This window comes from Homo sapiens, chromosome 13, assembly GCF_000001405.40.
Source record: "Homo sapiens chromosome 13, GRCh38.p14 Primary Assembly".
Classification (NCBI taxonomy): domain Eukaryota; kingdom Metazoa; phylum Chordata; class Mammalia; order Primates; family Hominidae; genus Homo; species Homo sapiens.
In genome coordinates, this window is record NC_000013.11 from 36393976 (window position 1) to 36466064 (window position 72089).

Consider the following 72089-nt stretch of genomic DNA (forward strand, 5'->3'; position numbering starts at 1 on the left):
TTTTTTTTTTTTGCTGTCTATGTAAGTAGTAAAATGAATCTGGAAGTGACTTGTGTCTACCAGCCAAATCAGTCAAGCCTTGGCATTGGCATTGGCCTTAGCTTGCTTTGCTGTTTGTATGTGACACACCTGTGTAAGGCCTTTTATGCAACAAGGGATACGTCAATAGCTAAGACCTCCCTGGTCCCTTCTAAGCATCCATGAGGTCTCTGCAGTGCAGAGCCTTCCAGGCCATCAGGGATATATGGAGACTTTTCAAGTCCTACTGTGGTTGTCTCATGCCCTTGATCTCTCTGTTAAATTTCTGGCTGCAAGCCTGCTGATCTGCTATTTGCCCCCACCAGGATGGCAACCTGAGGCTAGCTGCAACTAGGCCTTACTCACTGTTTTGCTTCCAAGCTCACTACAGTTTCCAACAATGCCCAAGGGCATGGGGATTTTCTGTGCTCTGCTTCACATAAAGTCAGCCCTCTTTGGCAAAGTATATTTTCACAGCCTGCCCTATCCTGGTAACGTTAAGGGCTGATGGAGCTGGGGTACAGGGCAGATGGGATGAGAGCAGCCCTGGGCTGAAATGCTATAGACTCTCACTGTTCAGCAGTTTTTCTTAAATAAATGATTCCCAATTTTTATGTGCTTTTGGTTAATTCCCAGTATCCTGAAATGGTTTTATTGAAAAATTTGTTCAGTTTTATTTGTTACCATTTGAGGAAGGTATTTGTTGAGCTCCTTATTTCTCCAGTCTGGAAGATTTACCTCTTTAATACCATTTATTTTGTCTGATAATTGTATCATACATATATTGTTGAATGTTGACATATGTATAATATGTAAAATATATACTTTTCTTTCTTTCTTTGTTTTTTTTTGTTTTTTGTTTTTTATTTGAGACGTTGTTTTGCTCTTGTTGCCCAGGCTGGAGTGCAATGGCACCATCTCGGCTCACTTCCACCTCCACCTCTCGGGTTCAAGCAATTCTCCTGCCTCAGCCTCCTGAGTAGCTGGGATTACAGGCATGCGCCACCACACCCACCTAATTTTGTATTCTTAGTAGAGATATGGTTTCTCCATTTTGGTCAGGCTGGTCTCGAACTCCTGACCTCTGCCTGCCAAACTGCTGGGATTACAGGTGTAAGCCACCGTGCCCAGGCCAAAAATATATACTTTTCAAAGTCAGAACTGATTTCCCTGTTTCTCTCAAAGCCTAAAATAGCATTTATTATGGTTTCTCAAATAATTTTCCATGGAAAACTCAGAATAATTTTGATAAACATTTCATAGAAAAAAATATGATTAAATGTGTTTCAGAAATAAAGTTAAGTAGATTTCTTTGCTGCAAGAATTAAGAGAACTTTGAAAGGCTTATATGTGATCTGAGTGTTTAAGAAAAGAGGTATGATACATTTCTTAACTATGGAATCTGCCTTTTCTTGTGAGAGTCTCAGGAGGCACCCTTAGGAAATAGGGTAGACAGTAAACATGTACTGGGTAATAACTCTATTGCCCTCTAGTGATAATTTGCTTGACTTCAGCCCTTAGTTGATTTCTTTGCAGAACTATTTTAATAGCCTTTTTTGCAGTTTCCTCTTCCTTCAGCTCTATTCAAGCCACGCTTCCTGGTGACTTTATTTACGTTCTTCAAATACAGATATGGTTATTTCTTCTCCACTCAAAGGATTTTTCTTTTCTTTTCTTTTCTTTTCTTTTTTTTTCTTGGAGACAGGGTCTTGTGCTGTCACCCAGGCTAGAGGGCAGTGGTACAATCATGGCTCACTGGAGCCTCCACCTCCTACGCTCAAGCAATCCTCTCACCTCAGCCTCCTGAGTAGCTGGGACAAGAGGCATGCACCACCATGCCGGGCTAACTTTTTATTTTTTGTAGAGACAGGGTTTTGCCGTGTTGCCCAGGCTGGTCTCAAACTCCTGAGCTCAAGTGATCCCTAACACCCCTCGGCCTCCCGAAGTGTTGGAATTACAGGCATGGGCTACTGTGCCCAGGCTCAAAACATTTTTATGGTCCCATCATAATAAAAGACTCAGTTATCTCAAGAAGGAAAATGACAAGTATTGCCTGAATAGCAGTTCTTTCCTAGCTGGATGGTCTCCCAAAGCTCTCATTAGTCATTACCAAGGATGGAGTGTCTATGCTTGATCTTAAAGAGAGAGGCTTGCACCTCTTTGCCCACAATGCCAGGACAAGCTGCACAGAGAGTGGAGTTCAATAAATGTCTGGAGTTGAGTGGAATTTTATGCCACTCATGATACCATCTCTGACTTCCCTACAACCAGGCCCTGTCCCATGAGGGAGAAAAGGTATCAGGAGCAAGTGAGAAATCACTGGGGTTATAAGATGTTATGGGAGCAGGAAAAATCCTCTACCTTCTACTTAAACCTTAACATGATCATATGTCCTAGAATAATGCGATTGCATTTCACCATTGCAATATGTCAATAGTTGTAAAATCAGCAGCAGTTGATCCAGTTTGGAAATATGAGGGTGGATGTAACACAGTGGAATAAAGAGACACGTAGGTAAGGCAGAGGGTGTTGAAAATGGTGTGTGGGTTGGGAAAGGAATTAAAGGACAGTGAAGTACTGACCAACTACGCAGCTGGTATTTGCTAGTTAATACTAAAGCTGTGAAATAAGAAAGAAAGAAATGTGATAGCATCTTGGCGATTCTTCTGGGATGAAAAACTTTTTAATACAATTTTTTGTTTTAAGCATTGGTATTTACAGAATATCATGCTCATTAACAACTTTAAAAAGTGACAAGATTAATGTACCATCTGAAGCTGATAATTAACTGGTATCGTAAAGGTCTTGTAATATAGCTAAGGAGAATTGTTGAGATTTAGCCATTGAAATGTAATTACACACAAAGGTTGCAGCTTCTTTGGGGAGGTTGACTGATGGGGTTTGAAATGCCTTGAATTATTTTAAAAATCTACTTTTTGATACAAAGTGACAAATTTGAGGATATTTAAAAGTAAATGTTAAAATTTTTGAAATAGGGGCCAATGGAAATTTTAAAACTGCTTCATGAACATTTTATTAAAATATGCAGGAGGCTACTATACAGTATCCCCGACCATGAATAATAAACAGAAATTGTCAAGATGACTATGGTTCTGACTTATTTTAAAGCCATCAGATGTAAAGCCCGTAGATCCAAAATATGCACCTGTAAAATTCTCCCAGTGAGTTATAAAATGTAGCCTTTGATTGGTTGGGTAAAAGGCAATTAACTATTCAACCAAGCAAAATTTGAATACAGTGCTTCAGGAATAGAACTTCAGAGACCTACCACTGAATGCTTTTCTTCATGCTACAGAGTTGGATATAGCCTGGTGGCTCTCATAGTAAGATGGCTTATTCTTAGGACATTTAGATAATAACACCAGTGCCAAGGAGAAACTTGCTGGCAGGTAAGCATCATCTTGGATGAAATCACAAGGTGAGATTTGGTTCTCAGCTTTGTTAGACTCAGGAAAATAAATGTTTCAAGTTCATTTGAAGTTAATGAAATCCTGAAGGGGAGGCCAGGCTCACACATGTAATCCTAGCACTTTGGGAGGCCAAGGCAGGAGGATCGCCTGAACCCAGGAGTTCGAGACCAGCCTGGGCAACATAGCTAGACCATCTCTTCAAAAAAAAAAATTAGCATCGTGAGTGGCATGAAATTAGCATGTGGTGTCATGTGCCTGTAGTCCCAGCTACTCAGGAGGCTGAGGCCAGAGGATGGTTTGAGCCCAAGACCTCGAGGCTACAGTGAGCAGCCTGGGGTGATAGTGCAAGATCCCATTCATCTCCAAAAAAAAAGAAAGAAAGAAAAGAAAGAAAGAAAGAAAGAAAGAAAGAAAGAAAGAAAGAAAGAAAGAAAGAAAGAAAGAGAAAGAAAGGAGGGAGGGAGGGAGGGAGGGAGGGAGGGAGGAAGGAAGGAAGGAAGGAAGGAAGGAAGGAAGGAAAGAAAGAAGGGAGGGAGGGAGGGAGGGAGGGAGGGAGGAAGGGAGGAAGGAAGGAAGGAAGGAAAGAAAGAAAGAAAGAAAGAAAGAAAGAAAGAAAGAAAGAAAGAAAGAAAGAAAGAAAGAAAGAAAGAAATCAATCCTGGGGAGTCAATTTATTCAAACCAAAAGGGAGACTAATTCATAAACCTGAAGACCAAGTTTTTAATTTATAATGGGAGCACTGACAGGATAATGTGAGACCTACCATTTGTCATTTGCTCAGGGCATGCTTTCCTGGAATCCTCCCAGAAGACTGAATCAGAGGCTGAGCATAGAGGTAGAATAAAGGGAGTAAGATGCTGATCAGTGACTAATGTTCTTCACAACTCTGGAAACACAAATTCAAATACTGAATCCTCTTCATTAACCTGTTGTTTTCTTAGATAGTTGAAGGACCTATTTGGTCTCCTTGATATATCCATTAAATTTCTTTATTAAGATTGTTTGATTAAAAAAAGTGTTTATTTTGAGATTGGTTGATCTCATCAGAATTTTGGGAATTTTCTACATTTTCGATGTTATATGGTCAGATTTTTTGGCCTTATCCCCCAAATCTGAGATGCTTTCTTGTATGATTCAATATCTTTGCTATATATCTAGTTTTCAATTGCCAATCCAGTCTCACGTTTCACTGACCACAATAATGGCAGGTGATAAAAAAGTCAAATCTAATGATGTAACTTCCCAGCTTAAAAACCTTCCAGTGATTTCCTGTCCATGTACTACAGCCTAAACTTTTTAGCACAGAAAACCAAATGTCTCATGAGTTGACCCTTGTCTTCTCTCCAGCCATCTCTTTAGCTGTGGCCCCAGTTCCTCTGTTCTCATGCTAAGGCCATGTGAAACTTTCTTGAGATTCCTCTCACATCACATGATTTCACACTCAGCCTCCAGACGCACATGCATCCTTCTGCCTGGAATGCCCTTGATTTTCCTTGCAGGCCTTGAAGTACCTTTTCTATTGAAGTCTTTTTCAATATCATCATCCCACAAATAAGTGAGAACATGAGACATTTGTCTTTTCGTGCCTGACTTATTTCACTTACCATAATGATCTCCAGTTCCATCCACATTGTTGCAAATGCAGAATCTCATTCTTCTCTTTATAGCTGAATAGTACTCAGCTATAAAGAATATATATACCATATTTTCTTTATCCGTTCGTCTGTTGATGAACACTTAGGTTGCTTCCAAGTCTTGGCTATTGTGAACAGTGCTGGAACAAATGTGGGAATGGAGGTATGTCTTCAATATACTGATTTCCTTTCTTTTGAGTGTATACCCAGCAGTGGAATTGCTGGGTAATATGGTAGCTCAATTTTTAGTTCTTTTGCAGAACCTCCAAACTGTTCTCCATAGTAGTTGTACTAATTTACATTACCACCAACAGTGGTCAAGGGTTCCCTTTTTTCCACATCCTCACCAGCATTTGTTATCGCCTGTCTTTTGGATATAAGCCATTTTAACTGGGGTGAGAAGATATCTCATTGTAGTTTTGATTTGCATTTCTCTGATGAGCAATGAGGTTGAGCACCTTTTCATATGCCTGTTTGCCATTTGTATGTCTCCTTTTGAGAAATGTCTATTCAAATCTTTTGCCCATTTTTTGATCAGATTATTAGATTTTTTTTTCCTACAGAGTTGTTTGAGCTCCTTATGTGTTCTGGTTTTTAATCCCTTGTTAGATGGTAGTTTGCAGATATTTTCTTCCATTCTGTGGGTTGCCTCTTCACTTCATTGATTGTATCCTTTGCTGTGCAGAAGCTTTTTCACTTGATGTGATTCCATTTGTCCAGTTTTGCTTTGTTTTTTGTTTGTTTGTTTGTTTTTTGTCTGTGCCAGTTGGGTATTGCTCAAGAAAGCTTTACAAATGTCCTGGAGATTTTCCTCAATGTGCTCTTGTACTAGTTTTCTAGTTTGAGGGGTCTTATATTTAAGTCTTTAATCCATTTTGATTTGATTTTTGTATATGGCCAGAGATAGTGGTCTAGTTTCACTCTTCTGCATGTGGGTATCCAGTTTTCCCAGTACCATTTATTGAAGAGACCGTCTTTTTCCCCAGTATATGTTCTTGACACCTTTGTCAAAAATTACTTCACTGTAGGTGTGTGGATTTGTTTCCAGGTTCTCTATTCTGTTTAATTGGTCCATGTATCTGTTTTTATGCCAGTACCATACTGTTTTGGTTACTATAGCTCTGTGGTATAACTTGAAGTCAGGTAATGTGATTCCTCTAGTTTTTTTTTTTTTTTTTTTGGCTTAGGATAGCTTTGGCTATTATGGGTCTTTGGGGGCTCCATATACATTTTGGGATTGTTCTTTCTATCTCTGTAAAGAATGTCATTGGTATTTTGATAGGGATTGCATTGAATCTGTAGATTGCTTTGGGTAGTATGGACTTTTTACCAATATTGATTCTTACAATCCATAAACCTGGAATATTTTTATATTTTTTGGTGTCCTCTTCAATTTCTTTCATCAGTGTTTTACAGTTTTCATTATTGAGATCTTTCATCCCTTCATTAAGTTTATTCTTAGGTATTTAATTTTATGTGTAGCTACTGTAAATGAGATTACTTTTCAATTTCTTTTTCACATGGTTCACTGTTAGCATACAGAAATGCTACTGATTTTCATATGTTGATTTTGTATCCTGCAACTTTACTGAATTTGTTTATCACTTCTCACAGTTTTTTTGGTGCAGTCTTTAGGATTTTTTCAAATAAGATCATATCATCTGCAAACAAGGATAATTTGACTTCTTCCATTCCAACTTGAATGCCCTTTATTTCTTTCTCGTCTGATTTTTCTAGCCATACTTCCTGTACTATATTGAATAACAGTGGTGGAAGTGGGCATCCTTGTTGTGTTCCAGATCTTAGAGGAAAGGCTTTCAGCTTTTCCCCATTCAGTATGATACTAGCTGTGAGTCTGTCATATATGGCTTTTATTATGTTGAGGTATATTCCTTGTATCCCCAGTTTTTTGAGGGTTTTTAATCGTGAAGGGAAGTTGAATTTTATCAAAAGCTTTTTCAGTATCAATTGAAATGATCATATGGTTTTTGTCTTTTATTCTGTTGATATGAGGTATCACGTTGATTGATTTGAGTATGTTGAACCATCCTTGCGTCCCAGAGACAAATCCCACTTGGTCATGATGAATGATCTTTCTAATGCACTGTTGAATTATGTTTGCTAGTATTTTGTTGAGGATTTTTTTCATCAATATTAATCAGAGATATTGACCTATACTTTTCTTTTTTTGAGGCATCTTTGTCTGGTTTTGGTATCAGGGTTTTTGTCATTTACTCTGTTGATATAATGTATCACAGTGATTGATTTGAGCATGTTGAACTATCCTTGCATCCCAGGGATGAATCCCACTTGGTCATAGTGAATTATCTTTCTAATGTATTGTTGAATTAGGTTTGCTAGTATTTTGTTAAGGATTTTTGCACCAATATTCATCAGAGATATTGGCCTGTAGTTTTTCTTTTTTGATGTGTCTTTTCCTGGTTTTGGTATCAGGGTAATACTGGCCTCATAGAAAGAGTTTGACAGTATTTCCTTCTCTTGTGTTTTTCAAAATAGTTTGAGTAGGATTAGTATTAGTTCTTTAAATGTTTGGTAGAATTTGGCAGTGAAGCCATCAGGTCCTCGGCTTTTCTTTACTGGGAGACTTTTTATTATGGCTTCAAGCTCATTGCTTGTTTTTGACACATTCAGGTTTTATCTTTATTCCTGGTTCAATCTTGGTAGGTTGTATGTGTCTAGAAATTTGTCAGTTTCTTCCAGATATTTCAATTTATTGGCATATAGTTGCTCACAGTAGCCACTAATGATCCTTTGAATTTCTACAGTATCAGTTGTAATGTCTTTTTTTCCATCTCTGATTTTATTTATTTGGATCTTCTCTCTCTATTTTTCTTAGTCTGGTTAAAGGTTTGTAAATTTTGTTTAACTTTTCAAAAAAACAACTTTTTGTTTCATTGATGTTTTGTATTCTTTCATTTCAATTTCATTTATTTCTGCTCTGATATTTATTATTTATTTTCTTTTATTAATTTGGGATTTAGTTTTCTCTTGCTTTTCCAATTCTTTAAGATGCATTGTTAGATTGTTTGAAGTTTTTCCTCTTTTTTGATATAAGCACTTAGAGCTATAAACTTCCCTCTGAGTACTGCTTGGCATGTAGTGTTTCCATTGTCATTTGTTTCAAGAAATTTTTCAGTTTCCTTCTTAATTTCCTCATTGACTCACTAGTCATTCAGGAGCATATTTTTTTAATTTCCATGTGTTTGTGTAGTTTCCAAAATTCCTCTTGTGATTGATTTCTAGTTTATTTCATTGTAGTCAGAGAAGATGCTTGATACTATTTCAATATTTTTTAATGTTTTGAGACCTGTTTTGTTACCTAACAAATGGTTTATCCTTAGGAATGATCTATACGCTGTGGAAAGGAATATGTATTTTGCAGCTCTTGTATGTAATGTTCTGTAAATATCTGTTAGATCCAATTGGTTTATAGTGCAGATTAAGCCCGATGTTTCTTTGTTGATTTTCTGTCTGGAAGATCTGTCCAATGCTGAAAGTCAGGGGTTGAAGTCTCCAGCTATTATTGTATTGGGGGGCTATCTCTCTCTTTAGCTATAATAATATTTGTTCTACGTATTTAGGTGTTATCTATTTATATATCTGGGTGTTATATGTATTTAAAATTGTTATATCCTCTTGCTAAATTGACCCCTTTATCATTTATAGTGACTTTCTTGGTCTCTTCTTATAGTTTTTGTCTTGAAATCTGTTTTGTCTGTTATAAGCATAGCAATTCCTGCTCTTTTTTTGGTTTCCATTGGCATGGAATATCTTTTTCCATCCCCTTATTTTCAGTCTTTGTGTGTCTTTATAGGTGAAGTGTGTTTTTTGTAGGCAAAAGATCAATGGATCTTGTTGTTTCATCTATTCAGCCAGTTTATGTCTTTTGATTGGAGAGTTAGGTCCATTGATATTCAATGTTATTATTGATAAGTAAGGACTTATTCCTGCCATTTTTGTTATTTGTTTTTTGGGTGTTTTGTGGCCTTCTTTTCCTTCTTTCTTTCCTTCCTGTCTTCCCCTATGAAGGTGATTTTCTCTGGTGTTATGAGTTTCTTGCTTTTTATTTTTTGTATATCCATTGTATGATTTTTGGTTTGAGGTTACCATGAGGCTTTCAAATACTACCTTATAACTCATTATTTTGACTTGATAACAACTTGACACTATTTGCATACACAAAGAAGAAAAAAGGAAACTAAAAAAACTGTAGACTTTACCTTTGTCCTCCTGCTGTTTAACTTTTTGTTGTTTCTATTTATATATTATTGTACTGATATGTCTTGAAAAGCTGTGGTTATTATTTTTGATTGGTTCATCATTTAGTCTTTTTACTTAGGATAAGAGTAGTTTACACACCACAGTTAGAGTGTTATAATATTCTGTGTTGGAAGGGGAACATCACACACAGGGGCCTGTTGTGAGGTTGGGGAGTGGGGGATAGTATTAGGAGATATACCTAATGTTAAATGACGAGTTAATGGGTGCAGCACACCAACATGGCACATGTATACATATGTAACAAACCTGCACATTGTGTATATGTTCCCTAAAACTTAAAGTATAATACAAAAATAAAAATAAAAAAAAATATTCTGTGTTTTTGTGTGTACTTACTATTACCAGTGATTACACCTTCAAGTGATTATTTATTGCTTACTAATGTCCTTTTCTTTCTGATTGAAGTACTTCATTTAGCATTTATTGTAGGACAGGTCTGGTATTGATGAAATCCCTCAACTTTTGTTTGTTTTGTCGGGGAAAGTCTTTATTTATCCTTCATGTTTGAAGTATCTTTTCTCCAGATACACTATTCTAGGGTAAAAGTTTTTTTTTTTCCTTTAGCACTTTAAATATGTCATGCCACTCTCTCTTGGCCTGTAAGGTTTCCAGTGAAAAGTCTGCTGCCAAATGTATTGGAGTTTCATTGTGTGTTATTTGTGCTTCTTTCTCTTACTGCTTTTAGGATTCTTTCTTTATTCTTGAGCTTTGGGAGTTTGACTAGTAAATGCCTTGAGGTAGTCTTCTTTGGGTTAAATCTGCTTGGTTTTCTATAACCTTCTTGTACTTGGATATTGATATCTTTCTGTAGGTTTGGGAAGTTCTCTGTTGTTATCCCTTTGAATAAACATTCTACCTCTTTGTCTACTACCTCTTTAAGCCACAAAAGGGCAAATCTAAGAGTTATTGGCCTTAAAGAGGCCTATAGGCATGCTTCATTGTTTTTTATTTTTTCTTTTGTCTTCTGTGACTGTGTATTTTCAAATAGCCTGTCTTCAAGCTCACTAATTCTTTATTCTGTTTGATCCATTCTGCTATTTAAGGGTTCTGATACATCCTTCAGTATGCCAATTGCATTTTTCAGCTCCAGAATTTCTGTTTGATTGTTCTTAATTATTTCAATCTCTTTGTTAAATTTATCTGATGGAATTCTGAATTCTTTCTTCGTGATATCCTGAATTTATTTGAGTTTCCTCAAAATAGCTATTTTGAATTATCTGTCTGAAAGGTCACATATCTCTGTTTCTCCAGGATTGGTCCCTGGTGTCTTATTTAGCTCATTTGGTGAAGTCATGTTTTCCTGGATGGTGTTAATGCTAGTAGATGTTCTTTGGTGTCTAAGCATTGAAGAGTTAGGTATTTATTGTAGTCTTCAGTGTCTAGGCTTATTTGTAGCCATCATTTTGGGAATGCTTTCCAGATATTTGAAAGGACCTGGGTGTTGTGATCTAAGGTGTATCACTTTAGGGGGCTCCCCAAGCCCAGTAACAATGTGGTTCTTATAGGATCATAGAGGTACCACCTTGATGGTCTTGGACAAGATCTGGGATAATTCTTGGGATTACCAGGCAGAGACTCTTGTTCTCGTTCCTTACTTTCTCCCAAACAAACAGAGTTTCTCTCTCTCTCTGTTCTGCGCCACCTAAAGCTGGGGGTGGAGTGACACAAGCACCCCTGTGGCCACCCCCACTATGACTGCACTGGGTCAGACCTGAAGCTGTGTCTCACCCAAGGCCTGCTGTAATGACTCCCTGGCTACTGCCTATGTTCACTGGAGGCTCTGGGGCTCTACAATCAGCAGGTAACAAAGCCAGCGGCCTTTGTCCTTCCCTTCAGGGCAGTGAGGTCTCTTGGCCCCATGTGGGTCCAGAGGTATCATCCAGGAGTCAGGGATTAGAGTCAAAAACCTTAGAAGTCTACTTGCTGCAGTATTGTATTGTGGTTGAGCTGGCACTCAAACCACAAGACATAGTCCTTCCCACTTTTCCTTCCCTTTTTCCAAAGGCAGAGTAGCCCCACTCAGTAGCCACCACCACCACAGACCATGAGGAGTACTGTTAGACTACCAGCCAATGTTTCCATAAGGCCCAAGGGCTTTTAAGTCAACTTGTGGTGAATGCTGCCTGGCCTGGGACTCACCCTTCAGGGCAATGGGCTACCCTTTTGCCCAGGGCAGGTCAAGAAGTACCTTCCAAGAATCAAGTCCTGGAATTGGGGACCCCAAGAGCCCACTTGGTCTCTTCCCTGCTGTGACCATGGTGGTGCCTGAAGCCACCAAGTCTCAGAGGCTCACCCAAGGCCCTTGATGTAGTATCTGGGTATTGTTCCTGGTTATTCAGGGACCAAGGACTCTTCAGCTAGCAGGTGATGAATGCTGTCAGGACTGGCTCCTTTCCTTCAAGACAACAAATTCCTTTCAGGTCCAAGTTGTGTCTAGAAATGTTGTCTGGGAGCTAGGGCCTGGAACAAGGGCCTCACGACTCTGTCTGGTGCCCTATCCTGCGGTGGCTCGGCTGGTATCCAAGATGTAAGACGAAGTCCACCCCAATTTTCCTCTCCTCTCCTCAAGCAAAGAAAGGGGTCTCTCTTGGAGCTGCAAGCGCAGCCTAGGGTGAGGGGAAGGGTGATGCGAGCACTCCCTTGGCTGCCCCAGCTGTTGTAGTACATTTCTTTTTATTCATCCTACTTGGAATTTGCTGTGCTTCCTGAATCTCAAGAATGGATGCCTTTAATCCATCCTGGAAATTCACATAACATAAAATTCCCTATTGTAAATTAATTCAGTGGCTTAACTCTTATATTTTGAAATATTATCTCTTCCCTATTCTATTCATGCTCTCTTTCAGGAACTCCAAGTTATATTAGATTTTCTTATTCGATCCTCAGTGATTCTTAATCTCTCTTTCATGGTTTCTGTCTTTTTGCCTGTTTGTGCTATAATATGTATAATTTCTTCAGTTCTGTCTTTAAGTTCAATAAATTGCACTTCAACTGTGTCTATTCTGTTGTTTAGCCAATCTATTGAATTGCTTTCAGTGATAATATTTTAATTTTTAGAAGTTACACATTTGATTCTTTTCTGAAACCTTCTGGTCATTGCCTATGCTTTCTTCATATTTTTGATACCTTTGGAGGAACCATGTTGAAATGGACACCTGGCTTCTTTAACATTTATTTTCTATTTATTTGAAAATTTCAAATCCGAAATCTTTTGGTGTCTTAACCAGGTACTCCAAGATACTACCAATCAGGTACACTTTTAAATGTTTAGGGTTTCCTGGATGCTGCAGGTAGAGTAATTTGAACCATAAATCCAAGTGATAGGGGGTTATTATTAAAGATCCTGGTCGGGCGCCGTGGCTCACGCCTGTAATCCCAGCACTTTGGGAGGCCAAGGCGGGTGGATCACCTGAGGTCAGGAGTTTGAGACCAGCCTGGCCAACATGGAGAAACCTTGTCTCTACTAAAAATACAAAAATTAGCCAGGCGCGGTGGCACATGCCTGTAATCCCAGCTACTCAGGGGGCTGAGGCAGGAGAATTGCTTGAACCCCAGAGGTGGAGGTTGCAGTGAGCAGAGATTGTACCACTGCACTCCAGCCTGGGCAACAGAGTAAGACTCTGTCTCTAAATAAATAAATAAATAAATAAAGATTCTCAGGTGAGAGTTTTCAGTTTTTATTTTTCTTTTCTACCCAGAGCAAAAGAGTATAGTCCTTCGAGTGTACTAATGTGTTTTGGGGCCTGGAATCTAACTCAGCTTTGTTCAGGCCAAAGGTCTTTCCTTTTTGCTCCAGAACAGTCATTAAAATCCAAGGCTCTTTTTACTGTATTTGAGGTGTTTTTGTGTAGGAATAGTTTTTCAGTGCGTGCCATATCACTAAAAGGAACTAAAGTCTTTGACAGTGGAATAACTCCTGGACAATTTTCTATTAAATATACAAATAAATCAGGAGTTGTGATTTTAAAACCACATGAAGTCAGGTTGTATTTTCTTAGCACTTTCGGGTAAAGAACAAAAATAAAAACAATTTCATGTGTGATAAAAGTAATTGGGAAGAGGTGTATTTTAGGATAATATGGATATGATAGCCATAAGAAAAATCATACGGTTTTATCCTTACTAATAAATAACATTGCTTAAAGGGTTAGCACCCTAAAAAATTTATCTTCTTGTGTATTGTTAAAGGAATTTGGCTCTGATGCATGAGTATGAACATCTATTAACACAATGAAATTAGTCCACAGCAGAACTGTTAGTTTAAGCCATGTTTGGCCAACACATATCTTCCTTGAAAAAGAATTAGACTAAAAGAGATGATTATCCCTTAAAAGCCATTTAGCACAACCCACATCTCATACCTTAATTTGTAATTTTTCATACAAATTCAGTTCTTTTCAGTAGTTTGGTGAATGGTATGTCACTTTTTAGATGGCAGCACTTATTTTTGAAGATCGCTATTAAGTAGAAGAAAACTGGCTACTTTCTATGTAAATATTTTGTTAAATATTTATAGCTCTCTCTAGAAGTTCTCCATCCGTTTCCATGACAGAGTCTAGCAGTAGATGTACCCAAAAAAATCTCCCAGGAATATCTTGTTTAGACTTATTTTGGGGAACCACTAACTCATCCTTATGGGTCCAGAGGGAAGCTATGGGCAGAGTCCCATGAGCCAGCTTCTGCACTTGAGAGTATGTAGAACCCCTGGGGGAGTGGGGGGGGATCCTAATATCAGGGAGAAAAGCTCTCCTTGTCTATAAACATGAAAAGTGAAACAAATGTTGACTTTCAGGGTGCTTAGTGATAAATCAGTTCAGAAGAAGAAGAAGGAGGAGAAGGAGAAGGAGGGGAAGGGGAAGAAGAAGAGGAAGAAGAAGAAGAGGAAGAAAAAGAAGAGGAAGAAGAAGAAGAGGAATAAGAAGGAGGAGGAGAAGAAGAAGAAAGAAGAGGAAGAAGAGGTAGAAGAAGAAGAAGGAGAAGGAGAAGGAGAGGAAGAAGAAGAAGAAGAAGAAGAAGAAGAAGAAGAAGAAGAAGAAGAAGAAGAAGAAGAGGAAGAAGAAGAAGAAGAATTAAAGAAACAAAGCTCTAGCTTTTGCTGATCAAATACCTTGAGGTCAGTGGAGGCTTCAGAGCTAGACTAGCTCTTTAATCCCGTCTTCATGTAACATCACTAGGTATTCTCTTACCCTTGTATGATCCCTGCTACAGGCTTAAAATGACTTTTGTGAAATTTATCTGGTGTCTAAGTGTTTGGTTTCGGGAGAGTTTAAAAACAAAACAAAAACCAAAACGTGAATGCTCTATTGCCAGAGGCAGACTATCTTAGCCATCTTGTATCCCTTATTCTGAATATTTAGTAGGTAACCATGATGTTTTTTGTTAAATTCAATAACAAGCACATTAATCTAATCATTGTTAAAAACAGAAGTGAGAGAGATACTATCAGCTTTATTTTTGAGCAGTGGTTTATCCCAAATACATGTGTTTTATCAGCTACCCTTTCTGTTTATAATCTGGCTTTGGAATTCCAGAAGACCATATAATTAAGAGAAATAATAATCAAAACAGCACCATATAACCTTTTTATTTTCTTTCCAAAGCAAATTTAGATAATATATTACTTTTTGTAACTTGGTACCTTTTCCAGAATGCTTTTCTTTGCCCCAGCAGCAAATAACAACAAAATCCCTGAAGCCTCCAAATATTGGAAACTATTTTTCTTGGAGTTTCCATGGTATCTCCTTAATGTAAGTGGATCTGAAAAGGCTTTGCAGATAAATATGTGAAAATAAATTTTATATCACTTCTAAAATCTGGCACGGGAAATTATCTCTAAAGACATTCATCTCATTGACTTGGCAGTTTTATTAAACTTTAATCACCATTTAAATATTTTCATTATTGAAGAGTGCATGTTCCCATAAGGTAAAGATTCAGCTACCCAGAGCTTGAAGGATAAATATATAAGTTCCACAAAGGTCTTATAACCCTTAGACACAGTTGAGTAATAATGCAGAATTAAATAGTGCTGTCAGCACTGAATCTATCAGTGAGAACAACGAGAGTCAAAGTGGGTGACATATTTCAACAAATGGTATCAGTAGAATATTATAAGAATCAGGATAGCTCAGAAGACTAAGCTTCATATCTAATTAATCCTGAAACATTATTTAATTGCCCAAATTAAATAATACTATTTCATGTTCCTAATTTCATAGGGGAAGGAGACCCATTCTAAAGAGATCTTAGTCTGGCCTTTTAAAAAGTCATCCTCATTCAGGACAGTTATTCAATTTCTTTTTAATTCTTCATTTCAAAGAGGAATAATTATGTCTACTTATTTTGAGTAATAAGTTATTGTATAATGTGTTCTAAGTGAAACTTAATTAGTAAGTCACCAGTCACATTTAGTGAAAATAGAAAACATACTTCCCTTTGTTTTCAGAAATAAGTAATTGCTTTTGTCAGTCCACAGAAAGCTGTTGACCATCTGCTATTCCTAATACTTTGAACACTGTGGAAAAAGTGTCAGAAGTAGAATAATAGTGCATTTATGATTGTTCTGGGAAACAAGAAACCAAGAATTGGACAAATTGTCTGGGTGCAGTGGCTCATGCCTGTAATCCCAGCACTTTGGGAGACCAAGGAAGGAGGATTACCTGAGGTCAGGAGTTTGATACCAGCCTGGCCAACATGGTGAAACCCTGTCTCTACTAAAAATACAAAAAAGAAAATTAGCTGGGTGTGGTAGTGCACGCCTATAATCCCAGCTATTCGGGAGGCTGAGGCAGGAGAATTGCTTGAATCTGGAAAGTGGAGGTTTCAGTGAGCCAAAATAATATCACTACACTCCAGCCTGGGTGACAGAGTGAGACTCCATCTCAAAAAAAAAAAAAAGGAATTGGACAAATGAAATATGTAGACATAGTCACTGCCTATGAGCCAAAATACAAATTTTTCTTTTAAATGTTAACATTACGTTGAAAAAGAAAAGAAACTGTATTTTCCTTAGTTTCATTATGATAGAGATATAACAATATTTTAATTAAAATGTATAAAAAGAATAATAATCTAATTCAGGGTAAAAATGCTAATGTACACAGAGAGCTTATGGTGTGACCTGAGTTTGCACAGGTGAGTGAGCTGTAGTTCTTTTCCAACAGAAGTCCATGTGCGGATCTGGACCTTTCCAGGTAGCAGTTCTGACCATGGCCTTCTAGCATGCACTCTCCTGGCTCACACCACCCCACAGATTGAGAAGAAAGCTTTCTCTGCCAATAATCCCATCATTTCTTTGTGATACACATTAAGTAAGACTCACTGAATTACTTCAGTGAAATCTTTGTTAAATGGGCCTTTGTGTATATGGTACTGTGTTTGGTTGCTTGTATTCAGAAATTAATCACATTGATAATGCGTCTGCTCCATGAAAATCTGTATTACTGTATTAGTTATCACACAATAATACAAAGGGAAAAGAAACCAATTTAGTAAAAACACAGACTATGTTATTCATAGATTTGAACTGAAGGATAATTACTGAAAGCTAAGCTTTTAAAATAATATATATGCTGATTAAAAGGCAACCCTAAATATGAGGTGGCTCTCTGTTTTCATAATGGAAAAATACAAAAAGCTTTTTGGTCAACATGAATATATGAACACAATGGATGTTAACAAAATAGTCAATGTTTACTTGAGCTAGTTAATATGAATCTGCTTATACAATTATATTTGAAATAATATTATAAAAATGTGCCAATTTTGAAATATTTCTTCTCATTTCAGAAATAATTTTACTCAAATTTTCTTCAAATTCTTGAAGACAAGAGTCTTCATTATCAGAAGAGCCACTGTTTGAGCCATCTAATTTTTTCCAATTTTAAGTATCTTGAGATAAAACAACTTTTAAGATAAAATACCTTTGGATTGGCATATGATACTATAATTGTAAGTTTTATTCCAAAACAAAGTAGCCAATTGTGAAACAGTAGAACAATTGTTTTTCATTGTCCTATGAGACTTACATTTGTTATCTCCACAAAGCAAAGGTGAGTTGCTTTATGAAAAACTGATCTTAGTAATCTTGTTTATATCCATATCCCAGCACTACAATTTGAAGGTCCTACCTGGAAGAATAATTACCAAATCTGTACTAAAAGGCTTTGTCTTTTTATTAGCTCAGTTAGATGACCTTTTAAGATTCCCCATATAGCTCTAATTGACATCTTTTCAGGCTAATTTGTCTTTCCTAAATAATTTGTAATTAAAATAGAATAATTGGAAGAATACTTCCATCAAACAAGAATCTTGGAGAGGGCTTGGATATTAAGTGTCTTAGTTCATTTGGGCTGCCACAGCAGAATACCATAGAGTGAGTACCTTATAAACAACAAATATTTATTTCTCATAGTTCTGGAAATTGGGAACTCCAATATCAAGGTGCCTGTAGATTCAGTGTCTGGTGAGGACCCGCTTCCTTATTCATAGTGGCAGTCTTCTCATTGTGTCTTCACAGAGCAGAAGGGGAGAGGGAGATCTCTGGGGTCTCTTTTATGAAGACGCTAGTCCCATTCATGAGGTTTCCTCCCTCATGACCTAATCAACTCCTAAAGACTCAGTCTCCTAATGCCATCACCTTGGAAGTTAGGATTTCGACATATGAATTTGAGGGGACATAAACATTTAGTCTATAGCGTTAAGTAACTCTTTTTCTCTGAGGACTAATTTGGTAAAACACAAAAACAAACAACATTCTTCAAATAACCTGGTCTATATTTTGGCTTAACAGTTACTCACATTTTGTTGTAGTTTTGTCTTTGGTATTATTGTTCTTTAGGGTAAAGTTTTTCAATCATTGAAGCCACAGAAAATCTTTAAGGTATTTACCATATTCATGTTTAACCATTTACACACTGCTATAAAGAAATGCCTGAGACTGGGTAATTTATAAAGGAAAGAGGTTTAATTGACTTGAAGTTCTGCATGGCTGGGGAGGCCTCAGAAAATTTAGAATTGTTGCAGAAGGTGAAGGGAAAGCAGGCACCTTCTTCACAAGGCAGCAGGAAGGAGGAGAGGAGGGAAAACTGCCATTTATAAAGCCATTAGATCTCGTGAGAATTCACTTGCTATCATGAAAACAACATGGGGGAAATCACCCTATGATCCAATCATCTCCCACCAGGACCCTCCCTCAACATGTGGGGATTATGGGAATTACAATTTGAGCTGAGATTTGGGTGGGGACACAGAACCAAACTATATCAACATGGCATGGTGGTTTTAACCACGCCTACAAATTCTTTGACACTACTCCTATAAAAAGATAGAACCCAATTCCGCTTCTCTTGAATATAAGCCAACCTAAGTGACTCAAGTTTAACAAATGAAATGTTCTGAAAGTGACATTGTGTGAGTTCTGAGGCTAGGTTGGAAAAGGCAAGATAGTGTCTGCCTGGTGATCTTTTTATGTTTCTGTCTATCCCTGTTTCTGAACCAGTGCCATGTTTTGAGGAAACCCAGGCTCCATGGAGAGGCCAATAGCCAAGACTAAGGTCTCAGCCAAAAGCAAGCATCATCTGCCAGATATGTAAGTGAATGAGCCATCAGATGATTCCCGTGGCTAGTCTTTGAGCTGCCTCAGCTAACATCAAGTAGAACTCTGACCATCTTGTAGATTTGTGAGCAAAATACATACTGTTGTTGTTTTAAGTTACTAAGTTTTTGAGGTGGTTTGTTATGCAACAGAAGATAACCAAAACACACAGATCATAGGACTACAGAACAGTATGTGTCTTACAGAGTAAATGCTTAATAAAGAATTCCCAAATGAATAAACACATGAATATGATTATAGTAAATCAAAGTGAATATAATTTCCATTTTCCAATGGCAACACTGATACATTTTTTTCTGACATCATTATTCCCAAAATGCTGTTATGGACTTAACTGTGCCTCCCTCCCAAATTCCTGTGTTGAAGCCCAAACCTCCAGTGTGACTGTATTTGGAGATAGGGCCTTTAAAGTGGTAATTAAGGGTAAATGACATCATAAGGATGGGGCCCTAGTCCAACAGAACTGTGTGTGGCCTTATAAGAAAAGGAAGAGACACCAGGGATGTATGCACAGAGAAAAAGCCATGTGAGGACGGGGTAAGAAGACAGCCATTTGCAAACCAAGGAGAGAAGCCTCAGGAGAAACCAAACCTGCTGAATCCTTGATCTTGAAATGCCAGTTCTGGAAATTGGGAACTCCAATATCAAGGTGCCTGTAGATTCAGTGTCTGGTGAGGACCCACTTCCTTATTCATAGTGGCAGTCTTCTCATTGTGTCTTCACAGAGCAGAAGGAGATAAAATAAGCACAATCAAAATGATAAAAAGGATATTACCACTGACTCCACAGAAATATAAACAACCATCAGAGACATTATAAATACTTCTGTGCACATAAACTAGAAAATCTAGAAGAAATTGATAAATTCCTGCACATATACACACTCTGAAGACTAAACCAGGAAGAAGTTGAATCCCTGAATATACCAATAACAAGTTGTGAAATTGAGGCAGTAATAAATAGCCCACGAACCCCCCCCCAAAAAAAAAAAACAACCCAGGACTTACAGCTGAATTCCACTAGAGGTACAAAGAAGAGCTGGTAGCAGTCCTACTGAAACTATTCCAAACAACTGAAAAGGAGGGACCCCTCCCTAACTCATTCTAGGAGGCCAGCATCATCCTGATACCAAAACCTGGCAGAGATACAACAAAAAAAGAAAACTTCAGGCCAATATCCTTGATGATCATCAATGCAAAAATTTTCCACAAAATGCTGGCAAACCATTGAATCCAGCAGCACATCAAAAAGCTTATCCACCACAATCAAGTAGACTTCGTCCCCAGGATGCAAGGTTGATTCAATATACGCAAATCAATAAATGTGGTTCATCACATAAAGAAAACTAAAGACAAAAACTACATGATTTTCTCACTAGATGCAGAAAAATCCTTCAATAAAATTCAACATCCCTTTATATTAACTCTCAATAAACTAGGTATTGAAGGAACATACCTCAAAATAATAAGAGCCATATATGACAAACCTGTAGCCAATATCATACTGAATGGACAAAAGCTGGAAGCATTACCCTTGAAAACCAGCACAAGACAGACAAGGATGCCCTCTCTCACCACTCCTATTCAACATAGTATTGGAAGGTCTGGCCAGGACAATTAGGCAAGATAAAGATATAAAGTGTATTCAAATAGGAAGAGAGGAAGTGAAACTATCTTTGTTTGAAGATAACAGGATTCTATTTTTAGAACACCCCATTGTCTCAACCCAAAAGCTTCTTAATCTGATAAGCAACTTCAGCAAAGTCTCAGGATATGAAATCAATGTGAAACATCACTAGCATTCTTACACACCAACAACAGGCAAGCTGAGAGCCAAATTACGAATGAACTCCCGTTCACAATTTCGACAAAAAGAATAAAATACTTAGGAATATAGCTAACAAGGGAAGTGAAGGAGCTCTTCAGGGAGAACTACAAACCACTGCTCTAAGAAATCAGAGATGACACAAACAAATAGAAAACATTCCATGCTAATGGCTAGGAAGAATCAATAACATGAAAATGGCCATATCGCCCAAAGCAGTTGATAGATTCAATGCTATTCCCATTAATCTACCATTAACGTTCTTCACAGAATTAGAAAAAACTGTTTTAAAATTCATATGGAACCAAAAAAGAGCCCAAATAGCCAAGGCAATCCTAAGCAAAAAGAACAAAGCTGGAGACATCATGTTACCTGACTTCGAACTATACTACAAGGCTACAGTAACCAAAACAGCATGGTACTGGTACAAGAACAGATAGAGAGACCAATGGAACAGAATAAAGAACTCAGAAATAAGACTGCAACCTACAACCATCTGGTCTTCAACAAACCTGCTAAAAACAAGCAAAGGGGAAAGGATACCCTATTTAACAAATGGTGCTGGGAGAACTGGCTAGCCATATGCAGAAAATTGAAACTGGATCCCTTCCTTACTTCATATACAAAAATAAACTCAAGATGGATTAAACACTTAAATGTAAAATCTAAAACTATAAAAACCCTAGAAGAAAATCTAGGCGATACTATTCAGGACATAGGCACAGGCAAAGATTTCATGATGAAGACACCAAAAGCAATTGCAACAAAAGCAAAAATTGACAAATGGGATCTAATTAAACTAAAAAGCTTCTGCACAGCAAAAGAAACTATCAACAGAGTAAACAGACAACCTACAGCGTGGGAGAAAATTTTTGCAGTCTATCCATCTGACAAAGATCTAATATCCACCATCTATAAGGAATTTAAACAAATTCACAGAAGAAAAATAACCCCATTGAAAGCTGGGCAAAGAACATGAACAGACACTTTTCAAAAGAAGACATACATTCAACCAACAAACCTATAAAAGAAAGCTTAACATCACTGATCATTAGAGAAATGCAAATCAAAGCCACAGTAAGATATCATCTCACACCTGTCAAAATGCCTATTATTAAAAAGTCAAAAAAACAAGAGATACTGATGAGGTTGTGGAGAAAAAGGAATGCTTTTATGCTGTTGGTGGGAGTGTAAATAGTTCAACCACTGTGGAAGACTGGCAATTCCTCAAAGACCTAGAGGCAGAAATACCATTTGACCCAGCAATCCCATTACTGAGTAGATACCCCCAAAATATAAATCATTCTGTTATAAAGATACATGCATGTGTATGTTCATTGCAGCACTAATCACAATAGCAAAGACATGGAATTAACCTAAATGCCCTTCAGTGATAGACTGGATAAAGAAAATGTGGTACACATATACCATGGAATACTATGCAGTCATAAAAAGGAAGAAGATCATGTCCCTTGCAAGGACATGGATGGAGCTGGAGGCCATTATCCTTAGCAAACTAATGCAAGAACAGAAAACCAAATACTGCACATTCTCACGTATAAGTGGGAGCTGAAGGATGAGAGCATGTGGACATGGAGGGGAATAACATGCATTGGGGCCTGACAGAGAGCGTGGGGTGGGAGGAGGGAGAGGATGAGGAAGAATAGCTAGTGGATGCTGGGCTCAATACTTAGTTAGTGGGATGATCTGTGCAGCAAACCACCATGGCACATGTTTATCTATGTAACAAACCTACACATCCTGCACATGTACCCCTGAACTTAAAATAAAAGTTGGAAGTTTAAAAAAATGCTGTACAACTTTGTTTTTATACAATTCAGATCCCCATCTTTTCTCAAAAGTGCAGTTTTGAAGTGGAAAATGAAGAGAGGGATGAGATGTGGCTTGTAGGAAAAAAGATTAATAAAGTCTTTCTGATTAATGATCTAAGACAAAATTTAAATGGATATGTTTAAAATCAGTTCCACCCTGAACTGCCCTTGAAATACATTGCTACAGATTATTAAATCACTCATATGAGTTAGAAATTGCATTTTACTTATCACACAGAAACCATTGCTGTTGTTGAACCGACAGATGATTAACCCCCAACAAATTCCAGTTTATTAATATTAGAGGGAGGACAGAGCACTGCACCTCAACACATGTGAGAGGACATGCCCAGCCCTGTCTATCCCAGTCTAAGAAAGTGTTCCCTTTTGTTTCTTTTGGTGGCCTTCAATTATTCTGGAGTGTTTCCCCCTCACTATTGTTGTGGTCTTAGCTTGTAATCAATAGTTAATCAGAATTTCAGAAGTTTCTATGTTGGTTATACCTCTTGACTTATCAAAAAAGCAAATTTCTATCTTGTTTTTATGTACTTCTTCAGGAAAAGGATCAAAGGCCAGCTTCCTATAACACAAAGACAGCTTAAACATGATTCAATATCTGCTTCTGGTGGGGTAAAATATTGATTGTGGATTCAAAGCAAGTAAATAGAAACAAAGAAAATATTTGTTATATTGATCATCTCGAATATTGCTTAGAGTATGCCATTATTTCCAAATCCCACTTACAAAGTACACAGTATTTTATCATTATTTAGTTGAATTTATTTTCACTGACTGGGTAAATAATCTTTCAGATTATTCTCCTAAAGGATTGGTATAGCAACAAGCTGTTAAACTGACCTATTTCGCTGGCTTCCTTTGGTTCCCTCCAGCCTGAATTGCAAACTCTATTTCTCTTCCTCTTTTAGTAACTGTGCCTGCTAGCTTCAGAAAAAAATTCTAATTTGTTATAAATAATCTTGGACTTGAAAGCCAAAAAAGTCATAGTTCTAGCTGTATATCTTCCATATTCCTTGTAATTGTGAGGATTTCTCCCAGAAAATTTCTACTTGAAAAACTTACCATCTTAATACTTAATGTTATTCTCATCACAACTCCAGAATTTTTCATCACAATACAGTATGCTTGCTTTATTAGGTAAATAAGTATATAAAGGAAAGCACTCTGGAATCTATCTATTGAAAAGTAAGTCTACACAATTAAGTAAACTAGTAATAGAAATTTTTGGTTCTAAAAGTGAAACTGTCCCTATAAATTTTATAAAATTACTCAGGAAATAAGGGAGGTGGAGAAACAAAACAAAAATAAACCAATCTTTCGGCATAGTCACATTAATCATTAGGTCAGCCTGCTCTTTGACCAGCTTCCTTATAATTGTTTGCTGCTTAACGTTCCAGAATCACTAGACCTTGTCATAAGACTATCGTTTTTCTTAACTGCTCTATAGATAACAGAAGCATTGTGAAATATTGAGTTTTCAATTTGAGATATGATTTCAGTTCCCCTGTACCAGTAAAACTACTAACACCAGCTGCTCTGAAGGATACCACAAAGAGCTGACTCACCAAAGAATGCAGTTTCCACATCCTGATGATTTCATGCCCCTTACCCTAACCAATCAATGACTCCAATTTTCCAGCCCCTTACTCTCCATAATCCCCTTAAAAACTTCAGCCCAGAACACCTCAGGGAGATGGAGTTAAGAGTCTCCTCCCATCTTACCACTGGTCTGCCTCGTAATCATTAAACTTTCTCTGCTGTCTCAGTGTATTGGTCTGAGAGCAGGCACATGAACCTGTTAGTCTAATAACAATAGTATCAAAACGCAGAACTGTGAGCACACTGCTGCGTAAATGATCTATTTCATATTTTCCAGAAAGCAGATAGGCAGCTCATTGTATTCCAATAAGGCTCATTTACACAAATAACGGGTCTGTTAAGTCACGAAGCAAGAAACGAAGCAACATATCTCAGATAAGGATTTATCTTGGGTGCTGATGAAGCATTGTCTGAGGAATGAGGATATCACAAGTCTGAATGTCAATCTGAGAGGCAAATTCTTAAATTATGGAAGGAGGGTATGAATTTGGTCACAAAATTTAACATAACAACTTTAGTAACAAAAATGAAGCTTAAGCGACAATTTACACTACTATTATATAAGTAAGTCTAGCATTCAGCATATTTAAGTAGGTAGTATATCTATAAAGTTAAATGATAAAAGTTGGGTTAATTTGCCAGGTTAGCAGAATCCAGATTGATCTTTTAGCTGTTCTTGTTCTACCTCTGGACTATTGCATGATCTTGGAAAAGAATGAACAGTTTTTTAACAAGGAAGATGTAATTTCTGGACGAACTCTCCTTGTTCATTTATAAATGGATCTTCCTTATAAATCACATGATGAAGTAGTTGTTTCTCAAAAAAACCTCTACATAGATGGTTTCATGTCATCATTTATTGGTACACTTTATCCTAAATTATGGTATAATAACTTAGGGGGAAGCTAGTCAAGAAAAACATACACATTTGCATACACAGTAGCAGATCTAGACTAATTATGATCACTCTTAATGCGCTATGACTGTTCTCAACTACCACCTAGTCTATCCTGCATTAACCAATATGGTAGCCACTAGCTGCCTGTGACTACATAAATTAAAGATTCAGTTATTCAGTTGCAATGGCTTCATTTCCAATGCTCAGTAGCCACATGGCATAGGAAATGTAGGTATACAGAACATTTTCATCACTGCAGAAAGTTTTTTATTGTTTTTGTTTTTGTTTTTGAGACAGAGTCTCACTTTGTCACCCAGGCTGGAGTGCAGTGGGGGAAATCTCTGCTCACTGCAGCCTCCACCTGCTGGGTTCAAGTGATTCTCGTGCCTCAGCCTCCCGAGTAGCTGGAATTACAGACGTGCACCACCATGCCTGGCGAATTTTTGTATTTTTACTAGAGACGGGGTTTCACCATGTTGGCCAGGCTGGTCTCAAACTCCTGACCTCAAGTGATCCAGCTGCCTCGGCCTCCCACAGTGCTGGGATTACAGGCGTGGGCCACCGTGCCCAGCCAGAAAGTTCTACTGGATAACACATTTAGCTTGAACTTGCAGCTTGCCATGATAATTGACTTCTTTAATAATTTTTTAATTATTCAGCAATTAATATTTTTATTATAGGAAATTTAGAAACTACAGATAAACCAAATGAATTCAATTAGGATCAGCTAATCCTGCGATGCAAACAGATAACTACTTAATATTTCATATTTATTTTTGGTGCTTCTTCCAAGCATATAAAAATTTTAAGTGAAAATCCAACATACTAAACTTACTGTTTTTATACTTTATCTCATAAAATATGTTATGAACATTTCTGTATGTCACTTTTTCTCTACATAATTTCACATGACTCTATAATAGTTTTTCAGAATACTGCTGCATAGTTGTCACTATAGACTACTACTGCCCTATACTTCATTTAACAAATCCCTTCATCTGAAACATACAGATGATTTTTAATTTCTCTATTATAAAAAGCTCTATAGGTGAACCTATTTATGATTAGTTTCTTAGTATAAATCCTAGAATTAGAATTCATTAGTGTTAATTTACTTCTGAAACGTCACTTTGAGAAATTTAATTTGATGGAAATAGGTCTGAACCAAGGTTTTCTCACCTACATAAGACAGGGATTAATGAAATGATCTCCAAGTACCCTCCTAGCTTTTCAGATCTAAGAATTTTTTCAGTGAGTGACAAAATATGAAATTCCTAAGAAGGAAGAAAGAAAAAAACACATAGGTTTGAAAAAGCAATTTAATACATCAGATTTCCTCCCTCATACACGTACAATAATGTCATGAAAGCAGCAATTTCGGGGCTGGTAGGGGAAAGATATGACCACCAGGTGGCAGCAGTACACAAAGTGCTTTGTGTGGTGCTTGGACAGGCTGGCATGTAGGAGTGTAGGTGGGGGTGAAGCCCAGGGCTCTTGGAGACCTTCCAGAGACCATGGCGTGGGGCCACCACCCAAAGGGGAAGAGAGCAAGGGAACTCCCTGGGGAGTGGAAAATCAGAGAAAGGGGGTTACCTGGCTAGGTGATGTCCCTCAGCCTCACGATGTGGGAGGCTCTGGGTCAGAGAGTTAGGAAGAACAGCACGGACTTGGGTCTTCCATAGCCTCAGGGTCTGGCATATCTAAGGCTAACAGATGTCGGTGGAGTTTCTGGGGTAAGCAAAGCAGGCAGGCTCTGAATGACTAAAAAATATGCTTTCTTGGGCCATATTTAAAACAATTGGCTGTACAAGAATTTGAGTTTGCTGCCGGCAGGCTTTTGAGCCAATGGTCTTGGTCAGTAATGAAGAAGTAAGCCACATAAAACCAATATAGAGAGGCCATCTTTTTCTCATTTTTGGAACAAGCATAACTTGCATCTTATTGTTCAATCACTTAATCAACAAACATTTATGAAGTGCCTACTATGTTCTGAGCACTATGCCAGGAAAAGAGCTTGCAAAGTTGAGGAAGATGTCATCCATGACGCTAGGGGACTCACGATTTTGGAAGAGGGCCTTTTGAATGGGAGAGTGGGACCCTGAAATGGTAGACAGGAAGCTGTTGCTCTTTCCCTCTTCGTGGGTTTTCCTAGAATAGCTGTCTAACTACTAATAATTATTTTACAGTGGGGGTACATTGTATCAAATGTATTACAATCAATCTACTTTTATCTCCAACTCCATAATCAATCTCTGTTAATAAGGAGAATTCATTATTATCAAAACTCATACATATGTAGGGATGGAGGTGGAGGGAAATGTGGCAGTTCTGGGCAATTATTAGAAAAGACTTTATGATTAAGATGTCTGAAATCAAACTTGCTCTTCACTTTCTTTTTCCTCAGAATTTAGCTAATCTTCTGGCTCCACTATCCTGTCATCAACCTGACCTAGAAATTGCAAAATATGTTTGTCTCCATCTTCTCCTTCAAAGCCAGCATACAGTCAGTTGCTAAGTCATCTAGATTCTGTGGTCAGAGTGACTTCACTGAACCTCCTGTTCTTTCTGTGTTCAGGGCATGATCCTGTTCAGGTCATCATTTCCTCTAGCAAGTGTTTCCTGAACATCTCCTACTCCCAAATCCCAGGCTACTCATTGCTCTCAGATGGTTCTTCTATAAATATAGCTCTAACTTCATCATTCCTCTGTTCAAAAGTGCCACAGCAAACTCCTTATTCTAGCATTCAAAAATACTACAGGACATTATCCCAATGTTCCTGATTGTAAAGTGTATCCTTTACTATAATCTCAGGTGTTATAGGACATCAGCATAATCCAAAACATGTTTTATAATCATCTTCTCAGAGTCTTTACTTATGCAGAACTCTTTTCCTAAAATAGGTTCCCCAAACCCTGCAGATCAAAACCAGATCCAGATTTCAAGGCTAAACACAAAATCACCATTTTCAAGAAACCTTTCCTCATTTCTGTAATTAACTGAAAACATATGTGGCTTTTAACCAGAACTTTCTCTGGACTTCTTAGAAAATTTTTACTTCACTCTAATTACCTTGTGTTGTGTATTTGACTAAATAAGACTAAAGTCTCCTAAAAGACTAAACTTTGCATAAGACTCTTTGTTACTCATTTATGCAACTTCTGTGTCTATTATTGGAATAAATGAAAATGTGTTGTGCTTTTCATATACACAGAGAACACTGTACTTCAGGTGGACTTTTTTTCACTGTTGATCAGGCAACGTGTTCAGTAATGGAAACTGATGGATGAAAAAAGATATTCTTTGTCAATAAAAACCAAAAATAGTAATAAATAATTCTGATATCATGGATAGAGCCACCAAGCTGCCTCATTCAGTCAGAAAAAATATTAATTGCCAAAAAAGAACACATATGCATGCACACAATTTTATGACTTATCATTATTATTAAAAAGTTACATGTGTTTGTGATTTCTTCTTTCCAAACAGAATTTTCACAACTGAAAACTATACAGATTCTTTAGGCTTTTTTTTTTTTTTTTTTGAGATGGAGTCTTGCTCTGTCACCTAGGCTGGAGTGCAATGGTGCGATCTCAGCTCATTGCAACCTTCGTCTGCCGGGTTCAAGCAATTCTCCTGCCTCAGCCTTCTGAGTAGCTAGGACTATAGGCATGCCACCACTCCTGGCTGATTTTTTTTATTTTTAGTAGAGACAGGGTTTCGCCATGTTGGCCAGGCTGTTCTTGAACTCCTGACCTCAGGTGATCTGCCTGCCTCAGCCTCCCAAAGTGCTGGGATTACAGGTGTGAGCCACTGCGCCTGGCCAGAGGACATAATAATTTTAAATGTATATGCACCCAACACTGGAGAACCCAGATATATAAAACAAATATTATTAGAGCTAAAGAGAGAGATAGTCCCCAGTACAGTAATATCTGGAGACTTCAATAGTCCACTTTCAGTATTGGACAGATCTCCCATACAGACAATCAACAAACAAACACTGGATTTAATCTGCACTACAGACCAAATGGATTTAATAGATATTTACAGAACATTTAATCCAATGGCTGCAGAATACACATTCTTTTCTTCAGCACATGGATGATTCTCAAGGATAAACCATATGTTAGGCCACAGAACAACTCCTAAAGATTAAAAAAATTGAAATAATATCAAGCATCTTCTCTGACCACAATGGAATAAAACTAAAAATCAATACATGGAAATTAAACAATATGCTCCTGAATGACAAATGGGTCAATGAAGAAATTAAGAAGGAAATTGAAAAATTTCTTGAAAACATGATAACGTCAAAACAACATACTAAACAGCAAAAGCAGTACTCAGAGAAGCTGATAGCTCTAAGTGCCTATATCAAAAGGAAGAAAAAATTCAAATAAACAATCTAATGATGCATCTTAAGGAATTAGAAAAGCAAGACCAAACTAAACCCTAAATTAGTATAAGAAAAGAAATAATAAAGATCAGAGCAGAAATAAATGGGACTGAAATGAAGAAAATGCAAAAGATCAATGAAACAAACAGTTGGTTTTTTGAAAAGTTAAACTAAACAAACCTTTAGCCAGAGTAACTAAGAAAAAAAGAGAAAAGGTCCAAATAAATAAAATCAGAGATGAAAAAAAGGAGACATTACAACTGATAGTGCAGAAATTCAAAGGCTCATTAGTGGCTACTTTCAGCAACCATATGCCAATAAATTGGAAAATCTAGAAGAAATGGACAAATAACTAGACATACACAAACTACCAAGATTGGACCAGAAAAAAAAAAACAACACAAAACCTGAACAGACCAATAACAAGTAACGGGATCAAAGCCGTAATAAAAAGTCTCCTAGTAAAAAGAAGCCTGGTACCTGATGGCTTCAATGCCAAATTCTACCAAACATTTAAAGAACTAATACCAACCCTACTCAAACTATTCTGAAAAACAGAGGAAGGAACCCTGCTAAACTCCTTCTATGAGGCCGGTCTTACCCTGATACCCAAACCAGACAAAGACACATCAAAAAAAGAAAACTACAAGCCAGACCGGGCGCGGTGGCTCACACCTGTAATCCCCCACACTTTTGAAGACCGAGGCGGGTGGATCACCTGAAGTCAGGAGTTCGAGACCAGCCTGGCCAATATGGGGAAATCCCATCTCTACTAAAAATACAAAAATTAGCCAGGCATGGTGGCAGGCACCTACAATCCCAGCTACTCAGGAGGCTGAGGCAGGAGAATCACTTGTACCTGGGAGGTGGAGGCTGCAGTGAGCTGAGACTGTGCCATTGCACTCCAGCCTGGGCAACAAGAGTGAAACCCCATCTCAAAAAAAAAAAAAAAAAAAAGAGGAAACCATAGGCCAATATCTCTGATGAATATTGATGCAAAATTTTATCCTCAGCAAAATACTAGCAAACCTAATTCAACAATATATTAGAAAGATCATTCATCGTGACCAAGTGGGATTTGTCTCTGGCATGCGGGGATGGTTCAACATACACAAGTCAATCATTATAATACATCATATCAACAGAATAAAGGATAAAAACCATATGATCATTTCATATGGTTTTTTATTGATGTTGAAAAAGCATTTGATAAAATTCAACATCCCTTCATGATTAAAAACCCTAAAAAAACTGGGGATACAAGGAATATACCACAACATAATAAAAGCCATATATGACAGACCCACAGCTAGTATCATACTGAATAGGGGAAACGCCGAAAGCCTTTCCTCGAAGATCTGGAACACAACAAGGATGCCCAATTTCACCACTGTTATTCCACATAGTGTGGGAAGTATGGTTAGAGCAATCAGACAAGAAAAATAAATAAAGGGTATCCAGATTGGAATGGAAGAAGTCAAATTATTCTTGTTTGCAGATGATATGATCTTATATTTGGAAAAAACCTAAAGATTGCACCAAAAAACTATTAGAACTGATAAATTCAGTAAAGTTGCAGGATACAAAATCAACATATAAAAATCAATAGCATTTCTATATGACAACAGTGAACAATCTGAAAAAGTAATAAAAACATAATCTCATTTACAAGAACCACACATAAAATTAAATACCTAGGAATTAACCAAAGATGTGAAAGATACCTATAATGAAAATTAGAAAACACTTATGGAAGAAATGGGAAAATATTCTTTGTTGTTGGATTGGAAGAATCAGTATTGTTCAACTGTCCATACTACCCAAAGCAATCTACAGATTCAGTGCAATCCCTATCAAAATACTAATGACATTCTTCACATAAACAGAAAAAACAATCCCCAAATGTATATGGAACCCCCAAAGACCCACAATAGCCAAAGTTTTCCTAAGCAAAAAGAATAAAACTAGAGGAATCACATTACCTGATTTCAAATTATACTACAGAGCTACAGTAACCAAAACAGCATGGTACTGGCATAAACACAGACACATAGACCAATGTAACAGAATAGAGAACCTGGAAACAGATCCATACACCTACAGTGGACTCATTTTCGACAAGGATGCCAAGAACATATACTAGGGAAAAAACAGTCTCTTCAATAACTGGTACTGGGAAAACTGTATATCCCCATGCAGAAGAATGAAACTAGACCCCTGTCCCTGGCCAGATACAAAAATCAAATAAAAATGAATTAAAGACTTAAATATAAGACCTCTCAAACTATGAAACTACTGCAAGAAAACATTAGGGAAAATCTCCAGGACATAGGTTGGGGCAAATATTTCTTGAGCAATAAATACCCCACAGGAACAGACAACCAAAGTAAACATGGACAAATTGCATCACATCAAGTTTAAAAAGCTCCTGCACACTGCTTCTTGGGCTTTTGGCTAAGATCAAGTATAAAAAAGCACCTGCACAGCAAAGGATACAATCAACAAAGTGAAGAGACAACTCACAGAATGGGAGAAAATATTTGCAAACTACTCATCTGACAACAGATTACTAACCAGAATATATAAGGAGCTCAAACAACTCCAAGGGAAAAAATTGGATAATCGGATCAAAAAATGGGCAATAGATCTGCTTAGACATTTCTCAAATGAAGATATACAAATGGCAAACAGGCATATGAAAAGGTGCTCAACCTCATTGATCATCAGAGAAATGCAAATCAAAACTACAATGAAATACCATCTCACCCCAGTTAAAATGGCTTATATCCAAAAGACAGGCAATAACAAATGTTGGGAGGATGTGGAGAAAAGGGAACCCTTGTACACTGTTGGTGGGAATGTAAATTAGTACAAATACTCTGAAGAACAGTTTGGAGGTTCCTCAAAAAACTAAAAATTGAGCTACCACAGGATGCAGCAATCCCACTGCTGGGTATATACCCAAAAGAAAGGAAATCAATACATTGAAGAGCTATCTGCATTCCCATGTTTGTTGCAGCACTGTTCAGGATAGTCAAGATTTGGAAGCAACCTAAGTGTCTATGAACAGGTGAATGGGTAAAGAAAATGTGGTACATATACACAATGGAATACTATTCAGCTATAAAAAAGAATGAGATCCTGTCATTTGCAACAGGATGGATGGAACTGGAGATCATTATGGTGAGTGAAATAAACCAGGCAAAGAAAAACAAACATCTCATGTTCTCACTTATTTTTGGGATCTAATAATCAAAACAATTGAACTCATTGACATACAGAGTAGAAGGATAGTTACCAGAGGCTGAGAAAGATAATTGGGGGCTTGGGGAAGTGGCCATGGGTACAAAAAAATAGAAAAGATGAATAATACCCACCGTTTGATAGCACAACATGGACACTGTAGTCAATAATTTCATTGTACATTTTAAAATCACAAAAAGAGTACAATTGGATTGTTTGTAACACAAAGAATAAATGATTGAGGGAAGGATGCCCCATTTCCCATGATGTGATTAGTATGCATTGCATGCCTGTATCAAGACATCTCATGTACTCCATAAATATATACACCTATTATGTATCCACAGAAATTAAAAATAACTTTCCCAATTATTTGTAATGGAAAATGGCTGTATTGTCCCACTGAAATTATTTTTTCCTTGGTGCAGAATCTGGGAAAGGCCTCAACTGTGCATCATGGGAAATTGATTTTTAATAATACATCTCTAGTTGTGCACATGATTAGGGACTAACTCATGGTAAGTAAAGTCAGCAGAAACTTCTTCCTCTCACCAGGTTCCTGGGAGGTTGGCTTCTTGATGAGTTAATTGCTCATGGAGTCTGTACCTGAGCCAGTAGAGACAGTCGTGAGGGGTATTTTTGGACATCACAATTTAGAGCTTTCCCTTGGAAGGTGCTGGGTAAGCACCGCTGAAAATTGCCGTTCTTTGGGTGCCCCGTTTCTAGGATATATGTAGACTTTACTTCCTGCCCTGTCTTTTTTTGTTGTTGTTGTTGAGACGGAATCTTGCTCTGTCACCCAGGCTGGCGTGCAGTGGCACGATCTCGGCTCACTGCAACCGCTGCCTCCTGGGTTCAAGCAATTCTCCTGTCTCAGGATCCCATGTAGCTGGGATTACAGGTGCTCACCACCACACATGGCTAATTTTTGTATTTTTAGTAGGGACAGGGTTTCACCATGTTGGCCAGGCTGGTCTCGAACTCCTGACCTCAATTGATCTGCCTGCCTCAGCTTCCCAAAGTGTTGGGATTACAGGCGTGAGCCACCGTGCCAGGCCCTCACTCTGTCTTTAAGACCTTAATCATCTGGATACTGCCTCCAAGTCTTCCCAGCAACATACCTTGTTTCTTTTCTCTTAAGCTCCAACTGCTCCCCCTTTATACATCTGTATTCCTTATGGTAAAATAAACACTAATTATGCTGCACCATGACTATCTGTTATTTTTCCTTGCCTGGAGGAACAGCTCCTTGAGGGCAGGGATCATTTTTTATTATCGTACTCATACCCAGCTACTGCCTGGCATACAATGGATGCTCAAAAAACTTTGCCAAATGAATGAATGAACAGTAGACTTTGTCTAATCTCATGTATGTATTCATACCATTTTCACTTGGAGAAGGTGACTTCTTACAAGTCTTAATGAAAACTTACTTCACCCATTATGTACTAAGGGATCCACGTTTCACTACCTGATGAAATATGCTTCTTAAGGTGTGTACAGTTTTGGCTGCTTTTCAAGCTGGACTTGCTCAATCCGTTAGTCATCTTCCCTGGAGCTAAGTGCTAAAATGTCACAAATTGCAGCTGGTTCCTTGTTTCTTTCCAACATATATCTCTCATTTTACTGTTCAAACTATGTTCTTAGTTAAATGTATACCTGAGAATGACAGAGGCATGTTATGAAGAGGCAACATATGTCCCTAAATGGACCTCTGTCCCTAAATAAACTTGGCGGGTTTTTTTTTAAATCTTTCTTTCAGCCTCATCCTGAAAAACAACCTGATTTCATACTAATTAATAAAAACTGAAATGTTTCAACAGGAGGTTAATTACTAGCTAGGATGAACAAATGCAATAGAAAAACTGCCTCTGAAATACCGGGTAATTGCTGACAAACTGAAAGGACTGTCTGAATTGTAATTTGGACAAGGGAATTGATTTTAATAGGACTTTTGGGTTTTAAAAATTCCTAGTAAAGGGCCGGGCACGGTGGCTGACGCCTGTAATCCCAGCACTTTGAGAGGCCGAGGCAGGCAGATCACGAGGTCAGGAGATCGAGACCATCCTGTGTAACATGGTGAAACCCCGTTTCTACTAAAAATACAAAAAAAAAATTAGTCGGGCCTGGTGGCGGACGCCTGTAGTCCCAGCTACTTGGGAGGCTGAGGCAGGAGAACGGCGTGAACCTGGAAGGCGGAGCTTGCAGTGAGCCGAGATCACACCACTGCACTCCAGCCTGGGTGAGAGCGAGACTCCGTCTCAACAACAACAACAACAAAATTCCTAGTAAAGAATTCAGCTGTCATCCTTATTTTGAAAATTAATCCTAGAGTTAAAGCTAGTTGAGCATTCACTGCCAGGTTGGAAGTGCCGACCAATGAACTTTTTAAGTTAAAAAAAAAGGGGTTATATTAGTATTTAAGTTATGCCAAATATTTTAGATATTAAAGAAAGTTGTATTTACAATTATATTGTTTAATTCTCAATATATTACCAAATATATAGTTTATTTAAAGATGGGAAAAATTAAAATCTACTTATGTTTGAGTTCTAATCCTATTTTGCTATGCAAATCTAATCCTGATTTGCATAGCAAAATCAAGATTAGATTATAATGTTGCTAAATGCAACATTATAATTATGCATTCCACTAAAACTGTGCAATTTGTGAGAAAGTCCTTTCTACTCTCTCTGCTCCTTTTGTTCTTAATTCTAAGGCCAAGTTTTTAGTTTAGATTTTTAAAGTAAAAATGGAACACCTATTCAGTTAAATTTGTTTTTATGTCATAAATCATTACTCGTTGGAACACAATATTCAGTGAAGACTTTTTTTTTTTTTTTGATATGGAGTCTTGCTCTGTCACCAGGCTGGAGTGCAGTGGCATGATCTGGGCTCACTGCAACCTCTGCCTCCCGGGTTCAAGCTACTCCCCTGCCTCAGCCTCCTGAGTAGCTGGAACTACAGGCGCGCGCCACCACGCCCAGCTACATTTTGTATTTTTAGCAGAGACAGGGTTTCACCATGTTGGCCAGAATGGTCTCGATCTCTTGATCTCGTGATTCGCCTGCCTCGGATTCCCAAAGTGCTGGGACTACAGGCGTACGCCACCGTGCCCGGCCTCAGTGTAGATATTTTTTAAAGCCAAGAAAGCCATAAGTATTGCACAAGTTATACACGTACCTGAATTTACATGCACACATAGATATCAGTTCATGGGACTCACTCTCCTGTTTAAGATATGACCAGAGGCTTGTAACGACAATGTAGAATTCTAAGACAGCACAATAAAACAATCATAAACTAACCACTTCCCTTTGCCAAGTTTAGCAAAGTGGATGGAACAGGAAAAAAGATGTTCATGATAATCCTATTTCATATAGATTAAGGCTGGATTAAGGTGCAGCCATTCAGATAAGGGGAGGGGTATTAAATTATCCGAAGGTCTCATTTGGTTACTATTATTTCTTAAGGCTTTTTTAAGGCTAAAGACGGCTGAAAGTCACTGGACACCTTTGTAGCCTTGTCATCTGGTCCTGGCCAGATCTGAGTTGAGAAAAACCAGCCTCAGATCCGCCTCTGCAGGAGTTGGGCGCTCCCCACTCCCTGCACGCCCCGACTCCAACACTGGCTTCAGCTTCAATCCCAGAAAAGTGGATCAAAACGACAGGTTCCACGAACAAACACTGCGCCGGCGCCTCTACTTTGGAGAAAAGGAAAAGGGCGTGAGGTTTCGGTCATTTTTGTCAAAGGAAATCAGATGAAAAGGGGTGTACAAAGGACCAGGTCTCGTGAGCGCAGCCAATCTTGTCCGCTCCCAAGCGACTCAGGCTCTTGGCAGGACTTGCTGTAGAGTCCCAGACGGAGTTAGCCACTGAGTCCTTCAGCGACCCAGGAAATAACAACACTGTTGGCAGGTGGGGGAGGGCGCCCGGGAAGATATCCAATAGTGGCGTCAGGCAAGAGGACAGAAATGCTCCTTTCATTCACCTTTCGAAGCAGAGCATTTGGTCCCCGTTGGCCTCTGACTCTCTGTTGCGGCAATCTAGATGTTACCAGAATTCCCGTGTTTCCTTCATATTCAAAGGCACAGGAAATCTGGGGTGCAAGCGGACTGCTGTCTCTCAAGGAATAGAAGTCTGTGACAAACGTATAGAAATGAGTTTCATGTTGAACAAGATCCGTTTCTGCGTTCCTCCCTCATCCAGCCTTGATTCTCCAGATGCTTACCAACTTCTTAATATTTACCTCAACTGCAAGGCTTTCAACCGGCGCTTTTGTTAGAATACTACTATCTTCCCATTAAAGCAATGTCCACACTCAGTTTGCTTGGTGAAAATGTTAATAACGCACACTTAGAAAAACGGTGATAACCGTTGCTTGCATAAAGTGGCCATTTGAATAGACTTTGGATCTGATTTAGAGATTTAGGGATGGATGTTTTAAAAAAAGCAAAAGTAGTAACAGACTATAGCATTGGTAATGTGTGTGTGCATATATACATATTATTTTTAAAAAAATAAAGTTCGATTATTTCACCTGGCTTGTCAGTCACCTATGCAGGCGTCTGAGCCCCCGGGTTTCCAGGAGCCCCCCGTATAAGGACCCCAGGGACTCCTCTCCCCACGCGGCCGGGCCGCCCGCCCGGCCCCCAGCCCGGAGAGCTGCCACCGACCCCCTCAACGTCCCAAGCCCCAGCTCTGTCGCCCGCGTTCCTTCCTCTTCCTGGGCCACAATCTTGGCTTTCCCGGGCCGGCTTCACGCAGTTGCGCAGGAGCCCGCGGGGGAAGACCTCTCGTGGGGACCTCGAGCACGACGTGCGACCCTAAATCCCCACATCTCCTCTGCCGCCTCGCAGGCCACATGCACCGGGAGCCGGGCGGGGCAGGCGCGGCCCGCAAGGACCCCCGCGATGGAGACGCAACACTGCCGCGACTGCACTTGGGGCAGCCCCGCCGCGTCCCAGCCGCCTCCCGGCAGGAAGCGTAGGTGTGTGAGCCGACCCGGAGCGAGCCGCGCCCTCGGGCCAGCGTGGGCAGGGCGCCGCAGCCTGCGCAGCCCCGAGGACCCCGCGTCGCTCTCCCGAGCCAGGGTTCTCAGGAGCGGGCCGCGCAGGAGACGTTAGAGGGGGTTGTTAGCGGCTGTTGGGAGAACGGGTCACGGAAACAGTCCCTTCCAAAGCCGGGGCCATCGTGGGGTGGGCGAGTCCGCCCTCCCAGGCCGGGGGCGCGGACCAGAGGGGACGTGTGCAGACGGCCGCGGTCAGCCCCACCTCGCCCGGGCGGAGACGCACAGCTGGAGCTGGAGGGCCGTCGCCCGTTGGGCCCTCAGGGGCCTGAACGCCCAGGGGTCGCGGCGAGTCCACCCGGAGCGAGTCAGGTGAGCAGGTCGCCATGGCGATGCGGCCCCGGAGAGCGCACGCCTGCCGCGGTCGGCATGGAAACGCTCCCGCTAGGTCCGGGGGCGCCGCTGATTGGCCGATTCAACAGACGCGGGTGGGCAGCTCAGCCGCATCGCTAAGCCCGGCCGCCTCCCAGGCTGGAATCCCTCGACACTTGGTCCTTCCCGCCCCGCCCTTCCGTGCCCTGCCCTTCCCTGCCCTTCCCCGCCCTGCCCCGCCCGGCCCGGCCCGGCCCTGCCCAACCCTGCCCCGCCCTGCCCCGCCCAGCCGGCCACCTCTTAACCGCGATCCTCCAGTGCACTTGCCAGTTGTTCCGGACACATAGAAAGATAACGACGGGAAGAGCGGGGCCCGCTTTGGGGTCCAGGCAGGTTTTGGGGCCTCCTGTCTGGTGGGAGGAGGCCGCAGCGCAGCACCCTGCTCGTCACTTGGGATGGAGACCGGCTTTCCCGCAATCATGTACCCTGGATCTTTTATTGGGGGCTGGGGAGAAGAGTATCTCAGCTGGGAAGGACCGGGGCTCCCAGATTTCGTCTTCCAGGTAACGTGGGTTTAGTATCCCGACTTGGAGGCTTGTCAGAATGTTTCTCTCCTTCCAGCCCAACACGAAGTCTTGGGATAAAAAGCCTCCCTCAGGGATTCAAATAACTGTTTTGATTCAGAGCAACTTTGATCGCCTGTGCGGTCGCACCTGCCCTTTCAGCCCCAATAATTACTGGGAAGATCAGCAATTGGTGTTAGTCCCATTGCTTGGTGCTCTCCCTCCTAGAGGTTCGCTGTGTCCTTGGAGCCCGGGGTGGACGGAATCGACTAAACAGCTTGTCTGTTTCTCTTTCCCTGGTAGCAGCAGCCCGTGGAGTCTGAAGCAATGCACTGCAGCAACCCCAAGAGTGGAGTTGTGCTGGCTACAGTGGCCCGAGGTCCCGATGCTTGTCAGATACTCACCAGAGCCCCGCTGGGCCAGGATCCCCCGCAGAGGACAGTGCTAGGGCTGCTAACTGCAAATGGGCAGTACAGGAGGACCTGTGGCCAGGTAATGACTCAGACGCATTGAGAATGATGCTTGTGGAGAACAGCTCTCCTGCTTTGGTGCCAGGTGCTTTTCTCTTGCCCTTGTACCTACAACTCCCCCTGAGTATTACAACCCTGGAATCTGGACTACAGGAAAGTTGATTGATTTATTTTCTTTCTTTCTTTCTTTCTTTCTTTCTTTCTTTCTTTCTTTCTTTCTTTCTTTCTTTCTTTCTTTCTTTCGTTCTTTCTTTCTTTCTTTTCTTTCTCTTTCTTTCCTTCTTTCTTTTTCTTTGTTTCTCTTCCTTCTTCCTTTCCTTTTTTTTTCTTTCCTTTCCTTTCCTTCTTTTTTTTTTTTTGAGACGGAGTTTCGCTCTTGTCGCCAGGCTGGAGTGCAGTGACGCGATCTCGGCTCACTGCAACCTCCACCTCCCGGGTTCAAGCGATTCTCCTGCCTCAGCCTCCCGAGTAGCTGGGATTTCAGGCACCCACCACCACGCCCGGCTAATTTTTGTGTTTTTAGTAGAGATGGGATTTCACCATGTTGGCCAGGCTGGTCACCAACTCCTGACCTCAGGTGACCCGCCCACCTCGGCCTCCCAAAGTGTTGGGATTACAGGCGTCAGCCACGGTGGCAGGCCAGTTGATTTCTTAAGATCACCTTGAGGGGTTCGGTTTTCAGCTAGAAATAGTGATTAGTTTTCTTTGTTATTTTTTCCACTATCAAGGAAATAGGTCTAGGAACTGTTTGGGTTATGTATATTAAAGTAATTTAAGGGCTGGGCTAAAAGGAAATGTGAATGCTTCCAAATAAACTGTGGAACTGGGGTTCCTCCAGGTTAGAGCAGTGTTCACATTGATGCAGGCTGTGCCTAAAGCAAACCTGGATAATCTTGGCTGTGTTCATTGCGGATAGTGTTAAAATCAGGATTAGATCAGGCTAGATTAGATTACTCCAAAATGGGTGCTTTGAAGGCAGACATCTTCCCAGTACTGACTAAGCAGCTATGCTAACAGGTAATGGTCCCTCAGATATTAGTTGTGTGAACTTAACTGATCATAGATACCTTAACCAGACTGAAAACTATACCTTTCCTATTTCATAAGTGAGAAAATCTGAAAGGTTTAAGCCTCTGCCAAAAGAAAGCTATGGTAGAAACTAGATTAGAAGCCTCTCATCTACTGACTCTTCACATGCTCTGTTCAAAGCTTTGGAGAAAATTGAGTGGAAGTGGTTTTAACAAATTTTAATTTGCTTAGCAATGTTTGCTTTTTAAAACTTAACGCCTGAGACTTGGTTCTTATGAATTGTCAGTTGTGCCTGTGTTGAATGGTCGCATTTTAAATTCCCAGTTGCTAACCTCTTATGTTACCTGGTGCCACTTCTGCATTTCCCTGTACCTATCCTCTACAACCTGCTTAGAAATCTATTTTGTACCTTCCCTTCTCTGTTTAATCCTCAGTAACCTCCTCCTTCATGCCCAGTCTCAGCTGATCACTTTGTATCTTATTTTCCTAAAAATATAGAAGCAAGCAGAAGAGAATCTCCACATGTCCCTGTGTGCCATATAATCTGCCATCTACATCCTGTTATGTGACTGCTATGTCCCTGCTGTCATGAGAGGTGCCCCCCCCCCCGCGCCATGCGTACAATATACTCGTGTCTTCTTGCTTCTTCAAGGATGTTACTCTAGCCACTTTTCTTTCTCTCATGAGTTTTTTCTTTTCTACTGGGCCAAATCTGTAAGCATACAAATATATTGCCATTTTCCCATCTTAAAAACCTTTCAACTAAACGCTCCCTCTGAGTATTACAACCCTGGAATCTGGACCACAGGGAAGAAGTTGACTTTGTAAAATCACCTTGACCGGTCCCTTTTTCAGCTAGAAATGGTGACGAATTTTCTTTGTTAGTTTTCCAATATCAAGGAAATAGGTCTAGGAGCTGTTTGCATTATGTCGATTAAAGTAATTTAAGTGCTTAAAGAAATTTAAGTAATGGGACAGAAGCTATCCCATTTAAAGCCACATATCTTGAGAGTTTGTCGTATCTTGACATATATAATGTTGCCTTTCCCACTAACATGTAAGCTCCATCCAGGTGTTGATTTAGGTTGTCATGTTCACTGTTGTGTGTCCATTACTTTGAACAGACCTGGGCCTGGCCAGGATGGCACACATTGTTTGTTGGATGAATGTTCTCTGTCTCTAGTTCTTTTCCTGCTCTATTTGGACTCAATTCATAGTCTTTTCCTTCCTCGACTGATCAGCATTATTTGACATGGCTGATCATTATTTTTTCCTTGAAATAATTTCTTCTCATTCAGCTTGTAGAACACCACTCTCTCCAAGTTTTCTACCTAGCTCATTGGCCACTGTTTGATATTCTAATTGTTACTTATATATATAGTCTGTACAAGTTAGAGTGCCCTAGGACCTAGTCTTTGATCTAAATCTTGCACTCACTCCCTTAGTAGCCTCTTAGTCTCCTAGCATTAAACACTCTCTATTTGGTGATGACTGATATTTCTATCTCTGGCCTGGGCCTCTGAGGTTTATTGCAGGCTCACATATTCAGGAGCCTACTTGGCATCTCCACTTAGGTCATATAATAAGCAACGTATAAAACGAAACACCCATCCTTTTCCCTACTCCCAGACTGCTCTTCCCAAGTCTTCCTTGTCTCAGTAAATGGAGTAGCCATCCTTTCTGTTATTTAGCCTCCAAACCTTTGTCTTCCTCGATTCTTATTTTTCTCTCACCCCACATCTAATCTTATGAGAAAATATTATTAACTCTACTTTTTAAATGTCTAGAACTATTTTGCTCTTCATGGTTTACAATTACTTCCCTGGTTCAAATCCCTATTGTGTCTCACTTAGAATTTTCAAGTTTTGTAATTGATTGGCTTACTTACTCTCCACCTGTGCACAGCCAGAATCATCCTTTTAAGAAATGAAAAGATTATGCCACTCCTTTGCCCAAAATTCCAGTGGCTCCTGTCTCTGAATAAAAGCCAATTCTTAGATCAGCCTTGGCAAGTGAACAAAAACAAAATAATAGTAATGAAAACTAATCCTTAATTGGCCTATGGTAAGTGCTTCATGATTGGCCTCTTTTTTCTTTCTGTCCTCATGGCCTATATGACTGTCTCACTCTGCTCTGTTTGCTCCTACTGTGTCTTTTCTAGTTTGTTTCAGTCTTCTTCCACAGACTAGAATATAAACTCCATCAAGGTAGTTCTTTTTAAACATTTTGTTCACTGCTAAATTCTGGGCACGAGAAAAGCTTCTAGCACATAGTAGATACTCAGTAAATATTTGTTTATTAAATATATGTCCCAGCCTATGGACACAGTATCTATGTAGCAAGAGTCAAACCTGGCAGTAACTTGGAGCTGTGGTTGTAGCAAGAGTCAAACTTCGCAGTAACTTGGTTATCTGGTTACAGTAACTTATGATTGTGACTCTTTGTTGTCTTTGTGATTTCCCCCCAATTACTACCATAAGTGTTCGTTTTCTTACAGACATAAGTCACCTATTTAACTTGATAAATAAAAGGGAGAGTTATGGAACCACCTACTAACTTAGAAGTAGCCTTCAACAGTACACACCAAGATACATTATAAACAAAATGTTAATGTGGTAGACAGAGCTGGCATTTGCGTAAATATAGCTCAGGTTCATAGAGCTGCCCACCTGCCCTGATTCAGCTGACATTCATGCCATCTGGCATGGCTCACCTTAATATGCAACAGTGTTTGATGCATTATGCTTGTTCACTGTGGCGGCACCACAGTTGTTCCCATTGTTCATGTTATAAGAATAGAGAAAAAGGAGAAGTGACTAAGAAATTTCCCCAAGAGTAAATGCATTATGTCATACGTAAAGGTTCTGTGGCTTGTAAGAGAATTTAGCAGCATCAGTTTCCAAAATCGTGTTTCTTAATAAGTGGATATAAAATGGAAACATTATAGGGGCCTTCTGGCTAAAAAGTTATTTATTTAAGGAGGGGAATTGTAGGAACTCAGTCACTGCATCAAGAGTTATGCTGACTACTTATAAAATCTCATGATGCTATAAATATGAAAGCCAATTTACAGTTTTCCCTTTATATGTGGTACCCATTTCATTTTGGAAGAGAGCTATAGGTTTTCTTTTTTCTACAATCTTGAGTTTCCTTTGATACATATGTGAGGTAGATTAAAATTTTAGGTAGCTCTTTCTCCAAATATCAAATGTAGACAAAGATAAGGGGGGAAAAATTACACTTTTGAAGACCTTTTTTTTTTGGAATTAAATTGCCGACATAGATTTTTCAGTTTAGAATGTATCTTACCTTCCCAGGCTGTTGGTTTGAGTCATGCAGGTTCACATTGCCTCTGTGGTCTTTGACGTGGCCTCTAACAAAAGATTTAAACGTTTTTTAGGGGATCACAAGAATCAGGTGTTATTCTGGATCAGAAAATGCCTTCCCTCCAGCTGGAAAGAAAGCACTCCCTGACTGTGGGGTCCAAGAGCCCCCCAAGCAAGGGTTTGACATCTACATGGATGAACTAGAGCAGGGGGACAGAGACAGCTGCTCGGTCAGAGAGGGGATGGCATTTGAGGATGTGTATGAAGTAGACACCGGCACACTCAAGTCAGACCTGCACTTCCTGCTGGATTTCAACACAGGTAACTGACTTGCCTATGGTTGATGGCTGATGGTACCCTGTATTTATAACTGCCTGCAGCATTCAATAGCTAGTAACTAGCAAGAGAAAAACAGCAAGTAATAACTGTATTCACAACTGCCTGTAGAGGGTTAGTGGATTGAACAAATGTTTAAATTAAATGAGTTATCTGACAGTGTTGAACTCTTGCAGTTTCCCCTATGCTGGTAGATTCATCTCTCCTCTCCCAGTCTGAAGATATATCCAGTCTTGGCACAGATGTGATAAATGTGACTGAATATGCTGAAGAAATTTATCAGTACCTTAGGGAAGCTGAAGTAAGTTTTCCCACCTTCTACTTCAATCTTCAGGACCCGAGCTCTTATTACTAAGATAAATTATAAACTCTTGGTCCATAACCACTAGTGAATGGCACTCTTATGCCAGCTAAACATAAGAATATCTATGAAAAATAATAGTTGTGATGGCAAGTCGCAATTGCTTGGACTATTTCTACATGATTCAAAGGGTTTATATGTTAAATATTTCACTCTTAGGAATAATTCATATTGCCATTCTCCCCTGCCCCCCCAACCCCAGGTTAATTTGCTAACCAATTACTTTACAGAACCAGAAATTTACACTTTCTTCCTTGTTATGATAAAGATTTATTTGGCTCTGATCAGAATCTTTCCAACCTTTGCTTGTGAGATTTTTAAATAGCAACTATATTGTGGAATGATCTTTCTGAAATTGCAACTACTAAATATCAAAACCTTTTCCCAATCAGATAAGGCACAGACCCAAAGCACACTACATGAAGAAGCAGCCAGACATCACGGAAGGCATGCGCACGATTCTGGTGGACTGGCTGGTGGAGGTTGGGGAAGAATATAAACTTCGAGCAGAGACCCTGTATCTGGCTGTCAACTTCCTGGACAGGTTCCTTTCATGTATGTCTGTTCTGAGAGGGAAACTGCAGCTCGTAGGAACAGCAGCTATGCTTTTGGCTTCGTAAGTGTTCTTTCAGCTTGCATAATATGAAACTATCACTTGTCAAAACATGGAATTTTTGTCCTCTATTTCTTATTGAAGAAATGCAATGCTTGATAATTAAAACTAGTCATGTGTCCTTTGATAAAAGATCATCCTCTTCACAGGATTGACTGAGAAACTGAAACTTACCACATGTTTACTCTTCAATCACCTGGTTATGATTTATAGCAACAAGTTCAGTGTCATGACTAAGGCAGCCATCATCTCAAATTCAGGATCTAATTTAACTATTTTGCAGTGTAGTCTTTTTGCTATTTCCTATCTATTAAGTCCTATTTAAAGACAGTGTGGTTACAAAAAGCTATCTTCATGATCTAGCAAATGACCCATAATAACAGGTTTATTTGGTTACAGTGAATAAACTACTTCAACTGGTTCCTGTTACTATCATTCATTCATGAAAGTACCTAATTGTGTGGGAAAAGAGAGCTGGGTTGTGGCTGAGCTACCTTTAAGTGACCTGTTGCTGAGTGGTAGTTTCTTTTCTGTTCTTCTGGTCTCAAACATTCTATTGTTAATGCAGAAAAACTTGCCAAAATTCCCCTAAAGAAAGTAGAAACAAAGGCAGAAGGAAAGAATTGATCATAGTGAAATTATATCATTATGTCTCTTGGCTATAAGCATCATTTGCTAATTCAGTGGACAAAGTTGAACAGCATCTTTTTAAAAACTAGAGGCCTGTGGAGTTTGTTTCTATCACTGTGTTGATCTTAACACTTTTTTCTATGAAGTGATTTGAGGTCTGTAGAATGTGTAGGAATTTACCTGTAGTGTCTGTCATTCAGAATCTTTCAGTGTATCACAGGCCCAAACCTAAAATTCTTGGTTGGAAATTGTTTCTGTTACTACTCCTAGCAGTAAATATAACCTATCCTTGTGATAATCATGTTCTTGGTCCAGAAACAAGCTCCTAGTACTTTCATAGCCCTGAGTCATTTAGTGGTATTTAAGTGGATATGTGGCTGCAAAGTAAGTCTGCAAGGGCCATGCGGAGAGGCGTGGCTTATGGTAGCACAGGAGTAGAGCCAAAGGTTCTAAGTTTTACTTCTGAAAACTCTTCCTTTCCCAGGAAATATGAAGAGATATATCCTCCTGAAGTAGACGAGTTTGTCTATATCACCGATGATACATACACAAAACGACAACTGTTAAAAATGGAACACTTGCTTCTGAAAGTTCTAGCTTTTGATCTGACAGTACCAACCACCAACCAGTTTCTCCTTCAGTACTTGAGGCGACAAGGAGTGTGCGTCAGGACTGAGAACCTGGCTAAGGTGTGTATGCCGCGTGATTTCTAGGAACTTCCAGTGCCAAGGAGCGTAAAAATCAACCTTTCCCAATCATCCTTCAGTTCTTTTTTCCTTTTCAGTTTTCTTCCCACAGGCCCAGAAAAACTGTTCCAGTGCTGAAAAAGAGCTAATTTTAAGAACCCAGCTTTTGGTTATAAGGCATTACTATTGACTATATTTGGCAGGCACGGGTTGTCTAATCACCCAACTATTTAAAAATTTAAGCTTGGAAACTGTTCTCTTATTGGATACAGACCACATACAAGCAAAACCTCCTAGGTTTATAGAGTGGGAACAAAGTAAATCTAGTTTAATAAGGTTTTAGTCTCATCCTAATATATTAAGTAATGAGCATTATTTGGTTGTTTGGAGTTACAGAACTTTAGTTGAAGGCATTGAAGTATTGCTTTGGTCAACTGGGTTTCCAGTGACCATAATCTAGGATATCTGGTATTTATGTGCTGTGCAAAGGGTAATAAGGATGTCCACATGTTTTACTATGTTTCTTCTAATATGAGATATTCCCACTGGTGCTGTCCTAGTCTCTGAACTGCCTGATAGATTAATAGCTTTAATATTTTTGTCTTTTGGCTAAAATCTCTGTTCCAATTCCAGCTGCCAGAGCAGTACCACTTTATCTCAGCATAAACCTAAACTATTAGCATAAGAAAAGTAACCTATCACCTATACTTTGAGTAGGCCAAATACTTTTGTATTGACATTTTACCAAAACATAAATGTTACTGTTGTTATAGACAGGCATACCAATTACTAACCCAGTAAGTAATTTTGAGCATCTATTTTTGTAGATGCCGACTGAACAAAGATAAGATACCATTTATTTCCTTGCCATTTCCAGGCTTACTTGTGACCTTAGTCACATTTCTAATTCCAATGTGTTTTCTTCTCTTGTGCTTAGTACGTAGCAGAGCTGAGTCTACTTGAAGCAGATCCATTCTTGAAATATCTTCCTTCACTGATAGCTGCAGCAGCTTTTTGCCTGGCAAACTATACTGTGAACAAGCACTTTTGGGTAAGATTCTAACTTCTTTCTAGATGAAATTCAAGGTCTATCTAGAATGGGCTTGCCTCTTATGAGGGCAAGTTAGTTTAATAAGGATCTGGTCAACTTGACAGCAGACCACAACATGCCACTGAGTCTTCCAGGTCAGTCATGATGGCTTTGACTCAATGGCTTCACTCTATGAGGACTGAGATTGCAGGAAGTCAAGGAGACAGCATCACATGCTCCTTCAACAGAAGCAGGCCTGGGAACCTCAGTGCCCACTGTTATTCAGGGAGGGCCCTTGAGGTACAATCATTGACTGCTTCAAGCAAAAGTTGTTGACTTTTACCTTCTATATTAAAAACAAAAACCTAGGTCCAATTAGGATGGCCAGAAGATTGCACCTCAGGCTTTCAAGACAACAGGGCAGTAAAGTGTTGCCTCTTGCCCAAGAAGGTGGCAACATCAGAAATGGACCCCTAGGTTTGGTTCTGAAGGCTCACTGTTGTACTAAAAGAAGTGGGGTGTCTACCCTTATTTTCATGAATGCTTATGTTTTTTTCTGCTGCATTTTCTTTTTTTAAAAATTTTCTTTTACTTTTTTTTAAGTAATTCTTATTCCAGCACTGCAGTGTTTTGACTAAAAATTTTTCATGTTGTGTACAAATAGAATGGTCAGGCAAGCAGGGCTCTATAAGGACCAGTAAAAATTTCACTCATGAGGGAACAAGGAAAAAGTGATCCAGCCCCAAATTGAGCATTATAAATTTATAATATGAGAAAATTTAGAGCCTTGGCTGTTCTTTCTGATATTTTACATCTAAAATCTCTGAAGGGGGTTCTGGTCTCTTTCGAGATGAATGTGAATATTTACTAAGGGACTAATTCCCTTTATTTCAAATTGGTTATCTTCGGATATCTAATATAAAGTTATGTGAAGCAATTTTTTTCTTTTGTCTTGATTAGCCAGAAACCCTTGCTGCATTTACAGGGTATTCATTAAGTGAAATTGTGCCTTGCCTGAGTGAGCTTCATAAAGCGTACCTTGATATACCCCATCGACCTCAGCAAGCAATTAGGGAGAAGTACAAGGCTTCAAAGTAAGTCACTGACATTTTCATATCTTAGCTCTCTATTTAAAGCTTAATGGGTTATAGTAATGGTTACTAGATTAAAAATAGATTAAATTGTGTATCTGGTGCCAGGTTGGAAAAGTAAGGGTACGTGTACAAATTTACAAATAAATTTGAAAAGACCTAGATTTATAATTTGTCAGCTTTTAATACTTGTAGTCAGCCAGCTTCCTTCCTTCCATTCTGTTAAAACTACTGGAAAGTTTTCTGTGACCTGAGATTTTATCAAACCAAAGTCCTTGGCTTGTGCTGACCTTGCTTTGGGTCTTGTTTCAGGTACCTGTGTGTGTCCCTCATGGAGCCACCTGCAGTTCTTCTTCTACAATAAGTTTCTGAATGGAAGCACTTCCAGAACTTCACCTCCATATCAGAAGTGCCAATAATCGTCATAGGCTTCTGCACGTTGGATCAACTAATGTTGTTTACAATATAGATGACATTTTAAAAATGTAAATGAATTTAGTTTCCCTTAGACTTTAGTAGTTTGTAATATAGTCCAACATTTTTTAAACAATAAACTGCTTGTCTTATGACCATGTGTTAGATTTATTTACTAATTATCATGGCTGACATATTCGTCTGGAATGTTTGTTGAGAGTATTAAAAGTGTTATGTCTATTTCAAATATTCTTCAAAACTGGTTTTGTAAACGTGGCATGCTATTAGGATTAAGTATTCCAAGGCATCCAGGGATATTCATGTTTGGTAAATGGCCGCTTTGAGGCTTTTTTCCTTCCTGTCTCTTTATTCCCCAGGTAGCTCGCCATAGATTAGTAAAGGAAGGAAGGGACAGCGTAGACAGATGGGTGAAGAGATTTGAATATGCGCTGCCTGCTCTAGCTTCACTCTACCATCCTAGTCAGTAAGACAGGGGTTGAGGCCCAAATGTAGTCACATAGCTCTTAGAGGTCACTGACATTTAATTCTAATCCAAGGATAGCATGCTCATTTGTACAGGGCTGCTATTATGTCTATGATCAGGTTTGATTTAGGCACCCATTAAGCATATATTTCTGTCTTAGAAGATGCTTGCTTTGGGAGGTAGAAAAGCAAATTTCACCTTCGGAAGGAACATCAGAATAATGAACCCAACCCACCAACTGTGTCTCCTGGGAGACCTCTACCCTAAGCTTTGGTATGGCTTGAATTATTCATGATCTTTCATGATCTACAGTTTACTTCACTAATCTATATATGTTTTCTCTTCTCTTCTCTTCTCTTCTCTTCTCTTCTCTCCTCTCCTCTCCTCTCCTCTTTTCTGATGAAGTTTCAGTCTTGTCACCGTGGCTGGAGTGCAGTGGCATGATCTTGGCTCCCTGCAACCTCCGCCTCCCGGGTTCAAGCGATTCTCCTGCCTCAGCTTCCCGAGTAGCTGAGATTACAGGTGTCCACCACCACACTCAGCTATTTTTTTGTATTTTTAGTAGAGACAGTTTCGCCATGTTGTTCAGGCTGGTCTTGAACTCCTGAGCTCAACTGTTCCACCTGCCTCAGCCTCCCAAAGTGCTGGGATTACAGGTGTGAGCTACCACGCCCGGCACACCTGGCTAATTTTTTGTATTTTTTTTTTTTTTGTAGAGGTGGGTTTTTTTGCCATATTGTCCAGGCAGGTCTTGAACTCCTGGGCTCAAACCCTTGGGCTCAAGTGATCCACCCACCCACCTTGACCTCTCAAAGTGCTGGAATTACAGGCGTGAGCCAATGTGTCTGCCCAGCACTTACGTAGGCTACAAGATGGGTAAAATGGAAAACAAAACAATTGTTTAGAATTTCTTCTAAAGATTGGAAGGAAAAATGAGTAGATTTGGCCTTGAGGGTGGGTGGTGCTTTTTGGGGATTAAATGTGAATTTGCACTGTGCTCTTGTTATCACCAAAATTAGTTGCCCTGGACCAGTAGTTCTTGAGCTCTCTGGGCTATGTGTGCCTCTGCAGAGGGGCCTCTGGAGAGGGGACTCCATGGGGCGGTCCCGAAGACATGATTTGCTTTTTCTATCTCCAAAACCTCTCAAGGAGATAAGAAATCCATGTCTTCTAGATTCCTTTACATAGAAGAGGTTACACTCAGGCACGTTTTGGTGAAATGGATATAGATGAAATTCACTGCAGATTTTGTTTCTTTCAAGCTCTAATGAAATTATAAACATAAAAATACAGCCACATTTTATGAAGTCTTTAAAAAATTTTTAAGTACCCACAAGTTCTTAAAAGATTTTAACATTCCCTCCACCCTGCTTTTTTTTCCCAGCAGATAAACATTCTCAAGGTGTCTTCATTTCTGGGTCCAGTGAAGAAATTATTTCCCTAAATGTTTTGACATTTATTGCACACAGTTCACAAAGGGGATACAGGACCTGTATTAATACTGAATTCTGTTTTTATGTTATATGATTAATAACTCGTTATTTCATATTCTAATATATGACTATGTATGTTTCTGTTCACTGCATGAACAAGCTGAACTTTCCAACTATCCTTTTGTACTTCAAAAGGATGACAGACAAATTGCTTCCTCCCAAGTGGGGAGTGGGAGAGGGCAGTTCTGTTTTTTGTTGTTGTTGTTTGTTTATTGTTTTGTTTCTGAGGCGGAGTCTCCCTCTGTTGCTCAGGCTAGAGTGCAGTGGGACAATCATGGCTCACTACAGTCTCGACCACCGAGGCTCAAGTGATTCTCCCACATCAGCCTCCCGAGTAGCTGGGACTAAGGTGTGTGCCACCTGTGTCCAGCTTGAGGGCAATTCTGGGTAAGGTTTTGGTGGTAGAAGTGCTGTGTTTGTCCCTTTCAAGCCTTAAGGCTTTGGACTTGGCTAGGGAAGCTTCCTCTCATCCTTTACACACTTGTATTGGCTGATCACTTTCCTGTGATATGTGTGTTTGTTTTGAAGTGGACCCAGACACAATAACATTTTCTTTCACTGGTAGTATTCTTACTTTACAATGATTTGTGTCAGCTAGAGGGGACCTTGTAGAAATAGGTTCTCCACTGTGAATTATTTTACAAAGGAGCTTTTGTTTCTAAAACCAAATGCAAAATTTAGACTCAATTACAAAAACATATTATAGGACTGAACACGTAACTTTTATGTTCTTTGCTGATAGTGGTTTGCCCAAACCCCGTTCCATCCCACAACACACACACCCACTGATTGCGAAGGCCTGACCCTTATCTTAGACTTCCCTTTCTTAGTGCTTTTTTATGTCTCTGAAATACTTTATCTAAAAATAGAAATATAACCATCACCTGTGTATCTCCCGCCCAGTTTCAGAGGGAATAGCAGCCTGCATGTGCCTTCTTTTCATTGTTTTTCTTCCCTGAATTTGGTGTTGATCAAATCCGTGCATCATTTTTATACAATCTTGTGCCATATAATGATGTTTTGGTCAACAATGATTTGTGTATATGATGTGGTCCCATAAGATTATAATACTGTGTATTTTCACTGTACCTTACCTGTATTTAGATATGTTTAGATACATAAATACTTGCCATTGTGTTAGAGCTGCCTACTGTATTCAGTACACTAACATGCTGTAGAGGTGTGTAGCCTAGGAGCAAGAGGCCATACCACACAGCCTAGGTGTGGAGCAGACTATCCCACCGAGGTTTGTGTGAGTACACTCTATGATGTTCACACAGTGATGAAATTGCCTAACAATGCATTTCTCAGAACATATCCCCATTGTGAAGCGATGCATGACTATACATCATAAGAATGTGTCCATAAACAATAATGTTTGTTTTTAAAATGTAATGGTTATTGACTCTCACATCCTTCAGTGATAGGGATCTTAGGTGGCATTGTTTTTTGAGATTATATGAATAAGTAGAATCCTAGTTATTTATACTATTGTATTGTCTTATATGACTACACCATGATTATCTGTTCTGTTGATTTTCCCACATCTTCCTACCCCACTCCTTGTCAGCCAGCAATGGAAATTGGTTCAGACAGGGCTGTGGGTGTGGGAGTGCCATACCTGTCTGCCTCTGCAGGCTTTTTAACCTGTGACTTCAGACAGATCCAGGCCTTTCTGAGGAACTCATGCATGATCATGAACGTAGGGGCTCCTATTGAAGTGAGCCATGAGAGAGAACTATAGGAAAAGCATTTGCCAACCTTTTATCAGGAGCAAAAGCCCTAGAAATTATATGGATATATTCAAACTGTTCAGTTTCTGTTTTCCCAGTATGTTTTTGCCACCAGAGTTAAAATATCTAGACATTTTACCACTAAAACTTGGAAACGGACGTGTATACTCTTTGCTGAGAGTGCCCTTGCTGGTGCCACAGCCAGGCTTTATGTTCCGTGTGTCTGGACTGTGGGGATGGGGCCCGAGGTGGGGGAGGTGCTCCTCAGAGCTCATGCCTTTGGCCCCACTGGCATCCTGGCTCCAGGGCAAGGCCCATGTACAAGACCCAGGTCTCCTAGGATGGTTTTTGTTACCCCAGGGAGGATGTCCCATTCATCACAGGATGAATAGAAACTGACTTTAGGCAGCAAATTGTTTAATATGTCCTTCATCAGTGATTCCTGGACTTGATCGTGAGTTTTGAAAAACTAAATGGTCAGTGCTCAGTGAGCCAGAGTAATGAGGGAGAAGGCCTGAGGGGAGAAGCATGAGGACACAGGACCTGGGAAGGAGGCCATGGGTAACTGAGTCAAAGCAGGGTCTGTGGATGGAATGTTCTTGAAGAAGATGAAGTTTTCTGAGGCAGGTAAGTTGACTGACTGAGCTGATGGGCCCATTCACTTGACCGGAGTAGGTGTTTGCCCAGGCCGATGGGTACTCGCTTCTCCTTAGTTGTCTCCTCCCTTTCAGTCTGGCTGGATATCCTGCTGAGCATCTCCGTGTGTTTGCTCACATCAATCAAGACACAATTATTTGCATCAACTTGTTGCTACCTGTGAAATTTGACTAGCTAACTGGTAAAAGGGAGAGCTATTCCCACTTTGCAACAAACACACCAGGGAATGGTGGATAGTTATGCAGTTTCAGCCCACTCACGGCAAGTGCAGAAATGTTCTCAACTGATTTATAGTTCTATTAACTTTTTATCCTAAATATCCTTCCCCCTTTCCCCGGGTTTAACCCTTGACATTGATTGCTCTTTCCCTGCAATATCAAGTATTACCTGTAGGACAGGGACTTACATCCATTGCAGACATCCCATCTTTATGATCAGCGTATGGGCTATCACATTAAAAAACAAAACCACTTTTTCTCCCTCTGGTTTGTAAGCAAAGGGAGAAAGAGAATACCAAAAGCTACAATCCCAGCAGGAAATCTGCTGTTGGGCTGCCGTAGAACAAATGGAATTCCTTTTAATTACATAGACTGTTGCAAAGTTGCACAGTACCCAAGGCTGGGAGAGCAGCCAATCCTGGCCCTTTATCAAGCGCAGACTCAGCTAATGGAGACGGTGCATCAGGACACTTACTTACATTGAAGCTCAGAGTGGAAGCTTGGGCTCTGCACCTACAAGCTGCTGGGCTGTGCCTATGTGTCGCCTTGCTTCTGCGAGCAGCTCGGGATGGAGTTAGACCCAAGCATGACAGGAAAGTACGACCAGGATGCTTTCTGTGCTCCGCTGCCCTAGCCTCAAACTGACATTGGATAGACGTCTGGGTCAGGTGCTGAGGGGAGAGAATGGGGTCAACTTGGGTTCATCTGATTAAGCTCAACCCTACTGGAAAGGTTTTTCTCTCCTTGCTTCAGTCTGCAATGGAAATAATAACATCCTGTTACCAACTTGTGGAGATGAGTATCTCATTGTCACAGTACTGACTTTAAACTTGTGTCATCTAAAACGTTCTTTCTGCAATTTGGGTGCTTCTCGGCATCTCATTCTTTTAAGAGAATTGAAACTGAGAATGAAAGGAAAGTACTGGCTTTCTCCTTTCACCCAGGAATTTATCCTTAACAAAGACCCTTAGGCAGGATACCTGGGTCCTAATTCCAGCTTGGCTGTTACTTGTGTGATGCTGGTTGCATTTAGGTAAGCTAATCACTTTAGCCATCCCCAAATCTCTGTGGTTCACCACCTTAAAGACTTATCTCATGTCACTCTCCAGTGTGTGTTGGGGAAAGAGAGCTTTTGCCTCCACATGGCCATCCTTCCCTAGGAGTCCCCGCTGGTATTGTTGTATTTGGCAGGTGAGGAAAGAGAAAGAACATGACGGGGCTGGGGGGTTGGGGGACACACACATTCTGACTGCAGGGGGCTGGGAGACATGATTTAGCTGCAGGCTTGGGAGGAAAGGTGATATGGTTTGGCTCTGTGTCTGCAAAATATCATCTCAAATTATAAGCCCCATAATCCCCATATGTCAAGGGAGGGACCTTATGGTAGGTGATTGGGTTATGGGCAGTTTCCCCCATCCTCTTCTCCTGACAGTGGGTGAGTTCTCGTGAGACCTGATGGTTTTATAAGCCCCTTCACATGCTCTTTCTCTCTCTTCTGCTGTCTTGTGAAGGTGCTTGCTTCCCCTTTGCCTTCCACCATGATTGTAAGTTTCCTGAGGCCTCCCCAGCCATGTGGAACTGTGAGTCAATTAAACCTCCTTTCTTTATAAATTACCCAGTCTCAGGTAAAAAAAAATGGACCAGTACAAAAGGGGAATTTAGTGTTGATAAACAGCCTGTGTTCGCCACAGTGGGCATCTCACTTAGTGTCCCAAACTTCTGTCTCTTCGTGAATGATAAATTTGATTGGGTCAGTATTTTTCAGTTTTGAGCTACTGATCCATTTTTACTATTTCTTCCATATCTAGATGTCACCTTTAAAATGACTTACTTTAACTTGGGCCGGGCACAGTGGCTCAAGCCTGTAATCCCAGCACTTTGGGAGGCAGAGGCAGGCGGATCACGAGGTCAGGAGATCGAGACCATCCTGGCTAACACGGTGAAACCCTGTCTCTACTAAAAATACAAAAAATTAGCTCGGCATGGTGGCGGGCGCCTGTAGTCCCAGCTACTCAGGAGGCTGAGGCAGGCGAATGGCGTGAAACTGGGAGGCGGAGCTTGCAGTGAGCAGAGATCACGCCACCGCACTCCAGCCTGGGCGACAGAGCGAGACTCCGTCTCAAAAAAAAAAAAAACAAAAAACCCAAAAAAGACTTACTTTAACTTAACATCTTCTTAGCAGTAATATTCCTGAAATAATGGATGTGATATGCTAGTTACATGTTTTCTAACACATATTAGAATATACAACCAGTGAATGTGTGTCAATTGAATGTATGCTCTTTCAGATACATATATCAGCCCATGGGAATTCAGTGATCTGAGATTCTGTTCGATTGTTTGGAAAATTTTTTTCTTTTGAGACAAGGTCTTGCTTTGTCACCCAGGCTGGAGTATAGTGGCATGATCAAGGCTCACTGCAAACTCAACCTCTCAGGCTCAAGCGATCTTCCCATATCAGTCTCCCTAGAACTAGGACTACAGATATGTGCCACCATGCCTGGTTAATTTTTTTGACATTTTGTTGAGACGGGATCTCACCATGTGGTCCAGGCTGGTCTTGAACTCCTCAGCTCAAGCGATCTTCAGCCTCAGCCTCCCAAAGTGCTAGGATTACACAGTGAGCCACAGTAACTGGCTGGAAAATCTTTAATGCTTAAGAAAGAAAACGTCAGCAAGAATTCACTTTGTTATATGTCTTAAACCTGACAGTACTTGGGTAAGAAGTTTGACTGCTGGTCACAAACTGCATACTATCTTGAGAATAGCACTATTTTAGAATGATTAAGGACAACAGAAAGGGGTCATAGGGATTTAGGCCTTTAAATAATAGCACAGCATCTCATTTCTGCCTTATTTCTCCTCCCTCTACTTCCCCCTCAAGCACTAAAAGCAAGAGCTGGGGAAGCGGGAAGATTGACATACTGTGTTTTGGGGATGGACAATTTGGTGTGACAGTTCTGACATTTAGGGCAAGAGCTGGGCTGGAGAAGGTGCTTAAAGGTGAGACGAAACGTCAAATTAGAATTTCTCCTTGAAATAAAGCGTAACAGGAGTTATGTCCCCGGGGCCTGAATCCATCTCTTTCTGCACCTCCTGCTGTCCCTGCCCGTCATTTCTCATCTGTATCAATCCCTGTAGCAGCCATCTCACCACCCTTCGGTTTTCTCTTCACTGTTTCCAGTGTTTCTGAAATGAAATTGATGATATATTTTTCCTGCATCAAATTCCTCAATGTCTTATCATCATTGGGATAAAATATGGGGTGCACAGTCCCTTCCCACACCAGACCCTGCCCACCCAAGTAGCACCCACTTTAGTTAACCTGTGGTTCCCTGGGTGGGCCACACTCTTCATCCCCTGGGTCTCTCCCACACACTTCTCTCTTTTTGAAAAATGGTTGCCACTTCCCTTTACCACTTGGCTACCTCTGCGGTGATTCTTCAGAGCTAATCTTTGGCTTCGGCTCCCCTGGCAGCTTCAGGAAAGCGTCCCTCAGTATGGCTGGCTGCCACTTGCCTGCCTCCCCTCCTAGAGCACAGGGAGATGCATTTCACCCCTGGACTCCCAGCATCTGGCTTTAAGTTAGAGAGTCAGCCACATTTGGTTGAATGAATGGAAGGATTATGCTTTTTCTAGACAATCACTAGCTCTTGATCCAATCAATTATAAAGTACTGTATCTGGGAAGTATAAAGCTTTTCAAAATACATTTCAATAAAATGAAGTTAAAAGAAAAAAATCGCAATTGAAGGTTAAGAGTATATGATATCAATGTACCATTAAAAAGTTCATTCTCTTCATACTTAGCACATTTATTGTTGTATAAGAAGTTGGCAGATAAAGCAAAACTTTGGTTAGAGTCTTGACACAAAAGGAGTTTCTTAGATGAAGACTGGGAGTCCAATGGCTTTTTGAGGACAAGTCCAGGGTTTTACTGTCTTTTTTTGCCTTTATGTGTTTATCTGCTTTAGAGAGAAAATTTTTGCCTTCAAAAGAGAACTCTTTCTGAGCTGCCATTTAATAAGCAACAACTTCATTTTGCATGTAATCTGATGTATCATAAATCATACTTGCTTTTGAAGTCCATAAACAAAGGCCCCCTCACTTTTTTTTGAGATGAGGTTTCCCTTTTTTGCCCAGGCTGCAGTGCAGCAGCATGATCTTGGCTCACTGCAACCTCTGCCTGCCGGGCTCAAGTGATCCTCCCACCTCAGCCTCTGGAGTGGCTAGAACTACAGGTGTGCGCCACCATGCCCGGCTAATTCAGAAGCCCTTTTAATAAAATGATTTATTCTTCAATTCCTGAAAAACAAAACCCGCTTCATGGTGACATAAAGGCCCAAAGCTTTGGCTTTGTGGCAGAATGGTAGGGAGACACAGCTTCATCAAAGCCCCCAGAAATAGAATAACTAATGCAAGGAAATTTGTGGTTATAGAGCAGTTAAGCCACAAAAGCCACCTCGAAATCCTAGGCTTGAGTAATCCTCCCACCTCAGCCTCCCAAGTAGTTGAGATTACAAGCATGCAACACCATGCATGTGTGCTCTTTCGCTTTCTTTCTTTCTTTCTTTCTTTCTTTCTTTCTTTCTTTCTTTCTTTCTTTCTTTCTTTCTTTCTCTTTCTTTTTCTTTCTTTCTTTTTCTTTCCTTCTTTCTTTCTTTCTCTTTCTTTTTCTTTCTTTCTTTCTTTTTCTTTCCTTCCTTCTTTCTTTTTCTTCCTTCCTTCCTTTCTTCCTTCTTTCCTTCCTTTCTTTTTCTTTCTTTCTTTCCTTCCTTCCTTCCTTCCATCCTTCTTTCCTTCCTTCCTCCCTCCCTCTGTCCCTTCCTTCCTTCCATTCATTCGTAACGACAGGTCCTCAAACAGGCTGATCTCAAACTCCTGGGCTCAAGCAATCCTCCCACCTCAGCCTCCCAAAGTGCTAGGATTACAGGTATTATCCACCGAGCCTGGCCCTCTATATTATTTATAATTTGATTTTTACGGGTATGTTTAAATTACCTGTTAGTAAATTTTCTATAATCCTTTCAAAGTTTTATCCAGCTCTTTATTTTAAATAGAAGAATTTAAAATAATTCTTGGCCAGGCATGGTGGCTCATATCTGTAATCCTGGCAGTTTGGGAGGCTGAGGTGGGAGGATTGCTTGAGCCCAGGAGTTAGAGACCAGCCCGGGCAACATAGTGAAAGCCCCATCTCTACAACAATACAAAAATTAGCTGGACATAGTGGCACATGCCTGCAGTCCCAGCTACTTGGTAGGGTGAGGCAGGCAGACTGCTTTAGCCCAGGAGGTCAAGGCTGTAGCGAGCCATGATCCCACCACTGCACTCCAGCCTGGGCAACAGAGTGAGACCCTGTCTCAAAAAAAAAAAAAAAAAAAAAAAATAGAATTCTTCAGCTGCTGTTAAGGAAGATTCCTAGCTTCTTAGACCTGTTGGCATTACAGTCATTGCCCTTGTGTCCAAATGAGGCATCAGGAAAGCTGCAGCCTTCTTCCTCAAATCCCCTGGGGTTAAATTGTTGAATGCTGCTGATACAAATCACCAGGTTAGTGATGGGCTCTGTATTAAATATTGACACAAGATAAATTACTGGAATACTTTTAAATGTCTCGTATTATTAAGCACTTAGTGATTTTATTATATTTTCACTTTCAGGAAAAACTAAAGTTTGGGTTACTAACATCTGACAGTCTAGAATTCTGAAACTTGTAACTCCATAACATCAGCTTAAAAAAATTGATTCCACAAGACACATACAAATACTCCTTGTAGGAGAATTATTTTGGCTCTATATATTGAGATTTATTCAAAGATCCTTAAAATTATCTGGAAAGCTTCAGACTGATACTTTCAAGCAAATATTAGTAGTCAATCTTGTGGCAAAATACAAGCTCCTTAAGAGCAGAACTTCTCTTTTCTTTATTTCCTCTACAGCCTTGCTGCTCAAAGTGTGGTCCATGGATCAGCAACATCAGCATTGTCTGGAAGTCTTTTAGAAATGTACAACCTTGGCCCCAACCTAGATTTACTGAATTTGAAATCTGTGCTTCAATAAGATAGAAGATTTGTGTGCACACTCAAGTTTGAGAAGCACTGGCCTATAGCACCCACCTCAGTGCTGGAAATGTAAGAGCTTAATAAAGTTTGGCTGGTGTTTCAGACTAGAACCTTCAAGAATTGATCATCAGTTTCAACTTCTTTGTTCCAAGGGTTGCTTTGGACTCTAGACTTCACCGTTACGCATCTGCTAGAAATAAACAGCAAGGCAAAATTTAAATAATGGGATTTTTTTTAAAAGTCCCATTCTATTTGATTATCTATACTGCACTCAAACAAACTGAATTTGGAGAGAAAGAGCCATCTCTGCCACTCTCCTGCTTCCTTTTAACCACACAGTGTCCTCTATGTGGCAGTATAACTCTGAGAAATGTGCAGAAAGTCAGCATTTAGTCTTTAGTTACCATCTCTCTGCTCAGAGCTGTCTGTCCCACAACGACAGACGGATAAGAGAGTCCATGAGTTAGGCCTTGCTTGCAGTTGGGAGGCCCTCAGAGGTTTTCTCTCCTTCTTTCTCTATTTCGTTAAACTCAAGAGGCCAAACATCTCAGATCTGGCCATATCACAGTACTGTAAACTCAACTGTCCCCTCTCCCTTAACTTAGGAAGCTTAACTAGAAAGGAACTCCAGAAACCATGGAAAAACCAAGTTCAAGATCATAACTCCTCAACACCTGGGCTTAGGTTGGAGGGAGTTGGCGCATGGACAGGCCTCAGATGGAATCCTCCAGATGGAATCCTTAAGCACTACCCTAATGACGTAGTGTTTCCTGTGACTAACATGAGCTTCAGGTATCACATTTGCAGTGTTGGGAGTGGGAGCATCTAAGCAAGAATGGTTTTCATCCAGGGGTGTGTGTCCTATGGGTGGTGAAGCCAACAATTAGTATATCCTCTGGGCATTAAGCACACGACATGACCACAAAGAACTTTTGTAGCTCTGGGCTGGGGAGTATAGTTATGGCACCTGTTGATGAAGCAACAGTGCAAAGTCATTCAGTGCTACAGTGGCTAGAAAAAGAATTAAGGTCTTGTATTTTTCTGGGATATACATTTTTCAGTGCACTTTCAACTACATTATTACATTTGATCCTTACAAGATTATGTGAGACTAGGACAGACATTGTTAGTCTCATTTTATATTTAAGAAAACTAACCAAATTCTTGGCAAGTTTAGAGTTTGCAGTGGTGGCTCATGGCAATGGCTCAAATCTGCTTATTTTACTCATTCCTTGACTCAAGTAACTTAACGTCTCTGTAATGCAGTTTCCGTAGCAGTAAATGGAGATGAAAATAATTGGGCTTTATTCATATGGTAGTTAATGCACACAAAGATTTTAGCATAGTGCTTGCCTATACACAGTAGGAGGTGATAACTGTTAGCTTCAATGGTTACTGCTGGAGATCACAAAGCTAATGAGTAGTAGACCCAGGACTTGAACCAGGATCTCTGGTTCTAAGTCCAATGATCTTTTCATTATGCATCAGTGTGAGTGATTCTGGACACACCTCAGGCATCGTCTCCTTCAGGAAGCATTTTCTGGTCTCACCCCGTTCCTGGCCAAGTGCTGATGTGAATTTTGACAGGAAGCAACCTCCTGTTCAGTCTTTGCAGCTGAGACCACGTCGTATCCCTCTACCTGTGCTTCTTTATTTTGTTTGACCCCCTTTTGTCTTTTATCCTTTCTCCTGGAGGTGTATTTATTATCTGTGCCTATAATTGCCCAATTCTCTTGCAGAGTCTGAATAAAATCACAGTTTAGCTCCAGCTGTGTAGCTTTCGACAGCCCCACATGAAGCTCCTGCTTGCTGCTGAGAAGACACACAGATGTGATTTATAATCAGATTGCAGGGGAATGTGGCATGTTGTCAAGGTTTCATTTCTGGCCAAACAGGAGGGAGGAACTAAAAATGGGGCTGCCAGAACAAGAAGAAAATGTCAGGTGCTTGAAGGAAAGTGTAAAACTCAGACTCTAATCAGTTGGATGATGATACAATACCTTTTTCGGGGGGTTTTGTCTAATTCAGTAAAACTGAATTATGCTTGAGGAAAACAAACTCATTGCAGATTATATAGATATGAATGCATATGTGTAAGCATAGAAAGATATAGATACATATATGGATATACATGTACATATGTCTTCATTTTATTCCTGGAATTAGAAATGTTTATCCTATGTAGTCAAGCCTCAGTATACAAGCCCATCTTCTCACTTAATAATCAGTGTTATTAATATAAATAAACCATTCAAAATTTGTGTGATAATATCATAAAAGTCATAATCATATTCTATTCCCAAACATTAGCTACTGCTATTTATACAACACATTGAATGATGTGACTGTTGGCCATGAACAATTTGTAACTTTACTAAAATGGATCTCCATTCTAATAAGCAGCTTTAAGGAGGAGTTTTATAACCTTAGGAGAGTGTTTTGGGGCAACAATTAATTTACTAAATATAAGCAATATATTTTTTTTCTTACATAATAGGAATCTTGTCACTTTAGGCAACCTGTTGGAAAAACAAGTTTTACTATTTTTGCAAGTCATCCATGAGGAGGAAAAGACAGATTGCTTAATCTGAAACTTTCAAAAGGATGAAATATAATAGTTAGAGCTACCTTAATACATGAAATATGAATAAGGGATCTCTGGGTTGGTACAAACTATTTTTAAGTCCTTCTATACCTACAAGAATAACAACCTTGCTTAATTTAAAACATTACACCCCCTGTTTTTCCTTGGTTTGAGAAAACATAAGCAGATTTGACTTCACATTTTTTCGACAAGAACATAGTTAGCTGATGGAAGGTGGGATGTGACATGTTAGTCAATGATGGGCCCAAAGCTAACTGTGAGATCATCAGTGTAGTTTTAAAATCAATTGGCAACACAGTCCCATGGTGAAGTCGTGTGATAATTTTCTCAGACACCTAATGTTTCAAAAAACGTCACGCTATGAATTTTGATTATGGTTGTAATCTAAACTGGCTCTCCAGTTTTAAAATGATTACATAAAAGCATTGATTTGGTGCCTAAAACACATTTTTGCTCAAGAAGCACATTTGGGTGAAATGAACAGTTTCTAAATGAGCAGCATACATTTCCTTCACTTTAGAAAATAATCAGTTAATATATTCTTCTCTTACGATGCTACCAATTCAAAGCTTTTATGCATTTGTATTTACATAAATATATCATCACCTAATTATTAATGCTGAATTAGCTGTGCTAGTTCATTTTCTGTGAGTGACCCCAATAATCTTAGCCTTAACAAATTTAGGGAGGAAGGAATGACTAAGGCATTAACATCCAAGTTCTGCAATGAGGCCTCCAGCATGCCCTTGTGTCTGTGTTGTTAGAGACTTTCAGTGAGAACAAGGAGTGCTTGTAATCCTTTCAGTTGTCTCTTACTTAATGTTTGCCCAGAGGCTGGGTTTAATCTGGGCGAGGGCTCCTGGGGTCTCAGTTTGTGTAACTTTTTTGAGGCAAGGGCAGCAAGGAAGAAGCATTCTACTAGGCAGGTTTAGACGATGTCCAAGCTTGTAAGTCACCTGTGATGTCCAAGCTTGTAAGTCACCTGGGGGACTATCAAAAGATTTTTATGATTCAGAGGTGCCAGCAGGCAAGATTCCAGGCCAATTTGGAGAAATGAGAATAAGAAAAGAAAAAAAGAAATCCCAGATGAAAATAATTCAAGCCAAAACTCATGAGAAGTCACGGGCACAGTTCAGGAATTCTGTTAAGATTGAATAATAGGTTGTTATTAAGCCTAATCTTAAGAAAAAGACTCGCAGAGAGATCCTGGTCTAATCTTCATTTTCAACTCATTCAGTCCCTAGACTTGTTGTCATCCAGTCCCTGAATTGTTGTCATTGTAGAATACCAGAATGATACTGCTGTAGAGGAAATGGTCACCAACTCCCTGAATCAACTGGGATTTTTCCATTTCCCAGGGGAGGTAAGAATGCAAAAAGGTGAGGAAAGGATCTGAGCCAGCAATATGTTACTAAATATTTAACAACTGGGCCGGGCGTGGTGGCTCATGCCTGTAATCCCAGCTGAGGCAGGCAGATCACCTGAGGTCAGGAGTTCGAGACCAGCCTGGCCAACATGGCAAAACCCCATCTCTACTAAAAAATACAAAAATTAGCTGGGCATGGTGGCAGGCTCGAGTAATCCCAGGTACTAGCGTGCCGAGGCATGAGAATCACTTGAACCTGGGAAGCGGAGGTTGCAGTGAGCCGAGATCATGCCACTGCACTCCAGCCTGGGTGACAGAGTGAGACTCCGTATCAAAAACAAAAAACTAACAAAAATTGACAACTGGCTCTCTGGGGGAAAAAAAAGTATGCCTATGTACATGTACATATGCTTATGAATTGTACTAATGTAAAGAATATGTAGCATACAACTTATAAATAGTAAAAATATAATATTCATATAGCTAATTGATTCTTACAGAACACTTCTGCTAATTTTTGCTGAAATTTTAAAATCTATAGCCAATCTACAGTTGCCATTGAGAAACAAATGTAGTTCTCACATGAATGTTAGTGGATATTTTGATTTAAGGCAATGAATGAGACTAAGTAAAATACCAAAGATGTATGTGGGAAATCACTTTTTGGTCATTGACTGGAATGCTGGAAGAATATTTCCTCAATTTTTTAACACTATTCACAATGCAATGGCCAGAGACATAACATATTTAAGAAGATTAATCTGCATTATTTACATTTTATCCATCACTTTCTTAAGTTTAAACAAGGAACTGGAAAACTTTTCCTGTAAAGGGCCAGATAGTAAATATTTTAGGCTCTACAGGCCATATGGTCTCTATCTCAACTATCTCTGTCTATACAATTCTGCCTCTGTAGCACACAAGCAACCCACAGACAGTATGTAAACCAATGAGCGTGACTGTATTCCAACAAAACTTTATTTATGAACACTGAAATTTGAATTTCATATAGTTTTCATAAAATATTATTCTTCTTTGAATTTTTTTCAACAATTAAAAAATATAAAAGCCACTTTAGCTCATAAGCCATACAAAAATGGGCAATGGGCTAGATTTGTTTTATGTGTTACAGTTTGCCATGTTCTCGTCTAATCAATCAACAAAACAATAAATAAATTCATAGCAGTTATCAACTTCTGTGATATAAATATTCTCACCATGGCTGATTTCAAGCTCTCAATGTGACATCATTGAATGCTGTGGAGAGATGTGGAGTAGCACGTCATTATACAGTATTTCCACCCTATGGATATAATAGATAAGAATAACCTCAAGAACACAGATAATATTAAAATGTAGTAAAAATAATTAAAATTATGAGTGTTGAGCATTTATTACCTTATTTCTAGTATAACTTAATTATTTGTAAGCTTATACAATTTTATTTGTTATTTCTATTTTTTATTTATTTTTGAGACAGAGTCTCCCTCTGTCGCCCAGGCTGGAGTGCAGTGGCGAGATCTCGGCTCATTGCAACCTCCATCTCCCAGGTTCTAAGCGATTCTCCTGCCTCAGCCGCCAGAATAGCTGGGATTACAGGAGCGCACCACCACGCCCGGCTAATTTTGTATTTTTAGTAGAGACGGCGTTTCACCATATTGGCCAGGCTGGTCTCGAACTCCTGACCTCAGGTGATCCACCCACCTTGGCCTCTCAAAGTGCTGGGATTACAGGCGTGAGCCAATGCACCTGGCCTACAATTTTATTTTTAATAATGGCTGTGTTCAACAACTGGCTGGCAAAATTCTCAGACGTTTAACAATTGACTCCTGAGAGTTAGTACAGGTTGTCTCCACCAAATCACAAAACTTTGCGCTTTTCTAGAGCATATTGCAGCACTTGACTCTGAGATTCCCACAGCAACACTAACTCTTCATCCACAGACATAGAATTGCCCTCTGGAGCTACCCACAAAGAGTGCCAGAGATCTTAGGCCCTAAGTCATCTCAGAAGCTTTTGCTATCTCTGTCTTCCACACAAAAGTGGGATGAGAAGGAGACCTTTATTGCCACAGGAACAAATAACAGTGGCGATATCTAGCATTTCTGGAGTGTTTACTCTGGGCCAGGTACTGTTTTAATCTTTTACTTATACCAGCTCATTTGATTGTGATTCATCCCCAAGAGTAACTTTCCATCATCATCATTTTACATTTAAGGATATTGAGAAACAGAGATGTGAGGCTGCTTGTCCACTCACACATGTAAACAGTAGAGTTCCAACCTCCCTAAACACTAGGTTGTGTGTACTTGAGGAGATAAGTACCTCTATTTTATTATTTACTTATTTATGTACCCACTAACAGATTATCAACTAAATTCAATATATCCCAAACTGGGCCATCATCTTTCCTCCCAAACCTCCTTTTCCTCTGTTTTTTTGTTTTGTTTTGTTTTGTTTTGTTTGTTTGCTCTTGTTAATGACACCAGTACTATACTAGACACCCTGGGATCTTGGACTCTTTCCTTGTCTTTATTCCAAGCAGTTGCCAATACCGTTAACTCAACTTTTAATACTTCTTTTCACTGTACCTTTTGTTTATATACACAAATAGGTGCAATAAAATTGTGTTGCAAGTTGCTAACAGTATTCAGTATAGTAACATGTTGAACAGAATGTTCAAAAAATGAGGCTGGGGCCGGGCGCGGTGGCTCACATCTGTAATCCCAGCACTTTGGGAGGCTAAGGCGGGTGGATCACCTGAGGTCAGGAGATCGAGACCAACCTGGCCAACATGGGGAAACCCCGTCTCTACTAAAAATACAAAAAAATTAGCCAGGCGTGGTGGCGGGCGCCTGTAGTCCCAGCTTCTTGGGAGGCTGAGGCAGGAGAATGGCGTAAACCCGGGAGGCAGAGCTTGCAGTGAGCAGAGATCACGACACTGCACTCCAGCCTGGGCAACAGAGCGAGACTCCGTCTCAAAAAAAAAAAAATTAGGCTAGGCATGGTGTCTCACATCTCTAATTCTAGCACTTTGGGAGGCCGAAGCGGGTGGATCACTTGAGGTCAGGAGCTCGAGACCAGCCTGGCCAGCATGGTGAAACCCCATCTCTACTAAAAATACAAAAATTAGCCGGGCATGGTGATGCATGCCTGTAGTCCCAGCTACCTGGGAGGCTGACGCACAAGAATGGCTTGAGCCCAGGAGGCGGAGGTTGCAGTGAGCCGAGATTGCACCATTGCACTCCAGCCTGGGCGACAGAGCAAGACTAAGTCTCCAAAAAAAAAAAAAGAAATCACCTGATGATACATTTCTTAGCACACATCCTTACTGTTAAGTGATGCATGATTGCATATACAACACTTTTGAAATCTATTCATCCATAAGTTGACAGACACTTAGGTTGACTCCATATCTTGGCTATTGTGAATAATGCTGCAAGGAACGTGGGAATGCAAATATCTCTTCCACACACTGATTTCATTTCCTTAGAATATATATCCAGTAGTGGGATTGCTGGGTCATATGGTAGTTCTATTTTTAATTTTTTGAAGAATCTCCATACTATCATTCATAATGACTGAACTAATTTACAATCTTACCAACCGTGTACAAGGGTTCCCTCTTCTCCACATCTCTACCAAAACTTATCTTCTGTCTTTTTGATGATAGCCATTCTAACAGGTGTGAGGTAACAGCTCATTGTGGTTTTAATTTGCATTTCTTTGATGATTAGTAACATTGAGCATTTTATCATATACATGTTAGCAATTTGTATATCTTCTTTTGAGAAATGTCTGTTCAGGTACTTTGCCCATTTTAAAATTGTAATTGTTTTCTTGCTACTGAGTTGAGTTCCTTATATACTTTGGACATTAATCCCTTATAAAATGTGTGGTTTGTAAATATTTTCTTCTATTTCATAGGTTGTCTCTTCACTCCATGGATTATTTCCTTTGCTGTGCAAAAACTTTCTAGCTTGATGTAGTATCACTTGTCTATATTCATTTTTGTTGCCTGTGTTTTTGAAGTTATATCCAAAAAACAATTGTCCAGAATAATATCACAGAGCTTTTCAACTATGTTTTCCTCTAGCAGTTTTTTAGACTAAGGTCTTATGTTTAAGTCTTTAATCTATTTTGAGTTGATTTAAGTATCTCGTGTGAGATAAGAAACATTTTAACTTTCACCATTTAGTATGATGTTATCTATGGGGTTGTCATGTATAGCCTTTATTGTGTTGAGATACATTCCTTCTATACCTAATTGTTGAGAGGGTTTTTTTTTCCTTTAAAATCATGAAAGTAGGCTGAATTTTGGCAAATGATTTTTCTACATCTACTGAGATGATGTTACAGTTTCTTTTTTTGTTCTTCATTCTGTTAATGTGGTGAATCACATTTGTGGATTTGCATATATTGTACCATCCTTGCATCTTTGGGAAAAATTCCACTTGATCATAGTGAACCATCTTTTAAATGTGCAGTTGAATTTGGTTTGGTAGTATTTTGTTGAGGATTTTTGCATCTATGTTCATTAGTGATATTGGCCTGTAATTTTCTTTTTCTTGTAAATTTCTTTTCTTGTAATTTTCTTTTCTTTTCAAAGTCCTTGTCTGGCTTTGGTATCAGGGTAATGCTGGTCGCATAAAGTTGGTATGGAAGTATTCCTTCTTCTTCAATTTTTGAGAAGAGTTTGTGACAGATTGGTATTAATTCTTGAAATGTTTAGTACAATTAAGGAGTGAAGCCATTCAGTTTTCGGCTTTTCTTTGATGGGAGACTTTATTACTGAATCTCCTTCCTCATTATTTTTTTTTTATTTTTGAATTTTTCTTTGAGACAGAGTCTCCCTCTGTCTCCCAGGCTGGAGTACAGTGGCACAATCTCAGCTCACTGCAGCCTCTGCCTCCCGGGTTCAAGCAATTCTCATGCCCCAGCCTCCCAAGTAGCTGGGACTACAGGCGCATGCCACCACTCCTGGCTGATTTTTGTATTTTTAGTAGAGAAGGGGTTTCACCATGTTGGCCAGGCTGGTCTTGAACTCCTGACCTCAGGTGATCCACCCGCCTTAGCCTCCCAAAGTGCTGGGATTACAGACGTGAGCCACCACGCCCGGTCTCTCCTTTTTCATTATTGATCTCTTCAGATTTTCTATTTCTACATGATTGAGTCTTGTTAGATTTCAGGTGTCTAGGAATGTACCCATTTCTTCAAGGTTTCCAATTTGTTGGCATATGGTTGTAGATAATAGTCACTTATGATTTTTTTTATCTCTGTGGTATCAGTTGTAATCGCTCTGCTTTCATTTCTGATTTTATTTATTTGAGTCTTCTCTCTTTTTTGGTCTAATTAAAGGTTTGTCAATTTTGTTTATCTTTTCAAAACACCTTCTATTCATCTTTTCTTTGTTTTTCTACTATCTATTTCATGTATTTCTGCTCTGATCTTTATTATTCCCTTTCTCTACTAACTTTGGGCTTAGTTTGTTATTCTTTTTCTAGCTTCTTGAGGTGTAATGTTAGGTTGTCTATTGGAGATCTTTCTTCTTTTTTTGACATAGGCATTTATTGCTATAAATTTTCCTATTAGAATTGCTTTTGCTGCATCTCATAAGTTTTGGTATGTTATCTGTCCATTTTCATTTGTCTCAAGATATTTTTAAATTTAACTTTTAATGTATTCTTTGACCCATTGTTTGTTCAGAAGAAGGTTGTTTATTTCCATGTACATGTAAATTTCCCAAAATTCCCTGTTACTTGATTTCTAGCTTCATACCATTGTGGTTGTAAGAAATACTTGATCTGTTTTTAATCTGAAATTTATTGAGACTTGTTTTGTTTCCTAACATATGATCTATTCTGGAGACTGCTCCACGTGTGTATCCTGTTGCTGTTGGATAAAATGTTCTGTATGTTTGTTAAGTCCATTTGGTCTAAAGAGTGGTTTATGTCCAATGTTTCCTTCTTTATTTTCTATCTGGATGATCTGTACATTGCTAAAAGTGGTGTATCGATGTCCTTACTATTATTGTATTACAGTCTATCTCTCCCTTCAGATCTATTAATATTTGCTTTATATATTTATGAACTTTGATGATCAGTGCATATATATCTGCAATTGTTATATGCTCTAGAAAAATGTACTCCTTTATCATTACATATTGACCTTCTTTGTCTCATCTTAGCATTTTTGACTTAAGGTTTATTTTATCTGATATAAGTATAGCTACTTCTGCTCTCTTTTGGTTTCCATTTGCACAGAATATCTTCTCTTATCCCTTTGCTTTCAGTCTACATGTGTCCTTAAAAGAGACATGGGTCTCTTGTGGGCAGCATAGTTGTATTGGGTTTAAAACTCATTTAACCACTCTATGTCTTTTGATTGGAGAATTTAATCAATTTACACTCAGGGTAATCATTGACAGGTAAGAACTTGCTACTGCCATTACTTTTTTTTTTTTTTTTTTTTTTTTTTGCTGTTTAGTAGATCCTTTAGTAGATCTTATATTCCTTTCCTCCTGTCTTGCTATTTTCCTATGTAATTAGTAATTTTCTTTAGTGGTATGCTTTGGTTTCTTACTTTTTATCTGGTTTTATCTAGCATGGGACTTTTGCTTTGTGGTTACCATGAGGTTTACATAAAATGTCAACAGTCTATTCTAAGCTGGTAACGACTTAACTTTATTTTTTTTTGTTGTGTAGGAGAAACTCATCTTAAACTTAACTTGAGTGACAATATGAAGTTGTGCAAAGAGCTCTGAGAACTTGTGCCAATTCCTTAAGCTTTTTGAGTCTCAGTTTCTTCAACTTTAAAATAGAAATAATTGTGCTTTCCTTACAGTGTTGTTCTGAGCACTTAATGAGATAATATACATTAAGCTGTCTGACACATAGTCAGTGTTTGGTAAGTGCTGGTTTCTTTGCCTTCTTAAGCAAGCACAAACTTACATTGCATCCATCAGTCCCACTTGTCATTGCCAGTATATTAATATCACTGCGCTGACCAGTACTAATCAATTTTCTAGGACAGCTCTATATTTCTTCCTAGTATCCATTACTGTTGCAGTAAGTCTGGCAAACCTAATCATAATATATGAAAAAATGCAATTGTTAACCTGAAAAAAGTGAAAATCCAGACTCTTTATCCTGCATACATTTTCAGAATCTGGTTTTAAATCCCAGGTAAGTAGCTTGAAGCTCACATCCCTGAAGAAAAGAGACGTCTACCTCTGCCACGTTGCCCAACTTGAGGGGTGCAATTCACATCGTATAGTATCCTATGCTGTACACCAGAGATACAAGGTAAATGGTGACACTGGAGTTGTGCAGTGCTGCAATGTTGGACAACTTGCTGCTGCTCTCATTTTTACACGATTGATTGGGAAGTAGGATATGGAAGGAGGGAGCGATTAAGTTACACTTTGTTCTCCATTTTAGGCAAGACCAACATCCTAGGTTTTGAGGTCTTTAAATATTGCAGAGAAATTATCAAAGAAGTAAAAGATTGTAAGTGCTATAGATAATGGCCAAAATTATTTTCAGAACAGATGTTTTCATTATAATATAGCAATCATAATACTAACCAAGGATTTCTGAACAAATTCCTATCAATGGGAGGATAGAGTTGTTATTGCCATCATGCTCTATGGGGTAATCACAGAGCGTGACAGCAATCTACTTGTCTTTCCCACAAAAGGGCTTATATATCCAGAGAAGGCGAGCTCTTCAGTATGGGAAGATGAGGGTTGTGAATCTTAACTACTCAATGTAGTGCAAGTAATTTTAGATCCCAAGATAACCTAACTATAAAGTGATGGTGGTGTTTATTATCTTAATCTGTTGGTGTGTGAATATTATTATTCATAAACTTAATACTGATATCTTGGGACTGCAGCAGGGTTCCAGGACCTCATTTCTTAATGTCTTCTTTACTGCTATAAATCTCAAAACAAATACAATAATCACAAGGAAGCATCAGCAGCTGGGATAGTTAAACACTACTTACCTTCACTATATAGAAAAGATAAGTGCTCTTCATTGCAAAAGAATCCTTTACGGGTAAATGTTTTGTGGTAGAAATGTTCTTTCTGACAAAATTAGCTCTTTTGGAACATTGATACATAATATATGTACACATTTTTGGGGTACATGTGATAATTTAATACATTCATATAATGTGTAAAGATCAAGTTAGACTAGTTGCTCTTAAATTTTTGTCTTTTCTTTACACTAGAATTTGAATTATTCTTTTGTTTGAAATGTACAACAGGTTGTTGTAAACTATAGTCACCTTACTGATCTATCGAACACTAGGCCTTATTTATTCTATCTGACTGTATATTTGTAACCCTTAATCAACCTCTCTTCACCCCCATCCACCTCCCCTACACTTCCTGTCCTCTAGTAACCACCAGTCTACTCTCTATCTTCATGAGATGTACTTTTTTTTAGCTCCCACATGTGACAACATGCAATATTTGTCATTCTGTGCTCAGCTTATTTCACTTGACACCAGGACCCCCAGATCCATCCATATGGTTGCAGATGAAAGGATTTTATTCTTTTTATGGCAGAATAATATTCAATTGTGTATAAATACCACTTTTCCTTTATGCATTCACCCACTGATGGACACATAAGTTGATTCTGTATCTTGGCTGTTGTGAATGGTGCTGTAATAAACATGAAAGTGCAGATATTTCTTCAATATACTGATTTTCTTCCTCTGGGAT

General features: G+C 39.5%; 1 protein-coding gene across 7 annotated transcripts, besides 4 other annotated features; it reads left to right on the top strand.

Annotated features, from left to right (window-relative positions):
• The first annotated feature begins 37541 nt into the window (after positions 1 to 37541).
• Positions 37542 to 48895, top strand: CCNA1 (cyclin A1). Of its 7 annotated transcripts, none has more exons than XM_011535294.3 (9): positions 37542 to 37801; positions 39058 to 39246; positions 43654 to 43900; positions 44092 to 44216; positions 44669 to 44892; positions 46004 to 46208; positions 47143 to 47256; positions 48196 to 48329; positions 48639 to 48895. In XM_011535294.3, the coding sequence occupies exons 2-9, from the start codon at positions 39082 to 39084 to the stop codon at positions 48688 to 48690; spliced, it is 1266 nt and encodes a 421-aa protein (XP_011533596.1). In that variant the 5' UTR covers positions 37542 to 37801; positions 39058 to 39081; the 3' UTR covers positions 48691 to 48895. The 7 variants fall into 7 exon arrangements, with proteins under 7 accessions (XP_011533596.1, XP_011533597.1, NP_001104516.1 ...); XM_011535295.3 differs by having other exon boundaries at positions 39061 to 39246; NM_001111046.2 differs by lacking the exon at positions 37542 to 37801 and adding an exon at positions 37980 to 38191.
• Positions 37824 to 37893: a silencer, noted in NCBI's record as "silent region_5264". NCBI's record gives its function as "represses an Ori minimal core promoter by ATAC-STARR-seq in GM12878 lymphoblastoid cells {active_cell/tissue: GM12878}" and the evidence as "EXISTENCE:reporter gene assay evidence [ECO:0000049][PMID:35858748]".
• Positions 38174 to 38223: a silencer, noted in NCBI's record as "silent region_5265". NCBI's record gives its function as "represses an Ori minimal core promoter by ATAC-STARR-seq in GM12878 lymphoblastoid cells {active_cell/tissue: GM12878}" and the evidence as "EXISTENCE:reporter gene assay evidence [ECO:0000049][PMID:35858748]".
• Positions 38254 to 38413: a silencer, noted in NCBI's record as "silent region_5266". NCBI's record gives its function as "represses an Ori minimal core promoter by ATAC-STARR-seq in GM12878 lymphoblastoid cells {active_cell/tissue: GM12878}" and the evidence as "EXISTENCE:reporter gene assay evidence [ECO:0000049][PMID:35858748]".
• Positions 43514 to 44713: an enhancer, noted in NCBI's record as "CDK7 strongly-dependent group 2 enhancer chr13:37011626-37012825 (GRCh37/hg19 assembly coordinates)". NCBI's record gives its function as "activates an origin of replication core promoter dependent on BRD2, BRD4, P300/CBP, MED14 and CDK7 cofactors, with strong dependence on CDK7, by STARR-seq in HCT116 cells {active_cell/tissue: HCT116}" and the evidence as "EXISTENCE:reporter gene assay evidence [ECO:0000049][PMID:35650434]".
• Positions 48896 to 72089: the final 23194 nt, after the last annotated feature.

What these genes read in the sequence shown, in the direction of transcription:
- CCNA1 (XM_011535294.3), top strand. Translation starts at nt 39,082, where the DNA reads ATGCACTGCAGCAACCCCAAGAGTGGAGTTGTGCTGGCTACAGTGGCC. An exon ending in ACAGGAGGACCTGTGGCCAG is followed by an intron (nt 39,247 to 43,653) that starts GTAATGACTCAG and finishes AACGTTTTTTAG; the next exon opens with GGGATCACAAGAATCAGGTG. An exon ending in AGTACCTTAGGGAAGCTGAA is followed by an intron (nt 44,217 to 44,668) that starts GTAAGTTTTCCC and finishes TTTCCCAATCAG; the next exon opens with ATAAGGCACAGACCCAAAGC.